The sequence below is a fragment of the Centroberyx gerrardi genome, chromosome 17 (genome assembly GCF_048128805.1).
Source record: "Centroberyx gerrardi isolate f3 chromosome 17, fCenGer3.hap1.cur.20231027, whole genome shotgun sequence".
Lineage (NCBI taxonomy): Eukaryota > Metazoa > Chordata > Actinopteri > Beryciformes > Berycidae > Centroberyx > Centroberyx gerrardi.
In genome coordinates, this window is record NC_136013.1 from 4,701,749 (window position 1) to 4,762,696 (window position 60,948).

Sequence of the window (60,948 nt, forward strand, 5' to 3'; positions counted from 1 at the left end):
AAGCCGCAGCCTGAAGAAGATAAGCACCGCTGTTCATTTTTTTTTATTATTCATACAGGAAAACTCGCCCTAGGTTACCTTTTCGTTGCAAAAAAAAAAAAAATCTTGCATGACAACAGCCGGGCTATGTAGGCAAAATAGATAAAATTCATGATAATAAATCCAGTGAGGGAATGAGCAGCATATCAGATGAAAACACAACATGTCATTATTATCAGAAAAACATTATTAGATTATTTATACAAGACAAATCAGTGCCTTTAAAAAACAAAGGGCGAACAAAAAATCTTTATCAGACAAAAGCGCCATTGTGCCTGAACTATAGATCTACAACATCTTTCTATTAGGTTACTTTCTATTGACTTCTGACTTCTCTACTGAAGTCTGCACGCTACATACATTTTTACAGTAGGCAAATCATGCAAATCCATGAAATGTCCCCATAATTATAAAAAACAAACAAAAACAAAAACAAAAAAAAACACAATATTTTTCAATTATTTCATATACCTAGTCTTATAACAGACTAATTAAGGAATATCCCATGAGGAGCTCAGCTGGATCTTTGTATTTTGTGTCAGGATAAAATAAGGATATTAAAGAGATGGAAAATTAACAAATAAAATAAATTAATAAAAAATAAATTAAAAATTAATTAATAAAAAGGGGTTTAATTACTTGCGTCCAGTTAAGTTAGTTAGTAGGTTGTGTAAAGTCCTAATGCGCAGAAATTACAACCTTCTGACCTGTTTGACCACAAAATAAACAATAAATCTCTCAACTCTCAACAAAATAATTTCAACCTCTTATAAATCTTTCTGACAAAAACATTGTGGATGGTAGATCAGAGGAAACTGTGCCTGTTGTTCTCCAAAATATAGCTGTCAATTATTTCTGCATCAACGTCAGCAAGACAAATTCCTGTGGATTTATTGTAGTTTTCCAGTGATTATGATTAAAATGTTATTTCCCAAAATATGTTCATAAACCGGGCGCCAATGGGATGAGCCCCTAATTCTGATTGGAGGCAAATAAGGACGGTGAGATAATAGACCTAGTCAGAAAACATGTTTTATCTTTATTACTTTATTTTCTGTATTCTTCTAGATTGTCAAAATTACTTATTGTATTATCTTCACGACTCTCAAATTGTCTTTTTATATTACTTATTTCCTAATATTCTCTGCTGCGATGACCCAGTTTCTCCACTAAGATCATTTAAATTTGATCTATTTATTTGCCTAAAATACAGGCCATTCAAGGAGTTTAAGGAGTTGAATTATAGACTAAAGCCTCCACATGTAATCGGCCTCTGCACCATGACACCATGCTGCTTTGCTTTTCCACCCGAGTAAACTCCCCCTTTGTTTGCTCTTACTGAGCTGATCAAAGGCTCTGGCTGTTTTTACACAGAATACTCTCTTAACAAGAACGGTTCTATACAGTACCAGGAAACGCTTCTTTTTCGGCTCGTGCTATACAGAACCGTTTTGGTAAAAGTTCTCCGTAGCATGTTCAAATGAATGCATGAAAAAGAAAGAATGAAAGAATATAAGATAATAAAAAGAAAGAAATATATATAAAAAGAAATGTTCAGCAATAGAGCCTAAAAGTGGGTCCTTTATTTGATTTTGAATTTTTTTATTTATTTATTTATTTTTTAGGTATGGTTGCCTTCTAATGACATTTGCAAGCAAAATGTATTTCCACTACATTTCTGGGGACAAAGTGAAGCAATGACTGATAACTGAGAAAATTATTATTATTATTTGGTCGACGTGATGCTAAATTATTAGACTTGGGTCATCAAACTATCAGTTTGGGAGGATTGGTCCTGAACGCTCCCTGATGTGTTTTTTGTGATATGACGATATGACGTTCAAATTGATTTCTGGCATTTTTGCCTGATCCTTGCTCTCCATTATAATGATAAAACAACTGCAAGATGAAGATCAAATTTGGACTCGGGCTAAAGTATGGCAGGTGTCACACCTTGCAAAAAAGTAGGCTAGTTTGCACTGTTCAGTTTTGAGGAAGTACAACACGTTTCACAATGTGACAGCATGAGAAAACAAGAGCAACACGCGCACACACTGCTCCAAAATAAGGAAACGGTCCAAACGGAGGTGTCATACCTTGTGTTGTGTGTTTCTGTGTCAGGGAATGACGTGTCCCAGGACAGCCTGCTCCTCCACGGCCCTTTCGCCAGGAAACCCAAACGCATCCGGACCGCCTTCTCCCCGTCCCAGCTGCTCCGCCTGGAGAGAGCCTTCGAGAAGAACCACTATGTGGTGGGAGCCGAGAGGAAGCAGCTGGCCAACAGCCTCAGTCTGTCCGAAACACAGGTGAGAAGGCTGCTGCTGCTGCTGCTGCTGCATGGTGGCACATGGTCAGTTTGTGGTTAGTTCCTCTAAAAAAGTAATTCTCACTCCTTACTCATGTCAAAAGCCTAACCTAAAATAGTTAGGCCTACTTTATCCGGGAGCCGTGATTCGTTACTCTGACGTTACTCGTCTTTTTTAGTTGCATCCCAAAACTGTACGGTCATAACCAGACTGACCAGACTCTCTGACTTAGTAGCCTATTCCCCGCGACTGTAATCACAATAATAATTAGCCTAATTATTAGCCTACTATTTGGATATTATAGTAATTATTAGGCGGTTATTATTATTATTATTATTATTATTATTATTATTATTATTATTATATTTCCATTTATTTACTAGCCGGTATAGGTTACACATCTCCGATCAGTGTTTGGCTCTCTTCATTATCAAGTTTTCCCCAATGCAATTCAAACCAGCCGCATAACAAGTGACAATCAGCTTTAAGTTAATAATAATAATATAATAATAATATAGACTGTTTCTGTTTATTATTATTATTATTATTATTATTATCATTATTAGGCTATTATTATGCCTATCACCGTTGCCGTTATAGCGGGGCCTCTTACTGGCAACTATAGTGGATATTGAGTGGGTCCATACTATGATTTGGCTAATTATAATTTACAAATAATTGATCATGATCAATCGAACACATGGAATTTTCAAACTATGAAAAATTGTTTATTACAACGGTTGTTACTAACAAACTAAGTTGTAAATCAAAACAGAATCAGAATTGTGCATTGTCCAGTTTGCAATGCAAATGTGTTTAAAAAATCCCACTGGTATCGCTGCGACTGCAGACCTTTAGATTTTAAGCTATTAAAGCTATTTAAGATATGAAATTTTAGGTGAGCCTATTAAATTTGAAGCTCCTCTGTGATGGAAGCAGCTCAGTGAATTGAAGCGTCTCTTAAAAGTGTTTAATTCATGTATTGGATAAAGGCCACAGAGATCTTCCTGACAAAGTGTGTAAATATTATTGATGCTGAAGTTTAATGAGTCCACACTATCCAGGTGTCAATTAGGCCTAATAGGCAATATAAAGACAGGTTTCCTGAGTCAGCAACATGGCCAAATGATGCTTACAAGTTTTGTGTCAGTCAATAGAAAGCCTGCAATGTAACACCAATTGCATTATGCAAATATAATGACAATGAACTGAATTTTAATTAATGTACACAGAGGTTATTTGGGCTTTAGTTAAAGTGTGTACTGTAATAAAAAGAAAACAAAAGCAATGCGCAAAGAGGACAGAAAACTATAGCAATATACTCCAACTGAATAGACCAATAACAGTGTTGATGTTTGTTAGATCCCACAAATCAGATGTAACCATGTCTTGTGTTATTTAAATAGGGTGAGCAGCTTTGTAGAAACCTGTAGAAACCTGTAGAAACTCCCCACTGACTGATACAGTAAGTCACTTTGGGGTTATCAAGTGGGCACCATCATAATATTACAATATCACCCTCAGCAGGAGCAGGAACTAGGAGAAAATAATATGGATTACAGATATGAAAAATGATGTGGATGGTAATCACTGGCCAAATTGCTTGTCTGCTTTGCTTCAAAATGCCGTCAGCACAGTGGGAAATCACCAACCAGCAGTCAAATACTGGTCATCTTTCCTTTAGATGTCCTATTCTATTCTAAAAGTCTATTGGCTGGTAACCAACAGATAAAAATGTACTGTCCTTCCCTGGTCACCTTAGTCCAGCGGTGTCCAGTCATGTGTCATGGAGGGCCGAGACTCTGCAGGTTTTCCTTAAAACCACACACTACACCAGGGGATTTCTGATTAGCACACGTTCAAGCAGAGAAGGAGCAACTAATCAGTGAAATCACCAGGTGTAGTGTTTGGTTTGGAGGAAAACCTGCAGACTCGACTTTCAGCCCTCCATGGCACATGACTGGACACCACTGCCATAGGTTATATCAACTATGACAGATTGGAGCTTTAGTTATACAAACACTGTGGGCAGAAATAATGTCATTGGTTGAGTTAAACTTCAAAGGTCGGAGCCAAAGAACATTTTTTCCAATTAAGTAATGACTGAAGCCCAGTGAAAAAGGCAAAAAGTAAGAGAGGAGGAAGCTAATATTGTGAAGCCTAGCGCTCTGCTACTAACTGACAGAAAAAATGCTAATATCCATGCTAAGTTATCTAGGTTAGCTAGTTAGGGTTAGCTTACCTTCCAAGTTCAAACTAGCCATACTAGCCTATAGCTATCTACAGCAGGTAAGCTAGTTAGCTAGCTGCTGACCTTCCAACATCATGAATGCCATGGTCATTAATTAATGAAAAAAGGAGTCATTGCCATTTATACTCTGGCCAGAATCCCTTCTTTGCCATTCAAGTTTTTAAGTTTGAATGCATCAGCATTGTGAGAGCATCTTGCTTCCTTAATCTGATGTATTTCCTGTTGAAACCGGATATTAGGGCGGGACATAACATGAGGAGGGAGCATTCAAAAGTGTAAACTAATGGGAGATCAGTTAGGGAGAGAAAGTCAGTTTTATATGATGGGAGGGGCAGAGGGGCAGGATTGTTCAAAGCTCTGTGATGGTTTGATTGGTTGAAATTGTACTGGTACAGCATGAGGTCACCATTAAGATACAGTGTTTTCAAGGAACTAAATGTAAAGGGATTTTGATATAAAAATACAAGAAAATAAAAGTATGTACAAAACTTTTATTTTATTTTATTCTTTTGTTATTCATTGTTAAGCAGGTGAAAAAGATGGGTTTTTTTAAATTTCATTGTGACTTTAACTTTCTGCTATTCAGGTTAGCCAACTCTTCCAGTCAGCCACTCTGCCTCTGAGAACTGTGACTGTGTAACTAAAACTCCAGTCTGCTTAACCAGGTGTGTGTGTGTCTGTTTTCCTGACCAGGTGAAGGTGTGGTTCCAGAACAGGAGGACCAAGTACAAGAGACAGAAGCTGGAGGAAGAAGGTCCTGAAAACCAGCAGAAGAAGAAGGGAAACCACCACATCAACAGATGGCGCCTCGCCACCAAGCAGGCCAGCTCCGAGGACATTGACGTGACCTCAGAGGACTAAAGCCCCGACCCCGCCTCCTAAAGTACTGCCCCAAACCAGAGGACCAACCCTATTTATTATGTAATATTATTAAGTATAATTAGACACATTAGAGGAAGACACAAGGACTAACTATGTGATCGCCGCCCGTCTCTTCATCGAGGTGCTGCACTCAGTCAGTGACGCCGGAACAAAAGAAAAAGACAAAACACGTTATTTAATGGCACTTGCATCCATCCTGCTTATCTCTGGGTTTTGCCCTAAGAGAAATCCTCCCATCATTCAATGATCTTTGGTGCGTGACAGCCAAAGATGAAGAGAAACATTTATTCAACGTCGACCTCTACCATAGTGTTTGTTTTTTATTGTACATAGGCCATTTACAAAGGCTGCTTTTGAAAGAGGCTTTTCATTTGATTACATCTGTTTTTACAACAGTAAACACCTCATTGCTCATCCCCCCAATTCGCAATTCGTTTTCCATATTAATCCAAATTTTTCCTCAATGACAAGACAAAGTCATCACACACTTTTAAATCCACCCAGTCATCCACTCTGGCATAAGGCTGCTTACTGGCCAGTCTTATGAAATGAATCATGGGTCAAAAAAAAAAGATACAATTAGTCACTTTCTCCTTATTTTTTGGGACTGACAGACATTCAAATGCTTTCTAATGCTTCCTAAATGAAGATTCTCCACTGAAAGGTTATTCATGAGCAGTTCTCTGGGACAGATGAGACGCTGCAGCGCCCCCTGGTGTTAGGGGCAAGTTATGCCACATAATAAATGCAAGCTTGTGTATAAACCAGGGCCGAAAGAACAATATGTGATTCTGCCATGACTCATTTCAGTCAGTGCGGGGTGATGGATTTGTCTCTGGCCAATGATGCTCCTTTCCATTTGTTGAATGTTTGCAGATTTCATCGAGCACCGTGTAGTATAAAGCGTATATAAAACATAATTTTCAAGCAAAACGTGTAATAACAAAGAGATGTTTTAGAAATAAAAGACAAAAACTGTTTCTCTGATGGGAAATGTAATGTTTTCATATATCTCGAGTGTACACGTATATGTCATGTTAACCCATTCATAGTATTCCCATGAAGACACATGCATTTCCTACCAATATGGTGCTTTTCCATATATACAGCTCATTGGCTGTGGCTGTCATTTGATTATAATCACCTCTTAATTTATTACAATCACCTGTTATTTTCCTACCAATATGGCCGTGTGGAGATGTAACAGAGTACCATGTATGGTGCAGTGGTTCCCAACCAGGTGCCATCGAGGCCCCAAGAGTCGATTCTTCGTTTCCAGGCATTTTGGGAATCGAGAACCGACTCCAAAGCTGCTGAGTCGATTCCACACAGAACAGAAAATGTAGATTTCCTGCACGCGCACGTGTGAGCGAATCCCAGAGCCGAATTCCTCTCTGGCGATAGTGGCTCAAGTTTGCCCGGCAACAGAGTGAGAGAGCAGGAGAGAGAGAGAGAGGTTAGACGAGGTATCGGACACCGCCGCTGACTGTTGAGAAAATGCCTAATTCTGCACCGCACATATCGGTAGTGTGGCGGTATTTTAGCTTAGAGAAAGATGAAAACAAAGTAAGATGTCAAAGTTGTGACAAAAGACTGGATTACAACAAAACAATGTTGCCAATTAATATTGCACTGTTTATTTTAGAAGATCTGCTTGCATCCCCTGTGTTTTAGTTTTTGTCTGGAATCGGCTCTTGGAGCCAGCCCTATCTGCAGGTTTTCAGTCCAGTCAAACACTACAGCAGCAGATTTCACTGATTCTCACACCTTCAACCAGACAAAAGAGGAACTAATCAGTGAAATCAGCTGCTGTAGTGTTTGGTTGGAGTGAAAACCTGCAGACTCTTGGGCCTCGATGGCACCTGGTTGAGCAGCACTGATCTAGGGGAAGGTGTCAGGGACGGGAGGGGGGGGGGTTGGTTGGACAGGACAGGTGTCAGGTGTGTTACCTATCGGCCGGTATTTCGTCTGAGTTCCAACAGAAGAGGGGGACACAGGGAGATAATTCTCATCCAGAGGCTGCGACCTCTGCAAAAAGAGGGAAAGTAGTTCCTATTGTTCGGCGGCCCTTTCACCAAACGCCTCAGTAATCACCTGTCAAAAGAAACGGAAGGAATCTCCGCCCGTCGACCCCGAGGCTTCTGGGACGACCCCCGATGTCCGTCTTGTTTTGTAAGCCAAGAGGCAGAGGGGACGGCGAGGAAAGGGAAGAGAGAGGCGAGGTGAAACACACGCCGGCATTCTCACCGTTTTACAAAGCGCACAATGCTTAAGACATCTGCAGTTGCAAAGGGGCCACATGCAATTGTTTTGGGTTTCCAGGATATCCAATACTCGCTGCAGGTGCAAATACACGGTAAAAAGGAGTCGGCATTCCTTATTATTCAAACAAACACCATCAAAGGCTTATTTTAACCGGTACAGTAGCTCACACTGACACTTTAGGTAGGTGCACCCTTCCTCGTGACAAGCAGGTGCGGTTTAGGCCAGTCGCACCTCGGTGAGGTAAGAGGTAAGAGGCTCGGAAGCGTGATTAACGAGAGCCACACCTCTCAGAGTTGTCTGTTAAGAAAACAATTAGGGGGAAAATCACGCCCCGTCTCCCCGAACGCAGCGTCTCCCGTCGCCTGAGTCAGCAGAGAGGAGAGTTCAGGACGAGAGCGGGAATTCACCGTGAAAAACAAGCGTCTCTCAAGAGGAGCAGAGCTGAGAGGAGGGGGGGGAGGAGCTAACCGACCGGCGCTGCTCTGAAGGTGTTGATCTGCTGCTGAGAACTGAACTGAACACCGTGACTAGTTTGAACAAAAGAGATGACTATTTGTATTTTATAGCTGAAACATTCTATTTTCCATCTTAACACCACAGATTCTATATATTTTGTTGGTGTAATTATAAAATCGGATGTTGAGTGATAAATAATGCAGTGTAGTCAGATTTCTCACATTCCATTTGTTTCCATCACGCAGCAGCGAGGACACTGAATTGCTAATTACAGCCTAATTGGTTTGATTATAAATCATTTTAAAAATGTGTAAAGACTGACAAAATGATTGCTGGCATTAAAATCAACCTCACTATGGATTATTATTCAAATTATTAGCTCATTTGAGGCATTTGCTTACAAAACACTGACATTTTAGAGGATATAAGGTTGTATTGTTGAAATATTTAGCAATAGACATTAGGTAATTTCCCAAAATGAATAACAATATATATCATTTTGGAATGAAATCCTTCAGTTATAGCTTAACATGATTTTCAAAATGATAAACACAAGATACAAATGAGATATCCATCATTTTAAAATTGCAAAAACAACTGACAAAATGATTGCTGGCATGAAAATCAAACTTACTATGGATTATTATTGAAGCTCTTGTTTAATTTAAGGCATCTACTTACAAAACAATGACATATTAGATGATACAATATGTTGTATTGTTGAAATATTGAGCAATAAACATAAGGTAATATTTGTTTCCCATAACGAATAGCCCTATTTAGCATGTTGGAATGAAATCCTTCATGTTCAAAACTGATTACACAAGATTCAGCAGTAAAAAGTTCACAGTAAAAAGATGAAATCAGATGTCAAGTGTTTTCTCAATGGGTTTTGTTTGTATTTGCCTCACTGGGCCTGTGAGCCTCCACTCACACCTAGCATCCTCCACTGATCCAGCATGTGGCTTCTTGTCAGGTTTCCCCTGCACCGCAACCTAGTGTGCAGCGTTGCCCTGGCAACCATGCAAACAAACTAATCACACAGATTACGACAAAAGATAACAGAAAGTTTATATGAATCAGGTGCGATTACATAAGACAGAGCAGCATTTTTAAATGGTAACGTAAGTGCTTTGGCTGTAAAACCCATTTAAAGAATAAAAATCAACTTATTCAGCTTAAGACTTATGTTTTGGGTCATTTTGTTATTATTTGATTACTGTGTATATAAGTGCATTGTGTCAGTTTCTACAGAGTTGGAGGTTTCTAAGTCCAAGAACTTAATGCAAACTACAGTTCTTGTACATGACAGTACATGAAATCCACTCTATTATGATTCCAGTGGGACAGGGCCAAAGCAAATATTGGGTTTTGAAGTAGTTGAATGATACAGATATACCAAGTCATTGCATGACTTGATGGAACAAAAAAAATAAAATAATAATAATAATAAAAGAAAATTGGGTCACATTTTATTTGGATAGTCCATTGCTGCTGATATTCAACTTGCTTGTGATTATAATTCGTCACTAAAAAGTCCACTGAGTTTCAGATGATACTCACAATAGTGTGAAAATTATACTATAGATATTATCTATAGATATTCTTATATAGATATGTCTGGGTTTGGGTTAAAATGGGGTCAGGGTTATGGTTACATAGTCTGTAAAGATGATGCAAATAGACTTTTTGTCACCTGATGGTTGAGCATCAACACTGGATTATCAAAATAAAGTGTTACCAAAATCAGAACATATTACAAGCAAACTAGTTCCTTCCACTTAGTAGAATTTCATCAATTAAATTAAAAACTGATCAAAAACCTCTGAGTTTTTCTTTTGGTCTGCACAGTTCATAAAAATGCATGACAGCACTTCACAGTCATTTATCCCAGTTTCTCTCACAGTACTTACACTTACAGTCCACAGCGCTACTAAATTCTCAGTTACACATTTAGACAACATTTACTCAGCTTCATCACATTATCACGGAGAGTAAACACAGTTTTATATGTAGCTATACAATCAATGTCAATCTAAACACAGCTGTACATTATGTGTAACTGCATATAAGGCAACCATTATTTATCACCTTAAAGGGGAAAAAGATGTAGTCATTACTTGATTACCTGCCAGTCTGTTTATTTACCAAGGTCTCTACCAGCTTCAGAGGGTTTTCATGATGAGCGGTGACACATATCTTCATGTCTTGGGTAATATAGATCCCTCACAGGCCTTTATTGTATGTCACGATCTTACAATCTGTTGCCATGGCAATCTCTGGCTCTAGTCGGCTCACATCGATCTGTGGGAATCAAAGCAGAACAACAAAAAAGTCAATAGTGCAAATGACAATATTTGGCACGTGCCGTCGGATATATCATGTTTACATATGTTCATGCGAAGGCACGCGCGTCATCTTCATGCATCGCTACTTAAAGATTTGAAACAGTTTCATTTGTATCTAAACATTTCTTAAAGGCCTTAAATGTTCCGCATTTACTGCTAATGTGCAAAAAGAGCCAATTTGGCTGATTAAAGTCCAATTTTGAGGTTTGCAACTCCTAATATTTGAACCAGAGACAGATGGCTGTGACTCGGAGGCAGAATCCTAATCAGACATCTTGCTAGGTGTGAAATGGGGAAGTGGGACAAATTGAGTAGGTGGGGGGTCCGGGAGAGCGGGGCATTCATGTTGCTTTTTTGGGGAGGTTTTATTCGTCTGGTATCCTCACGAAAGTGCAAAAAAGGACTTGTGAGAGAAAAACAGGCAGCGCCGTGGAACGGGAGGCTGCCTTTCACAGGACTGTTGGCGGCACATATGTCTGAAGTTTTTTGCCATATGGCTGTCTGAGCTATTTCCAGTGGTAATTAAATCCTAAACATTTTAAAGCCAGAGCTGGCTGGCTTGTGTCAGCGAGTCATTTGGCAGAGAACAGACAAAGAGAGAGAGGAAGAGACGGGAGTGAAAAATGAAATCATGCCATGGCCGCTTAATGAGTAGACTGACACATACTGAGGCAATAGGCTAAAGTTAGATTCCAGCCCGCTAGCCTGGACTGCGTGAATGACTGACTGGCGATAGGGGCTCCGGGCGACGGTTGGACAGATCATAACAGAGCAGGTTAAGTCTCAGAGGGCTACGCCTCATTAGGAGAGGATCTCAACTAGTTAACGTTAAAGGGGTCAGGACACTTCAGTCAGCAACAACAGACACTGAAACCAAGTCATGGCAGACCTGGGCAAAGCAAATACTGAAATATATAGGGAGTATCGGAAGAATTCAAAACGAACACAGGGAGCTCTCGATGAATCTTATCTCGCTTTAAGTAATATTTCCACTTATGAGGTCGATCTGTCTGCGAAGTTAAAGCTTTTAAGTCAAGTTAAGGTTTTTCTTGGGAGTTTTCCTCGTCTTCACTGAGGGTCAAAGGTCGGTGGGATAATAACACTGTTCTGTCTTTCCAACATTGCTATTTTGTGTCCTGTGCTTTGTTTTGTTTCCTTGTGTTTTATTTTGCTGCATACTGTATTGCATCATTTTGTGATTGATTGTTAATTAGTCAGATCTAGGTAGAGTCGTTCCCTGTAAAGTCCTTTGAGACAGGCTTGTGATGAAGGGCGACATAAATAAAGTTGAAAGCAAGCACACCACAAGTAATTTGTACATTTGAAACCAATCTTAAATATTTTTTTCCATGCATTAGTTTAAGAAAATTATTGACACCGGTGTATTTTTCATTCGTAATATTAAACTGCATTCTATAATGGCTTGGCGGAAACACTGAAACTTTCTATAAAATCATCATTGTAAAACATTGGCAATACAAGATTTTTGCTGTACACCAATAAATACACATTGTAATACAACTATCATTAATTCTACACTTTGAAAACAGGCAGTTATCATTAAATTAATGTGATTTTTCTATCATCATTTATTATCATCACCATTACCACCGAAACCAACAGAGGAACTATGATGCATTGGTTTAAGGAAGATAAATATTCGTGAGTAGAGGAAGAGGTTTTTCAAAATGGAGGACCTGGGACAGCTGTGGGAAGAGGCTGATGGCGAGAGGCAGAGCCAGGCTGAAGGCAGCGAGACACACCAGGCTGTGGACGGGCAGGACGAGCCTCCGCCGCCTCTGCAGGAGAGGGAGCCTGCAGGGGGAAGCAACATCAGAGATACATAATTCTCAAAACTATGTGGTCCGGCAGTTTAATAACACCTAAACGTGTCCCTTTTTTAAGGTTCAATATTTGCAGTTCAAGTTGCTACTGTCAGATAGAAAGCTTATAACTCCAGTTTTGGTGTTTTTCTCACTTATTTATAATTTTTTACATTGTCATTTTTTTGTTGCATAAGTTAAATGACCTTTTGGTGTGCGGAAACCTTTCACAAACCCATTGTAAAATTTCAAAAAAACACATCGCCATCAATGAGAAAAGCAGCATTGTTTCCTCAATTTGAAGAGACAGACTTCCTGGAGACGTGTGGTTTTCATCCAACAACTGAAATATATTCTCGCCTAGCCAGCCCGTTCTCCCCTCCCCCCCCTCCCTCCCTCCCTCCTGCCCTCCGTAGGCTAATCCCCTGTTCGGTGTGTGGGACAGCGAACTCAGCAGGAGCCCCAGAAAGAGCCGCTCCCTCTCTCCTCCGCTAGCGACGCCTCTCCCCCTAACGAGGAGAGCTACTGCCTAATGAGGGAGCTCATTAACACATATGGCTGCCATGGTTTAATTAGGCTACACACACACACACATGCAGAAACACACAAACATACAGACACACACACACACATTTAAGAGGGAATTGGAATACGTGGAGAAAAGTCAATGGGAAAAAGTTGTGAGGTATGTGAGAGGCGAGAGGTGGGGAGGAGTCAGGGGTTTGAAAACCTTACAAAGACGTGAAAATACTTTATTTTCCAAACTTGATGCCACTATTCTGTGCAAGAGTACCTCGACTATTCCGGTTAAAGTCTTATTCAGGTTAAACTGTTAACATGCGGCTTTGATACCCTGCAATTGCACATCCCTGTCGCCACGAATAAACCAATTAGCAGAACGTTCCTGTCCACCTGAGGTGTTTCGCCCACAGATAGAACGGTCCGCCAGGAAAAAAAAAAGTTTGAAAAAGATGAGGCAGACAGCTACTCTCTTTAACTGAGCAGGTTTCTTTAAACACAGGGGAAAGAAATAATAATGCTGCGTTCATCCCATACTGGAAGAAGCAAAATAAGGGGATCTTATTTTGCTTCTTCCAGTATGGGATGAACGCAGCATTATTATTTCTTTCCCCTGTGTTTAAAGAAACCTGCTCAGCATCTCGTTGCTACAACTCGGAAGCGTTCATGATGTGTTTAACTCATTGGGACTCCATTCAGAATAATTATTATAAGTTTAAAATAAACCATAAACTAACTGCAGCAGATATTGCTCGCTTTTCTTAATGAGAATTGATTGTAATAGTGTGAATATAACTGATAATATGGATTTTTTATTATCGTGGACTACCGACATCAATGAATTCGCTGCAGTGTTTGATGCTTGCGTTGACACACACTCCAGCTCCATAGAAAATACTCTTTATTAGATGATGTTTCGGCGTTGCGGCGATCTTGACATCATCTAATAAAGAGTATTTTCTATGGAGCTAGAGAGTGCAACACACTTTTTCTTGTTTCTTGTTTCTCCTGTTTACTTTTAGTAATCAGCAGCTCTCAACAATTTTTGGTGTGCGTTGCCTCTCTATCATATGACATCAAAATATAGCCATAATGCTGCGTGAGTCTGAGTTTGCACAGACGGCCAAAGTGATAATAATAAAGCTGTCATCACATAAGATGCTTTCTTGAACACGCCTGCGCCTTTTGTTGTAGTGCTGGGAAGACCGATTCTTTTAAGTAACTCAACTTTAGGACTGTCTGAAGCTAGTGAATCGATTCAGGACGATTCATGTGGTCCACCTTCGCAAAAATGTCAATTTTGCAGCCAACAGCACTTTGCCGATAATGAGTAAGCCAGGCATCTTATTCGGGTTTCTCATAGTTGGAATATGAGCTTAACTGAATTATTCTTACCGAGTTAAGTTTACATGCATTGCCTCGAAAACCAGGTTGTTTGAGTAACCGGGTTAAAAAGGGAATTCTCAGTGAATGTAAACGTAGCCAGAGACTAAAACATGAAAGTGCATCAGTGTTCTCTAGTCTACAACCCAATGCAGAGTCTGGAAGCGCTTGCAGCTACAGAAGTCCTGCTGTCACTGCCCCGACTCTGCTCTCAGCGGCGTAATCCATCACCGAGGGGCCGCCCAGGTCCGCCTCTCTGTCCCCTTGTTCTCGCTCCATTGAGAGCCAGTGAAGGCGAGCTGACATGGAGGATAGCTGAGCACTACTCACCTGCAACCGCAGTCACCCCAACAGCCCCCTAAACCCTGTCCCAGCCTCTCCCTTTTCACTCCCTCCCCCCCCCCCCCCCCTCCCCCGCTGCTCACTCATTCAGCTACCAGGAATCCCAAACACACCTGGGCAGCGGTTCAGACAAGCGCCGTCAAGGATTTACAAAGGTGGCAGCATTCCTCGGTACACCGCAGGCACAGTCAGGCCATCGATCACGGGACGTCCGCATAAACACATCGCGTCATTAAGTCATCATTACAGTCATATCAGACAACGGAGAATCTCAGCGGTCAAAAGGGTTCAGCTGCTGTGGGGGTTTATCAAACAATGGCGGTGTTGAGGAGGAAGGAATCTTCCGGTCCTGCAGTAGGAGCTAAAATAGGAGCCTGAGCATTAGAGAAGTGGGAGTGTGATCAGAGGTTGAAGGTTCAAAGGGAGAAAATCAGAGTCAGGGGGAGGTGAAGAAGTGCTGTTGAGCTCCCAGTGGCCAACAGTAGAAGACTGTGATGTAACGGGCAGCTCTATAACTGAATGAATGTGATGCAGGACTTTGCTGAATAATATATACTCAGCAAATCTTCTCTGAGTACGTAAAGGTTAAAAAAAGCGGAAAGCTCACAGAGACAATTCTTTCCATCTTGTGAACGCCCACGCAGTTTAAATGTCAATATTGAGCCAGCAAAACAAATTATTTTTTGGGAGCATTTTTACTAAGCAGCTTGCAGACCATTTCCTGTACTCTAAGAAAGACGCAGCCTTAAAACTGTCTTCCTTATTTCCTCTTTCAAACAAAAAGTACCTTGAACAGAAATTATTAGCATGTTGTTGGAACTAGATGAGTCCATTATTGACTGAAATTTGACTTTATAATGACGTCAATTATTTGAGTCCTTTGCTTGAGTCTGCCTGCGATGTAGCAAAAGCGGCGTTTGCATTTTTTGAAGCAATCAAAGTTCTGTTAAACCAGAAATTTTCAATAATACAATTTTCCCCCACAGACACTGAAACCCGGCTTGAATGTTAGAGGAAAGGAGGGTGGGTGAGTGCAGGTATTTCACTGGGGTTATAATGTGTTTACCTCCCATCACAGATGTTTTGTTTAACTGAATTAGACCTCCAGCATCCAAGAGTGTCACCATCAAATTTTGTCATCCCAGACTCACACCCCTCTATATCGTCTCTTAGCACTAGCCAGACAAGCTCAATCATTTTGAGAATCAAACTATTTAAATCCATTTCACATAGTACTTTGATCCTGATTAAAATCAAGTAATGTGTCTTACTTTTCCAGTACAGCCATGATGATGGGAGGGAGCACCAGGATGGGCACGGGTAGGACCACTCTGGTCAGGGCCGTCTCTAAAAGTGCCTGTCGTAACATCAACACATGAAGCAGAAGACACAAGAGACGGCATGAATTGACATGTTCAAAACTCTTTTTTTTGCTTTTATTGATCAATTAACATTAAATATTCATTTGTGAGGGGTGAATTTAATTTCTAGCATTCACAGCTGAAACTATGTTGTGTTCGCTACAGAAAGAATACCCTTAAACCAATTATTACATTATTAAACAAACCAACAAAACTGTACAGGGTGAGTCTGCATCAGATATACTGTTTTCAGAGCTAAGTGATCTCTACTCACATGCCTGGCAGCCACTTTCGAGGTTCCCACCACGTTTCCATTGTCGTCGAGCACACTGATGCCCTCCGACAGCTCGGAGTGTCTCATGAGCACCACGTTACACACGTTGGCAGTCGCTGTGGAGGGGTGAGAACGTTTTTAACAGAATTAAAGCAGTAGAAGAAGACATGCAGGGATGAAAGCAGAGGGTGAACCGACCGAAAGTGAAGTTTATCAATCTTTGGTATGTGATATATTTTATAAGGAGCAAATTGTCTTTTCATGCTCTGGATGGGGTGCAGGGTCGGCCAGCTGGTGCAGCACATGGGGGTTAAGTTCCTTGCTCAAGGGCACTTCGGCAGGTAAGGCAGCCTATGGGGGATCAAACCCAGGACCACTTACCAAAACAACATTTACCAATCCCTTAAAGCTAATACAAATCTTTATGATATAAATTCCTTGCAGTAAATTCCTTGTAGTATTATCAGACTGCTGTAAGTTAACTGGAAATTAGGTATTTTCAAGAAACTCAATGCAATGAGAATTACATTTCTCAACTTCATGGTATAATTTAACAAAGGACCTGTTAATGTAAAGTTACCCAAATTATTATGACTGTCAGCATTGTGGAAATTTGACTAACGGCCTTTGAAAAACTCAACAGAATCAATCAGATTTAGAATCTACATCCTTGTGTAAATGATGTCACCTACACCCAGGGTTTAATGAATGCTCTGATTGGTCAACAGTATGCATAGTTAATGAGGTGCCCCATAGTCTGTCAAACTAGCCAGAATCTCTGTGCCTCCATTGCTGCTGAAGTTCCATCACTGCGTATTTGTTCCCCAAAGAGAGAAATATTGTCTGCAGTAGGTTCGGCTCTCACTCAGTCCTTCAAGCTTTGTACCATCTAACCATCAAAAACTGAACAAAATGATGCCCATTGTGTTAGAAATCAACATGAAACTTTTCCTGACTGAGCTGAAATCATTGCACTGGATCTTTAATAATACAATTAATAATACTATTCTGAAAATACTTTTGTTTTGTGTGTTTATATTGGTGGTTGTTCACTTCATGGGGATTCCTGGCTGGAATTCATAGTCTGCCCACCTTTTCATGCACCGCTATATGACTGGTCATGTAACCTAAGTGCTTGGAGAGACGATCCTGTCATAAAAAGGTCACAGGTTCGATTCCCACAACAGCCAATGTGTCCAATGTCCTGTTTAAACGTCCTTCAGAAAGACGCTGACCCCCTACATGCTTACTGGTTGTTCGTCACTCTGGGTAAGCACGTCAGCTAAATGCCTAAAATGTAAATGAAACAGCACACTGCCACCCGCTCTGTGGCGTTGTGTACAGTTTGTAAGCCCATGCAGAACTGAAGCCACTCCTTGACTAAACCGAGAGCCGAATCTCCTACAACGGGCAAACTAACCAAGGTGAACGACCGGTCAAGGCTCGCCGGAGAAACATCAGCAGTGTTTTTACCCGGTGATTTATTCACGGAGGACAAAATGAACACAAATGTATGTTAATATAGATGGACCTTTCTCCTTGACTCTAATAGGAATAAGAAAAACTCATTTTAGAGAGTTTAGTGGTAGCGCCGCAAGCCTTTTTAATTTAAGACAACAGCATTCTGAGTTATCTTTACTTAGGGCTGCAGGGCTGGGAGGTCGCTCTGCGAGAGGAATTCAATTGACTGAGCAAATAGCTCTTTTACCTACAAGGGATTTTTTATCCAGACCAATTAATAGAGGAACAGATAGGGGGATTTTGGCAAGGAATAACAAAAGCTAAAGCAAACAGATCAAATACTGGGGGAAAAAAAAGTAAATTCTAATTATAAAATTGACTTGATTATTGCAAAGTCTGTAAAGCTAAATGCTAAAATTTGTGGCTACAATTTGTAATTATTTGAAATAATTACATTTATGTACATTCTAATTGTCATCTAATAACTAGTGGTACACTAATGGAAATGCATCCAAGCACTTAAAAGATCTTTTCACGTAATTACACAATAAATACCACAAGTAAATGAGAAATGTTTGCGAAGACAACAAATTAATTATCCCCGCATATTTCTGCCGGCACGACTTTCCCCCCAGTTAAGGTCTTCATAATTTAATTGAATGACAGGCCGCTGCTTGATTAGGTTATTACAAATAAATCTACCCTTAAGTAACCAAACAAAATCAAGCGGGTGAAAATTCAAACGGCACTTTGCTTTCTCTTGCTTCAATTAGCCATTTTAATTACCTTTTATATGGGCCTACCAAAACAACAACAACAACAACAACAATGAACAAACAGAAAATCAGGTAAATGAGGCCTTGACATAGACGCCACTTTAAGGGTAATTATCCAATTTGTTTGCGGCAGCAGAGTTCTAACGAGGAGCCAATTACCAGGCAAAGGCAGGGCTGTAGAAACCTGTTGATTTAATTAGAAGAACCGCCATGGTAAGAGGGGGGGGGGGGGGGGGGGGGGCAGGCAAACAATTTAATTACGAGCCAGCAGCCCGGGGCATTCTGGGACATGGGTCTATACCCCTGGGTGTGACTGTGTGTAGGGGGGAGTGACATGAAAATCAGGCTTTGTGGCTATACACACACACACACACACGTCTGACATAACAAGCCCGCAACACATCCCTCAGCCTCCAGAGAGCACAATGGACGGCGCAGATGAGGAGCAGAAAGAAACAAATCGCCCGGCCGCATTTGGCTCTCGTACGGCGACTCGTAGTGATCACACTGCATTTGTTAACGTACACACTCTACATTTGTTTACACATTTGTAATCATTTAATGTTTTGCTGTGTTGAAGTGTTATTGTGACACCGGTGTGTGACATGTAACTGAATTTAACTGAATCACGTTTGAGAAGCTTTGACCCAGGAATTAAATGTTAATACAGACGATCATCACTGAAACATGAAGACACTTTATTTCCCTGTGAAGAACTTAATGGAGCATTAAGTCGTCTTTTTTCAACCTCTATTGGCAGCCAAGGAACTGCAACGTCACCCTCAGCTCTTTGTATCGACACAAATAATAAAGTCACATTTTCAGAAGAAGAAGAGTAAGCTAGAGAATTAGAGCAGAGATCCAACAGAAACGTCTAACTACACAAAATACTGGAATAATAATGCTGCTTTGTCATTTGCTTTTGTGGACTGAGAACGAGGATTTTTAGCCTTCGAAGCTGAAATGTGATGTGAAATGTGCTTCCTCAGAGCATCATCCTCCATCGTTGAGCAGTTGGAGATGCCAGTAGGTGGTGGGGGGGTGGGGGGGTGGGGGGGGTGGGGGGGTGGGGGATTGGGAGTGTCTCTAAAATCCAGTGGGTGGGGAGTTTTTGTTCTAAAACAGGCCAGAAAATGAGTTTTGAAAGCCAGAAATCTCAGCACCTGGTGAAGTAATTGCTGAGTCACTGGTATTGATCAACAACCCTATCAACCCCCTGCAGATATATTATGGTCATTTTGTGCTATGGGGCAGGAAAACTCGTACTTATTGCACCTTTAAGTATCTCTGGAATGACATCAGTCCTGCGATGGGTGGAGTTTAGCATAACAGGCCAGCGCAATGACTGCCAGAGAATTCAGGCTATTTGAAAGATAATTTAATTTACTTTTCTGTGATCATCTGATAGTATCTGAACTGTCCCGATGTGGTAAGGTCCACCCGCCTGGTCATCCAAGTGAGTTGAAACAAACACAAAAAATTATTTGCAAATGCCATTTGAGTTAGCTGAATGTTTTGGACGTACCCACTGCTGGGAAGGGGATGAACCTCTGCACCAGAAGCCTGGTGGTTGGGCTGAACCGGCTGGCTTTCTGGATTAGCACGTTCAGTCCAACCTGGAGAAATAACCAGACACACATAGACATACACACAGACACAGAAACACACAAAAATGTATTATTTTATATGTTTATTATTATGTTTGCAGCTGCTCTGTGTTTAGCGGTGGTCTTCTCAGATGTCTGTTTGAGCAGGAATACATACACAATATTCTAACACACACTGAAAGGCTGCAGACCGATTACATTCGTTTTGTTTCTTATATGTATAAAAACATTAGGAAGAATAACTCACTGAAATCGTATATCTCCAAAAACAAGATAAATGTCCACATGAGCAACGTTTCATTAATATATGCAAACACAGGATCAGTCACTGAGCAACAGGACCAATCATTTAGAAAATGTAATACTGAGATTAACACTTGCAAGCAGGTACGCAGATAGGATTCTATTGCTTACAGCTTGATACTCATTCTCTATAACTGACCATTTGCTTAGGATTCAGTTATCATTCTTGCGCTACATGGCAAAATGCATGAAGAAATGATCTAATGACATTTTCACCAGCAGTGGTAATAGGCACAAATGTTGAAAAAAGACACCTATTGACACCAAAGTGATTTGTTGTATCAATATCAATTTCATGGCATTGAAGGGAATTAAAACACTTGTACAAAATGTAAAAGTTGTACAACGGGATCTCAAATGTTTTACCAATTTCTCCTCAATTTATAGAGAAAATGAATTGACTAATTGAAAAGCCAGTTGCATATACAAACATAACATGGGCTCCAATGTTTTCTGGTGCTGCGGCACAGACACATTAAATATATGTAAATATGTAATGGGTGTGAAGCCTTTCAGTGCGCCCTACATAACTTTCATCATATACACATGAATGCAGGAACTATATCGCCTAATGAAACATGCTTTCAACACAGAAAAGCATGAAAAAAAAAAAATGTTGGCATGGGAAAAGTGACGACAATACGCAGCTCTATGCATAAACAATTAAATAATGTGAGTCCTTCCTTGTATCTTAACACAGCAGGGTTGGGATAACACACCACACCAGTCCAGCCTCTGGTTCTCCCCAGCCAGGCAGGGGGTCGTCACCAAAGCAGAGGTTTAATTGGAGACCTCCCACCCCCCCCTCACCCCCCTCACCCCCCTCACCCCCCCCTCCCTGTCGTTCCGCCCCCCTAGACACCCCGCGATCTTCTGTGCCTGTTGCCGTTGTCAAGCCTGAGGGCAGCAGCCGGATGGGCGCCCAGCGGGACCAGTAATTGGCTCGGTTTGAGCCCCGTGTCCGCACCGAAGAGGTGTGTCAGGCAGGTGTGTGTGAGAGAGTGTGTGTTATACTCTTTTGACATTACGACTGGCTTCGAGTCTTTGATGCCAAAGAGGTTGACAATAGGGTTCAATCGATGCTGTTACCGATATTTTTTTGGACTGAAGCTGCCAGTAGCCAATATTTTATGCCAATATTGAACATTTTGACCATTTTCTTGCCAAAAAATGTAAAAGGATTCAGTGTTTTTCCCCCATTTTTTTGGGATACAATGGGAAACTCTGGGATACTGCCTTTAAATGAAGAATTAATATACAAAAAAGAAACTGTTAAACAAATGACTAAATGTGTAAAGAAAACAAAATTTCATTGCAGGTTTTCCAGACTGTTTTTACGATATCCAGTATTTAGTAAAAAGTCCAATATCAGGCCAATATATTGGTCTAAAACTAGTTTAAAAATCAGCTGATAAAATGGATCAATAGGTGGTTCTGAGTTTCCTATTTGATGACATCACTAGAGTCACAGGAACTATTCAATCACCTGAATGAGTCAGAGCAGAGGCATTATGGGAACTCACGGCTATGGAGACCGCACTGGTCACTGCTCCTAGGTATCCCTGGACAAATTTGGAAGCTGCAGCCGGCTAAAGTGGCAACAAAAAACAACAGAGATTACATTATGGAAACATGAGTTCATGCATTTCAGCCAGAAACAATTATTTATACAGTTTATAAGTGTCTAAATGGGACTGCAGGTACAGTACCTTGGAGGCGTTGCGGTTGCAGTAGTTAACACAGGCGTTGTGACTCTGGTTTAACCACTGTTAACAGGAGGGCAGGTGGAAAAACAACCTTGTTAATATATATGATGATAATAGCTATGTAATATACGTGTCAAGAAGGACATACTTATTATCAAATGAGAGACTTAGAAGCAGATTCCTTTCGTACTTGCACATGTTTTTTATGAACGTTGTAATTGTTGTTATTTATTTTATTGCATGTTTGTGTCTTAATGTTTGTCTGTTTTAATGTTGTTGCAACTTTTATCTCTTTTTATGCTGCTATCTTGGCCAGGCTTCCCTTTAAAAAGAGGTCTTTGTATCTCAACGGGACCGACCTGGTTAAATAAAGAAAAAATACTTATCACTCTGTGGTTTAAAGGTGCTACATGTAATATTTTTAAATATATTAATATATCCTTGTCAAATTAATTGTGGTACCTTGGTGTAATTACCGTAAACAAATGAGACCATGGTGGAGATGATTGGTAGCCTCTGCCTCACACCAGTGGTACTGTTAGTGCTAGTGTTTCTCACAATGAAGACCACATTTCCCCATAAATATGGTGCTTTCTGTCGCAAAAAAGGATGCTGCTACTGTCTCCCTCCCCCTTTCTGGTGTCTTTGTCTTTACTGAAGAGGATCAACATGTTGGAAGTGATTTTTGCAGCAGGCTTTCACTCTTTGCACCATCTGCCTGTTTTGTGCCGTAAAGCAATCCAGCAGATTTCCCACGAAATCCAACCCGGTGTAGGCAGTGTAGAGGCCGATGGAGGCTGCCAATCTCCTCAGCGATAGTCTAGTTTGTTTATGGTAATTAAACTAATGTCTCAACTTTAATGTGGTAATGATTTATTGATGTTAAAATGCTACACGTAGCACTTTTAAGATTATTATTCAGCACTACACAGCAATATATCATAATAGGAAATGAAAAAAAAAGGCTTTTAATTATACACACATTATCAAACAAGGAAAAAAAAGGTCCAGGTAAAATGATTACATTTGTGAATGAGTTGAACATCGTATAATATAGTTGTGAAATGTCTGTATAGAAATAGAAGGTTTTGTACCTGCCAGAAGATAGTTGACACCAAGGTTTGATTCGGGAGAAGGAGGCCAACAACCTACACAAAGATTAACTCTCTTTACAAAAGTAACATGAAAGTACAAATTAGAGAATCAAAAAAGTAACTTATGGTAATATAACAGTACAGTAACATATCAAAACAGTAATGATTAAAATGATGCAGTAGCATAACTATATAGGGGAAGAAGGTGCTCTGTGGGGAGGAAATACATACTGCATGTCAAAATATCTGGACCAAGGCAACTCTTCTTTAAAAATGTTAAAAAGCCTTTTTTTTTTAGGCTGACTCAAAGTGTTAACACATGTTTCAACAACATGTTTCCATCCTGAAAACAGGTTCTCTGCCAAGATGATGCTGCTAAGCCAAAACACTTTAGTAGATTTATTGTTCCATTATGAACTCTTTTTAAAGTCTTTTATTCAAGAAGATTTGCCTTGATCTGCATTTTGAAGTAATTTGGAATTAATATTATGCATTATTCTAGACAGCTTTGTGTTCTTTATATGTATTTATATTCTCAAAGTAGTCTTACCACCGGTGTGCCAAACGGGATAAAACCTGTCAAGAGACAGAGGCAATCATGTATCATGGTCTTCATCTCCAAGAAGTCAGTTACACTTTGAGATCTGATCATAAAGATCTGATATTATCATACATTGTTGAGCATCCTCAGTTGGCCCAAAATGTTCTTTCTCGATTGTAGTTCTCTAATATTTTATTGTTATTTTTTTTGTTTTTCTCTATCTGCAACACTTTCCACTGCTCTTCCTCTTAATTACGCAGACTCATATGAAGACTTATCAATTAAGGAGAGATGGAGGCTGCTTGACTAAACTAATGTGTCACTGTGTGAAAGATTGGAAATGTTTAGCCATCTTACAGGCACTTTTAAACCTGCAGAGAGTGTGCTTCATATGGTGGAAAAAATAATGGAAACACCACATGAAGACATAAAGACTTTAATTTTGAAATAACTAAATTGCAATTACAAATCGAGCTACACAGCGAGCGAGTCATCATCAAGTTAAATGCCAATTAGCGGTATGTGTCAGCTGTAAAAGACATCAGTCAATCACTATTTTTATGTCACTTTTCTAAGCGACATGAGGCAACTAACTAACAGAATTCCAAACAGGCCAAATCACTACCTGGATTACAGGTGTATCGGACACAAAACCTGCAAAATTATTTCATGTAGCAAGGGGAACTGGCAGATTTAAATCAATTAAATCCATATTTCAATGAATTTGTATGTGAATTTGAACATGACACCAGGGTCTAAGTGACCTATCACAACGTTCATAGAAACATGGCTGTATGTACAGATACTGATTTACAGGTGTGACAGATCAGTAGGACTCTGCGATGGCATCACTCCCATGTGTCTGACACATCTGTAGGTCTTAACATGTTAATTCCTGCTCTCTCTCCCTCTACTTGTCTCTCTCTCTCTCTTCCCCACCCTCTCTCTGACAGCTCAAAGCAGCCTTGCAAAAAGGTGTTTTCAGACCGGTGTTCTACCGTATTTGGTGACCCATCAGATTCTGTGAGCTGCAGTGTTGGTTAGGTTGGTTAGGTTTAGGCATGTTGGTTAGGTTTTGAAATGCCCACATTGATGTGGGGCTTACAGCCCTTCAGTCAACCAATTATATTAGCAATTATTTCTGGACACTCAACATAACATGCGCAATGTCCCACATATTTAACTGTGGGACTTACAGGTCCGCACTCCAAATAATTTCTGTTTTAATCTATGCAAATATGAATTTAGATGTTATTGTCCCAGCAGAGAACAGTTTACAAACAAAAAAAAAACATGCTTACCTTGTCTAATTTTCCAAAAATAGTCCACACAGCGGACATATGGACAACAAATTCAACTGTCTTTTAGCCATGACGATGTCTGAAGTTTACCATAACACACTCTGCAGAGCAGCTCACTCATGTGACGTGATTACTATGCGCTTGTTGCTACTTTCTAACAGGGTAATCACCTGTCTTCATATGGAAATTAGCCAATTCAGTTTTTGGAAGGGAGGTGAAAGGAAGAGTTAAGTATTGGGATTATTACATGGCAGACAAAAAAAACTTTCATGCCACCAGAGGTGCCGGGTCCGCGCAAATAAGTACCGAAATGCAGGTAGTCCAAAACCGGAGGCTTCACAAATGAAGCACTGGGCCTACCTCTCAGTCACCGTGGGAGAGAGGTTTTAATCAGCGCCCAGCTGAGCGTGACCTTTTCCAGGCCTGAGACAACCTGAAGAGCCCCGTGGAGCCGTGACAGTCCCCAGGGGCAAATGCCGCCTCCATGTTGGACCACGTAACAATCCCGCTCTCCCCAACCCGTCCACACCGAGCCACTGTACCTGACATGCGAAAGGGCATGAGGATCTTCTCCCCCGTGTCGGGGTGGATGATGGCCTGCAATAAGAGAGCAGTGATTAGAATCTATAATGAGTAGAGACAGGTTTGGGTTGATTCAGTTCAATCAAATCAGGAGGTGAGTTTTGCTCCGAGGTTGAAAATTGAAAGAAACTTTTTGCTGTTATTGGACTAGCTAATATCAGCAAAAATACTGTGATACAGCGCGATGGGCAATATTCGCTTTATCAATGATTTTTTGCAACAGCAACTGAAACTCCCACAAACCAGGATATCAAACACACAAAAGAGACAGCAAGTGGATTTGAGTGACAAAGTGACAGGGTGAGATGGAAGGATTGAGGGTGGAATAAGGCGAATAACGTTTCTGATCCTACATGGATCTTCGTCATGTCAAAGTAGTTAAAAGTTTTACTTAGACCTGCCATAAACACCAGCTTTGACTGTGTTATAGAGGTGTTGATTCAATTCTGTGGTAACTATTGAGGTCGTAGTTTTATGGTGTTTAGGATCTATCCTGTTAAGTGTCTGTCTGTCCCTGTCAGTGAGTTTTGACCTGCGACCTCTGTTACTCTTTGCTGATACGGTTAGTTATGTTTGGCATATGCTGTCAATATTTTCGAGACTGTTTCCAGGCTAATTTTGCGTTTTTTGTGACCAATGCACCTGTACTTCATACACTGACTATCTGGCCTCTTTTGAACTCCCCTAGTTGCCTCATGTTGCTTTGAAAACTGACATATTACAGTAGTGACTGTCAGACCTCTTTCCAAGCTGACACATACATACATAACTGGCATTCAACTTAATATGACTGTCTTGCGTTGCTGCCTTTGTACCTGTGATTTAACTACTTCAAATGTCTCTTTTCATGTGGTATTTCCCTTATTTTGGCCAATCTCCTGTATGTTTGAGGTATAAACAAACAAAGTGTTTAGTTGAAGTGTGTCAGTTTGTTGGCCAGTTCAGTGACAGCTTACTGCAACCACCACAGATAATAAAGATGATTGCAGAGTTGCTTGTGTGTGTGTGTGTGTGTGTGTGTGTGTATGAAAGAGAGAGAAAGTGAATGACAGAGAATAGAGAAGCATGATAGAGAATGACAGAGCAGCATGTCTTACCTGCTTTATTTTCTGAGCTTGCCAAAGCTGTAGAGACGAATAAAAAACAGCTTTAATGAGATAAACTTCCTGCCACCTTTCATTTCTTAGCATTGGACATTCAGTGAAATATTTCTAAAACACGTCAGCTGACAGCTGTGTGTAATACTGGTGATCTGGGAATTTAGCTTATGCTGCAGTTACACTCATTATAAATTGCTCTGGATGTTAAGTGTCAAAATGCAAAATGAAATGTGACAAAAGTATAATGTAAATGTCCAGTTTGGAGATATTTGGCAGTGTTTTTAGGTAGTTGCCCATAGCAACCCTCACTTTTCTGACCTTTGACCCCTTCACACACACCTGGTTTCCCTCCACATCCCCCTCCCCCTTTTTCTCTGACCAATCAACACACCCTGAACACACCGCAGTGTCCTTTTTCAAAAAACAACACACCTATACAAAGCAAGAGGGGAAGAAAAAAACATTCGACCATTTACAACGTTCATCAAAGGCTCTTCGAAAGGGGAAATCGTTTTCATTTACACCAGAATGACTCACTCACTCGCTCCTAAGTGAGTGTGCCAACTCAAGTCGAATACGTTGAATATTTGCACCCTTACCTGAGCATCGGTCACCTCTGGAGGGAGAGTTCCTCGTTTGAAATGATCGAGGAGCGCCACACACTCTCCAAGACGTTTCTGATTTGACAAAATGAATAAAACCAAAGTCAGTAAGAGCAATTTTCCCTGGAGAACCTTGAACACTACTCGGCTTAGAGATGGTTTTTTTCCCCCTCTGCACTCAAAGACACACGGCTCAATGTGCGATAATTGCATTTCGCTAAAACTTCCATGCTGATTTTCAGTTGACAAATGAGTTTCCTAAAAGGTAATGAGCATCGTTCTACGGTGTGATCATTGGCTAATGCTGAGCACAATACCAGGTCATATGGCCCAATTTGCTCTAATTAGGCTGCTATATGTGTGTGTGAGTGAGCGTGTGTGTGTGTGTGTGTGTGTGTTCGTTCCCGTCTCTGCGTTTTGTGTGTTTATGTGACTGTGCACATGATATCATCTTCATGTGTGTGAGTTAATGTGTGTGTGTATGCAAAATCGTGGCCGGCCCTGTTCCACTTTCATCATTAAGGGGCAAGTTGAGGCTATGCCCGGCCCAGCAGGGTGCAGGGTGTGTGTGTGTGTGTGTGTGTAGAGGGAGTGGGGTGAGGTGGGGTGAGGTGGGGGGGGGGGGGGGGGGGGGGGGGGGGGAGCTGACACACACACTCTCCGCCCCTCACAGCTGCCCCACATGTCCACACCTCTTCACATCCCAGGAGCCTCTGCTGCTATTACTGTCACCAAAGAGCCCGCTAACAGCTTCATTACCCAGAACACTGATGACTCCAGTCACTCCTCCACAAAATTACCACAACACAGCCGAGAACTGGGGAAAAATATTACGACAGCGGGTAGAGAGACTGTCCCGTAACCCAAAGGTCACGGGTTCGGTTCTCCTTGATTTCCTACAGAGCGGAGCGACTAGCATCAGCAGCCAATCAGATTTCCCCGCTTCCTTGTTTCCCTACTGATTCGATTTAATTTCATGAATAATAGCTCCGCCTGGCAAATGCAGAAGATGATTACAGCCATTAAAACTTAAAAATAAAACTTGGATCCCTGGACTTTTCTGCCCTCAAAAAGAGTTGGGAACCCCTTAAGTATGAACTCTCTCATACAGTACATAATAGCCAATAACCTTTGTATTTTATAGATATTATTTGTTTGAGTATGTGTATTGAGTCAGTGAACAGTTAACACTCTCTCCTCCCTCAAACACTACCTGCTGAAGTGCCACTGAGCAAGGCACATAACCCCTAGCAGCTCCATAGGAACTGCCAAAAAGCGTTGTGCTTGTATGAAGCAGCCACTCAGATGTGTATAGGATGAAAACAGAGCGGCGCTTTTTTATGAGGACGGATCCATGTAATGATTAAATATTGTGTACCTCGGTCACAAAGAGGGTGCTGGGGTCAATCACATCCAGGAAGTGTCGGAACCTGGCAAAAAACGTGTTCTAAAAAGGAGAAGAAGAAGAAGAAGAAGACCATAATAATATTACTCTGAATGACAGGCTATTGAAAATAAAATGAGAAAGTTAAAAAAAAATGTCCCATCTTTGAATTAAAGGCCCAATTTGGCAGCTTCAACTGAAACACCGTCACCCCATTATTGATTTTGTGTTTTTTTTTTCCCCCCATTTCAAACTTCATTATCTGAGCGTTTGACACAAGGACTGACAGCATGTGACACCTAAACGAGTTTTACATGCATTTTGAGGCGTTTAAAAGGTTTACATTGGTAATATTTGTACTGACTGGAGTAAAATAGACCTGTAGGCATAAGATCAAGTTCAAACAAACACGTCAGACTCTTCCTGAACAAATCTAATTCTAGCAGAAAATGTAGGCAGCCAAATCAAATAGTGGACAGTATGTTTGAGCGGAGAAAGTGGGAGACGTTTCTACACTCACAGACAGCTGTCAGTAGCTCAGTAAATAAGTGACATGACAGTGTGCCAGTTGTTTCGTCGCAGCAGGTGGAGCCTCCTCATTAATACCTCTTACAGACTGTTTCCTCTCTGCCTATTTTACAGCGCAGGAGCGAATCCACTCGCACCAGCGGCAATTAATTTTCAAATGACTGTGCCAGAAATACCTCTCGATCATTTATTCATAACTGAGCATAAGGAATCATTTTTGGAGATGCAGCAACACAACACGCAAGCCACGAACGCCGCCCGTCCCTCCCTCACTTAAGCTTTAATTACACTAACTGCTAATTTGGATGAAAATCTGGTAGCTGACACACTGCTGCGCCTTGCAACTTTCCGAACATATGGATGGTTGATAAACTTGGTGTGGGTGATAGTGAGATTGGCTTTTTCTTTTTTATCTGTTCAGTAGATATCCACTAATTCCCCCGTAGCAGCCCAGTTTGACCAGTCACTGGTGAGACTGGTGGGAGAGGGGAACCTACCTGTACTGCAGCTGCATGTAGAAACACCAGAAACACTTCATTACTGCTAATGTACACATGCTGGCACTCTGACTTGAAGAGTGCATGATATATATATACACACTACCAGTCAAATGCATTTTTCTTAATTTTTACTATTTTCCACATTTTAGAATAACAGTAAAGACTTCAAAACTGTGAAATAACTCAAATGGAATTATGCAGTGACCAAAAAAAAGTGTTAAACAAATCAAAACTATCTTATATTTTTGATTTTTTTAAAGTAGCCGCCCTTTGCCTTGATGGAAAGGCAAAGGCTTTGGAAAGAAATTCATACATAGGCATCAACTTCACTATTTATATTTGTCTAAGAAATATATTTCAAGCATTTTTAGCATAAGCCTTTAGATCAAAACGGCTTTAAGATAATGAAAAACATAGTACGTTCAATCAGGTGTGTCCAGACTTTTGACTGGTAGTTTATACCACACGTTCAGATTGAGAAATAACATATACACAGTAAAATAATGACATTTTATTAACTCAATTGCTGTGCTTTAGGTTGAAATGAGGAAAGGCTTGTATATGAGCAGGCTATATCACCTTTTAATCATCAAAACAAACATATGGTTCATATGCCTTTATACCTGGTGTTTAAAGTGAAAGTTTCACCCCACTGCAGTCATATGAATGAAGTTCCTGTTGTAAACACGAGTTAAAAATAAAAGTACCTGGTCGAAACGAGGCTTTCCATACTGGAAGGTCGGATAGTCAGACATTTTTGCAGCAGGCAACTACAAATGCACAGTCTTCACCACACACCAGCTTTAAAAAAACACTGTTAAATGAGTATTAATCAAACAACTTGTGCAGCTGCAGGGTTTTTCCTGTCAACAGCTGCCGTACAGCGGGTTCAGTGTCGTAGTGGCATTATAGGTAATGTCGTTTTCCCAGGCTGCTCTGACCGAACAGGATGCAGCTTGAACGGTGTAAAAGTTGACTACATTTCCCAGAAGAGCGTCTAATGTTTTCATTTTAGTGCACTGAAATGAATGAGGAAAGCGTTGTAAAGTGCTTCAGTTTGGAGTAAAAGAGATCAAAGTCCTCCGTTTGCGTCTGAATGAGACATTTTGAGTTACAATGTTGCAATGTTTCGGGATAAACAAAACAGAGGAAGTGCTGTGGAGTTTACAGAGGAGAACATAGCCCCCTAGTGGCCGCCTGCGGTATGAGTCAATGGGAGTGTACACAGGTAATACTGATTAGTGGTAATTAAAGTAGGTAATAGTGATCAGTAGGATTATTGGAAGGTAATAGTGGTTAGAGTTAAAGGGGCCCTATTATAAGATTTCAATATTTGCTCTATTTATATGCATACATGATTGGAGATGTTTAATGAAGAAATTGTTAAAATCTGGTTTGGTTTGATAATGGTTAAATTTAAAGTTATTGCATTTTCAATAGTCCATCCTTGTTCACAGGCAGTTTCAGAGTAACTCCAGTCAATGCATCACAACTGGACCTGGTCTCGATTGACTCACTTCACTAAATAATTGCTAAAATCCAGTTTATAGCATTGAATGAATTAGCATGAATTAGAGCAGCTGTTACAGTCAGAAACCAGGGTCTAGTTTTACCTTAGACTTAAGTGTTCAAATGTATTCAATAAATATCCTTTTAACTAAAGTACAGTCATTTGCAGAACATCATGAAGAATATTATTCTCATCTTCATCATGATAAGTGAATAACATGGGACAGAACAGAACAAAGGAAATGTATTTAGAATCAATGCATGAGATTAGAAAAATATTAGCTGTACTTTCAAAGATTTTGCTGCGTGTGTGTGTGTGTGTGTGTGTGTGTGTGTGTGTGTGTGTGTGCGTGTGTGTGTGTGTGTGTGTTGAAATTAACGGCTATAGTGAGCACATCAATTCTGATGTTACACCATAAGTTGCTTTTTTCATGAATATATCTTCATCAGTGATATTATCTAAAAGATTAACAGCCATACAACATTTATTTAAATTGTCTTTTTCCCCCCAGCCTGGTACAAATGCAGGTGAAATATTGAAGCCTGTGCAAATATCCAAAAACCCTGCAAGAACAAAGTATTATCACTGCAAACACACACACACACACACACACACACACACACACACACACACACACCTCAAAGAAGGATTTATAGCCAAACATACGGTGAGCAAGAAACACAAAATATTCTTTATTAAATATACAAAATTTGTGAAACAGAATTGCATCACGAATTGTAAACTTTCCAATCTTATTTACTACCTTAAGCACATTCCACCGGCTACACAATCGAGGACGAAAAAAATACAATCAGTTCAAACTTAAATAAAAAAGTTTCAAAATGGAAGACATGGAGAGGACGTTAATTCTTTGCGCTTGATAAGTGCCGAGTCACATTGTAATATGTCTCCACAGTCATCTATGCACTTTGATATTGCGACCGTACAGCAGAACTGAGATGACAAGGCGGTTTTTTTTTCCGATGTTTTGTATGCTTCAAGCTCACTGGGATAAAATCGTCTGTGTGTGGTGTAGAAGTCGGCCAAGTGCTTAAAATCACAGAGAGCGATTAGAAAGTGCAGTACGGTGTGATCTACTTCTAACTATACCGATATCGATAACAGACAGGTACAGTCGAGTTATGTTCTGACGATTAAGTAGTGCAAGAACATCCACAAACGCTGTTAAAAGTGGCATCATATTGGAATACTTTATGGTGTATCAAATCTGCTCCATAGATTAAGTTTCAAGGCTTGGCTTTTTCTTCTCTCTCTTTTTTTTTTTTTTTTGGCGTTTCACAGCAATTACTGTAACTGCTCATTTTCTATTGGTATGCATACAATTTATTGTTGTGCAATGATCTAAAACAATATCGTAACAAAGCATCAGACAAATAACCTTTCCGTGAACAGATGGCTTTTCTTTTTCAAAACTTGCCCCAAGCCCCCCCCCCCCCCCCCCCCCCACCCACCCCCACCTACAAGTAAAATGAAGTGCTATATATTTAACTTAATGAACAGTCAAAACAAAACAAAAAAATAAGGCAGCATTTGGCATTTCCATACGGCATATATGCTGTAAATACTGTATATATCCCTTTGTAACACACCTGAAAGCACTAGCGATGTGCGTGCTGGAGCAGAAGCGGATGTGACACACGGACACAGAGGGGAGGGAGGGGAGTCAAGTACCGGCATGGTTGTAGGCATTTTCTTAACGGTAAAATCGTGTTGATAATGCACAGTGGGAAGGCAGAAGCATGTGTTCGGAGAAGCTGCGGTGGCTGATCCCGATACCGAGCGATACCGTCTTCACCCGATGACGCCTCGACCCGGACAGGAAATCAGTTAGCTTATGCGGCTGAGCATAATTATGTGTAATTTCAAGACATGCCCATAGAAAGAAAGGAAGAAAGAAAGAAAGAAAGAAAGAAAGAAACAGGAACGAGCAAAAGATATTCCGCACTCGACGTGCATCGAAAATCAAACCATTCACTTGCTGGCTAAGAACACTTTTGAACACTCTTGAGCTACAATCAGTTCCCAGTACTGTGCACGTGACCATTTTTACACCTGTCATCTGGTTTGCAGTTTCAAAACTAATCAGTGCGACCAATATTCATCAGGGAACGTTTGAGGAGTTTCAATCCAAAACGAGATATACACCATTTGGGGAAAAGTGATGCCCATTCTGATTAAATGATTGCAAGCACGGCGGTGAAAGTCATGGAAACACATTTAAAGTTTTAGCTCTTTCAAGCAACAGCAACCATCCATATTTGTGAAATATTGAGTGAAGAATTAAGGTTTTAGCTCTTTCAAGCAACAGTAATCATCCATATTTGTGAAATATTGAGTGAAGGATTAGGTAACGTTTCTTTTCTCAAATTGGATATAAAGCGTTATGGAATGAAACCCTACAATTTCTTTCTTTTGTGATAAGGTGATGGAGTGACAGGTGAGGTGAAAAGGAGGAGTCAATGTTTCTACAATCAGGATCCCAAAATGGAAGCATTTGGGTTTTGAACCCACTGGGGTCAATCTCTCTGTGAGCTTAAAACCAACCGTCCGTAACCTGAAAACAACCTGAGGACCCGCTACATTCGGAAAACCGCACGAACCAAACCCTTCGACGAGGATGTGTTTCAATACAGTAAAGCATGCCGGCTGAAAAACATCGCCTCGACGTCTCTCAGTGCCTAAATTGTTATATCAAAAAGGACAGCATAGCAGTGAAAAGACTAAAGAGCTGTTGTGGAGGTTAGAGTGAACAGATGCGTACTGTACTGCAAACCCAGTTCCAACCTTTTTTTTCCCCCCCCTTCGTCACTTGAACTTGGAGCGCACTTGCAGGAGAGTGGGCGTCTGCTCCATGATGCGCACAAGCAGCGTGTCAATGTAGTCCTCCAGGTCTCGGACCTGCGGCTTCAGCTTCTTCAGCTCCACCTCCCGCTTGGCCAGCAGCACTCTCTGCCGCTCGAACTCCGCCTTCTGCCTCTGGAGCTCCGCCTCCCGCTGCACCAGCAGGGAGACCAGTTCGCTGTGGTTCAGGTGGTAGTACGAGCCCGCACCCTCCGTCAGAGACTGAACAGAGAGAGGGAGAGAGACAGAGGGAACAGAAGTTAGAGTGTGATCTGCAAGTCTTCTGCACTGCACTTCCCAGAGATCACCTGTCAATCAAACAGTGTGGGTGGAGCTTGGATTTTCTGTTGATGCAGTTTGAGTTTCTGTAGGTGCTGCTCTTTTCTTTGTCTGTTGTATATAGGTTGAATCACTATTGTGTTATAGTAATCAGCAATAAAGATAAGCAAAACGGACATTTATATATATAAGAAAATGTCATGGATTATTACTTTAAACAGATGAGTGCGCATTGCAAGCAACTTTACAATATGCACTATATAAATAAAGTCTGCCTGAGAAACAGAAATAAAATCAATTTTTTAGTCCTGGTTTTCCAAATTAAATAAAATACAGAAGAACCTGCCAGTCAGTTGCTGGATTTTTGAGGTCATGACACATGTCAACATCTTCAGGTAATGTAGATCAGCAATTTTATGTTGGTTATGACCAACAGCAACTTCATTATTATAATTTTAAATGTGTCAGAATAGGCTACTATCTGTATCAATGTGGTTAAGACTAGGGTAGCCCATCCTGTCGGTTAGGATAGGCCTAGGTCCAATTTATGATCCGATGTGTGTGTTATCCTTATTCCCACATTACTGTGCGATGTGTGACCCTCAACCCATGAGCTTTGACCTTTAAAATACACAAAAAGTAGTTACTGCAGTTTGCCTTTGAAGAGCAGTATTATATTATTATCATAATCATGATTATCACACACCTTTTTCCTCTCCGGCTCCTGCTCGGTGAGCTGGCTGCTCCTCCCAGGATGGATGGTGGACTTGAGCTTCTCCAGGCCGGTGGCCAGAACGGACCGGCCCTCCGTCCGCTTCTCCTCAGCCAGCATGGCAGTGGTCAGGGGCTTCACCGGGTGGGGGCTGGAGGGGAAGACGACAAGCGTTACAGACAGCTGAGAACAGAGCGAGCCGAGGCAGTTGTCCCATTTATTTACATCAGCAACACCTCTGTGGCTGTTATTTTTATATAGAGGCTGGCTTTCAGGTGACGTAAGGCACCCACTGGCGGCCATATTGGAGGCCCTCAGCGCTTGGATGGTTGAGAACAGCTGATTTTGTTTCTAAACGTACAACTTGGCCGTCTCAAAAAAACTGAAAAAAGACGTAGTTAATTCCTGTGTTTTTTGTTTTTTTTACAGGAAACTGATCGCTTCTAGCCTGGTGTCCAGCCCCTATGAATCGCAGTCTTTAAATGTTAGTGCTAGTACTGTAGTCGCATGTTAACAAAGCCAAAAACCAACTGTTTGTTTCCGTTAACTGGGCTGGATCTTCTCAAGATACACCTCTACTAGCTGCTGTGACACAGGAAAGACCGTTTCCTGTGTCACAGTAACCTAAATTTAGAGACAAATCTAGCTTATCAGACGATTCACTTTAGCGTCTAACATTACTGAATCAACCTACATTCACCCCACCACAATCTTTTTCAGGTATCTCTCTTTTAGCCTGGTCGTTATACAGGTAGGCCTATAGTTAGACATTATTTAAGCACAGCCAATTCTCCACTGGACCTCCATGATGGTGCCAGATGTGGTTGCTAGAGATCATCACCCATTTCAACCACAAAGCTTCTATATTCAATTAAGTGATCAGGAGCAAGGAAGGTTAGACAGGTGTAAGACTCCTCATTAAAAAAAATACTGGTGAAAATTGAAATTAAACAAGCTCAAAGACTGAACTGAAAGAGTTAATTGCATGAGTTCATGCAATCAAACGAAGAACTGTGTTAAGTGTGTTATTACCCTGAGGTGAAAAGGAAAATGCTATCACTGACACACAGACAACACCTTTTCACTTCTGCTACAGCCTGGTTTCTGGTTGAGATGTTGGCGGGTCTGTGGCTGTGTGAGAACGTTAGCTGGCCCTGTGGGGAGGTGGGAGGGGAGGTCTGTGACAGGAGCAGGGGAAAATAATAACTGCTAATTGGGCTGAGCCTCTGTTTCCCCACCTATGGCCACAGAGCCAGGACACACACAAGACACCTGCAGTGGAGTATGGTTAACACCAACGTGTGTGTGCGTGTGTGTGTGTGTCTCTGCAGAGTGATAAAGAGAGATGGTCACACCACAAAGGAGAAACCCCTTGAGAGTCAGCGGCACAGAAGAAGAAAGCAGGGGAAGCAGAGCGGCAGAGGGAGGCTGAAGAGACGAAAAAGACAGGATAGTCTCGAAGTGGGAAAAAAAAAGTGCTTCCTCTCCATCTTTTCACCGAGCACTGAGCACGTGCAACCTCACCTGTTCTGCTGATTGGCTGCCTGCTGCTGTGTCTCCGGGGGCAAACCTGCATGCGGTGCATCAGTCATTGGCTTTGCGTTGCCGAGAGCTGGGGCAGCGGCTTGCGGCTCGCCGGGCGGTGACCTCACCGAGGCAGCGGCAAGGGAAGGGAGGGAACAGAGTGCTAAGGGGGAGCTACTTTCAGCGGTTAGAGAAGGAGCAAAGGAGGTAAGAAGGGGAAGGTCAGGGCCAAACTGGGCAGAGGAAGACTCCTGCTTCACACCGGGGTCACTCCCAAAGGACGGCATGAGGAGGTCCTCAAAGCTAGTCGTCATTGTGCCTTCGGACTGGGAGCGTTGTAGCGCGGCACATTGTGTCTGCTTTGAGAACAAGTCATCTAAGACGGCATGCCGATTCTCTCCAACTCCTTCGCTGAGCATACAGTCATTGGGGTTAGAGTTCGTGTAAGAGTCTGTTGGTGCATTGGGAAGTATTTGTAACGCAAAATCATCCCCTATCGTGAAACTTGGCTCAAGAGGTGCAGTCCTGCCCTCAGACATGCAGATTTGTCCTGACTCGAGATCAGATGGCCTGCATGCATCGGTGGAATCTATTAGGCCCAGATCAGCTATGCACTCAGTGTCAGCAGCCGACTGAAACTCGCCCGCTTCATCGCAACTCTCTGCCCCACATAGCGTTGAGTTAGCAGAGAGCAGCGTCTCCGCCTGCTCCTTGGCTACCGTTTCCTCTGAGTCGCTGGAGCATTTGGAGGCCGGGTGAGACTGGCAGGTCTGGTAATGCTGCGAGTCGGTGCTCACGTACAGGCTGTGGAGAAGGCTGCTGGTGCTCAGATCAGACACCCGCGTATGCAGCAGAGTGTCGTCAAAGCCTTGGCCAGGACCGGGCCCGATGCGACTGGTGTCGAGGAATTCACTGAAAAGCCCGACTTGTTTGGGAGAACCCTGGCTAGCATCCGGCCTTCCTAGGCTAGTGTTATCAAAGGGTGAGTCCGACACACATGGCCTCTCACCCGGGGAGGAGGTCATGATATAAAATGACGGATGTGTGGAGGCTTGTTCATCATCTACAATGGCAGGAATCATCGCCTCTACGCTGTTATTTACAGATACAATGGATTTATTTACTTCCTCTGGAAAATCCATTACAGATTCTTTGGGGTCACAGATGTCTTTTTCTCTGTTCTCATTGTCAGACTGTAAGGAGACCAGGGCTTTTGGCTGTAGGTCTGATTGTGAGGAGACTGAGGGTTTTGTCTGCTGGTCAGAGTACAGAATATTGGGCGGGCTTGGTGCCGGCGTATTATCAGTTTCCTTCATGGTGATCATGGGCAGCTGTGTAGGGACCATTGATTGTGGTACCAACGACTGCTCCTGCCCCTCAGAACCGTCTGAATCTACCTTTTCAACATCATTCTGGATCTGGACGAGACTTCCCTGAGTTACATCAACTAAAGACGGATCATCTGACCCGTCAGTAACGTTCTCCTCAGATTCTGAGAAAATGTTTAGCACAGTTGGCTCAGAAGATTTCTTGCAGAAGCCAAGGATGCTGCTCTCACTGGTCTGTGCTTCGGCATCCTCAGATGATGAAGCTGAGAAATTCTCAGACGTTGAGTAAGGAGAGAGACTGGAGAGGAAATCCTCCTCTGCTGAGCTGCCTACACCTGAAGAACCAGGATTTGGGGTGTTGTTGTTGAGCTTCAGACTTGGACACGGAGATGAGGTGCTATGCATGTGACAACAGCTGTGACAGGGCGCTTGATGCACGTTAGTGTTTGTTATACCATTTGTGTTAGTAGCATTGTTAGCTTGTTTAGTTTCATTACAAACATCCAGTTCTGGTGGGTTAGCAGAAGTATTTAACATTTTGCTGTCGCCCTCAAGGAGTTTGTGTACTGGGATCGTGTCGAGAAAATGTGCAAACGTGGCAAGGTTTTCTGTGTGAGACTGAGTCAGCTGACTGGTGACTTTATTAGCTTCTAATAGGGGCTCTGTGCAAGTATTTAAAGTGATATCTAAAGCTGGTGGATGTAGTGCGTCATTCACATTCGTGCTTTGATTAGCATCTGTCGTGGGTAATAACGCTCCTTTATTATTGCAGTGTTCCAGTGGATCGCCATTCGCTGTGTTTTGCTGTGGCCTGCAGTCTGGAGCCAGGTCCTCAGGAGACTGCAGCCTGCCAGCTGCAAACGCTTCAAAGGAATCGTCCCACTCTGCATCCGGTTCCACTGCCCCGGCAGACATAAAAGGGTTGGATGACTTCTTGCTGAGAACTTTCTCCCCTTCCGTGGGAATAGGAGGAAGGGGCCGTTGCTTGACTTTGGCCACCACTTCGCTCTTTGTATCCATGTCGACGATGGGCTCCCCTGCGGCCGGGCGGTCCTGGGGCAGGGTGGGGTTAGGGTTACTTGCCTGAGGAAAGAGATGGGCTATGGGGGGCCGGGAACTGGAAAGATAGGGCAGAGGAGGCAGCGAAGGTTTTAGGGCCTGGTCAGTTAGCGTGTCTCCGTAGAAAGGGTTGTGCTGGAGGAGAGGGAAGAAAGGGTTGCAGGGGGACATGGGAGGCGGGGTGCTTTGTGAGTGGCAGAAGGGGTTAGTGTGATGCAGCGGAGAAGCCAAAGAGGCGGGATCTACAGTGGGAGCAGGGGGGCCCGAGGGGTGGTGACTAGGTGGGAGGGGGGGGAGGTGGGAGTCAGTGCTGGGCTCTAGCTTAGGTGACACCACCGCGCTGTGAAAGGAAGGGCACACAGTCCTCTTGATTAGTGAGGATTGTTCACACAGCTGAAGGCCTGTAGATTTTCAGTATCAAATCAGTGATCTTTCAAATCACAAGCTTTTGTATAATCTGTTTTTAAAGATTTTATTCTCATTGTACAGCCTGTTTTATTCCTCTGTAATCATGTTTTTAATTCTTGCCTGGTATTTTTGTTGTTTATCTTATCTATTATTGCTGTATTGTTTGAAAAGCACATTTAACTGTTTTGAAAGTGCAAATACTTGGTTAATATTACTATTAATGGTCAACAATATCTTCGTGAATCAAAACTTGAAATAGCCCAAAGTGTCATGCTTTCATTTCTTTCATAACTGTCATCCATCCTCTCTATCCTGTGACTCCTGACATGTTTCGGAAGGCCAATGACGAAATATTTTGAAAGAAAGTTGATGCAACCATACATAGTGATTGCGTAGCATTGCCAATGCCAACTTGGCATTTTTCCCAAGAACCTAAGAGCGTGAGGCAGTGTGGGCTATGAAAATGAATAGTTGTAGAGCTAGCAGAAAGGTATTCAATGTACTATCGTCCAGAATAGCTGACCTCACTTAGAACATGCTCATCAGTCCAATATTATGTTTCCATTCAGTGTATGGAAACATTATAATGCATGTTTTTTTAATGAGCTTGGATAAATAATAATAATAATAATAATAATAATAATAATAATAATAATAATACTAGGAGGAAGAAGAAGAAAAAATACAATTATTTTTCACATCACTATATATATATTTTTTTTAATATATTTTAGTATTCTTGGATACTTGAATTAAAGACTTCATTTTAAATAAGACTGCAATTCAGAGTGCAGTAGCAATGCACTCAGTATAATAGTGAGCAGTGCAAGAGCAAGTACAGTACAGCAGGTCACACCACCCAAATAAATTACCCACTTAAGAGTGTGCTTGTGTTAGAAGTGGAGATAAAACTCAAGTGGGCGTTTTTTTGCCTTTTTCCCCATCATACATATAACAAACAGACACAAAACTCACATGTACGCACACATACACACACAAACCTGTAAGAGAACAAGGATTACATCATTCTCTTTCAAACCAATTTGACATTATTATTGAGCCACATTATGGAGTCTGGGGTTTAGCTTTATAGAGCTAATTTCACGGGAGCAGCACCCCACCCCTATCTGCATTGCAGATACCTGCTGTAACCAGAGCCTGAGACCCGGAGCTGAGGAAGGATGTGTTAGACGGAGAATACAGAGCTGGAAACGTCTTCCAGCAGCCATGCTGGTACACGGGAAGTGGAAAGCAACTGATTACAACTACTCTGATAACTGTACATGAGTAAATGTAACGTAACGCTAACTTAATACTACTTGTACTTGGGTAGGTTGTTAAGCTTTTATATTTAAGAGTAGTAAGTACAATGAGATCTTGCATTTACAATCAAAAGGCATTCTGGACTTTACCTCCCATACAATTAAGTGATAGTGTAGCTTTGTTGATATGAGCAAAAAAAATGGCTGCTTGAAACCTTAAGCCGATGATGACCCATGAAAATATTTGCAGGGCCGATGCCAACACAAGTACTGTAACTTGTTAATTAGTAACTTGAGTGAAACATTTCAGCGCTCTGCTCCACCTCTGCTGGCACAACACCATCCTACACATCAAACACATTCTTTCATGCCACTGTTTTTGCCAAACAAAAACAATCTAAGTATACGGGTCACATGCAGTTAAGACACTGCAGCCAGCGACTAACGATGGCGGTGAATCTAAACAGTGCAGGCACAACCTCTCAGCTGGCGCCTGTGGCATGTTGGCTGCTCCTTGATTCAATTCATATTCATGGGGAAATGATAATTCATCATCTGTTTTGTGTAGCAACAAATGAGCTTGTCAGAGCGAGGTCGCCCTTCTCTCTGATCACAGCGTGTCACTGTTGTCTCATCTCACCTGGGTTTGCTGTGGGAGTCCTTTGAGCCGAACCATCCCTTCTGTTTCTCCTCGGCGGGAGCGGAGGCGAACAAGTTCCTCCTCTGCTTTTTCCCCTGGCTCTCCGACTCGGCCGCGGAGGAGGCCAGGGGCGGAGCGGCCTGTCCGGACCTCTCCTCGCTGTCGGCCTGCATGGGGCCGCTCTGCTCCAGGGCCGCCGCTATGGCGGCCTTCTCCTCCTCGCCGGCCTTGTCGAAGGACCAGCGCCGCCCGTCTCCCGCGGGGCCTTTGGGGAGCTCTTCGACCCGCGGGCTGAGGTTCTGGAGAGACATGGAGAGAGGCAAGGACTTCTGCAGCAGTCCCAGGCCTAATGAACCCGCAGGTTTTCCTGAGCCAGGGTCCAGGGGCTGGACGCTGTAAGCATGGCTTCCGTTAATGCACACTGAAGGCTGAGGCACTGCGATGCTGATCTCACCAGCCTCATCACTGAACTCACACTTGTGAGAGGACAACTTGGGCGACGTGTTTGCCGTGTGCTCTGCAAAAGGCAGGTGAGAGGAGAACGAAATTGAAAGAGATGGAGAGGGGGGAGAAAGAGGGAGACAGAGAGAGAGAGAGAGAAATGGTTGCAGGTAATTAATGACTTTGCTAAATTAAATTTGCAAGCAGCTTATTTGGTGATAAAAACCTTGTAATGGCTTTGACTGACTGGATGTTTTTCACAGCAGCACTGGTCAGTATCACTGGCAGACCTGGGCGCAATAACTATTTGAAATGGATTAATTTACCTTTCTGGGATTGCTTAATCTTGTCTAATACAATGGGACCAATCGCTCTGCCCTTCAAAGCGCAACACCCTTCCAATCCTGCACTCCACGTACGCTGTGCCAATCAGTTCATTAAATTATGGACTTCAATAAGTAATAACAGGCCTAGGTCTGGTCGCCGGTCATTCTCACCAGGGCTGTTATCTGCTGTCAGGTTGCTGCTGTTGCTGGGCGAGTTGGAGAGGTCGGAGACCACCACGCTGATGCCGGCCGTGGGGCTGAGGCTGCCGCCCCGCGACGACGACTCGCTGCTCTCCGAGCCCAGTGACGTGCTGGAGCGCGTGTCCGACGACTTCCGCAGCTTCCCTCTCAGGAAGAAGTTCCTCATCTTGCTCCGCCGGCCCTCGCCCCCCTCGTCGTCCTCGTACTCCTCCTCCCCGCCTCCGTCGCTCGGCAGCCGGTTGCGCATGCGGTACAGGGCGCCGTACCCGCCTGGCAGGATGGCGGACGAGGAGTCCTCGTCGCTGGACCTCTTCTTGCCCCTCATGCGCTCCTTCAGCTTGCTGAAGGTGGAGTGGCCCTTGTCCTTTATGGCGAGGTCGTACATGCTGGCTGTCAGGTTGTTGCGGGTGAACTGGACGGTCACTTGAATCTCTCCTCGCTCCTTCTCCTTCTTCCCCGTCTTGGAGTTCAGCCTGTACCACCTGTAACAGAATCACATCCATTCACCTTGGTCAGATTAATAGACACACTGAAGTTAATACATACGGTATAAAAACTTATAATAGATAGACAGGACACCTTCACACCTGGCATTAACATGAATCTCATATCCAGATTGTGTCTAGATATGATTTAGCTGGAATACATTTACACCTCACATTAAAACAATGTCTTGAGTATCAGAGTATAATCAGATTTCTCTTTTCCTAGTAAAACCCAGATTGCTGCACACATCACTTTCTCTTGTGATATTTACATCCCCAAAACTGACAGTAAACATCTTTTTAAACACCTTTAACACTGTACCATGTGTGTCAGTATGTACAACATGCAAGCTGTCAATATGTTCCTGCACCAGCATTACCAAGAAAAAAAATCCCTGCACACATATTGTACTTGGCAAATACAGTGATCCTGATTCTGATATTTATGCATTTTTGTATTGTTACTATGTTTTATGTTTGCACAGAGGCCAACTAAGGGGCGGCAGCAGCCTAAAGACGAAATAAACAGGTTTGTGGCATTAAGGTTGCTGGTTTGAACTCCTGGACAAGATGGGGAAACCCTGGGTGGGGAAAGTGCATGAATACCATTATCACTCTTTTGACATGAATTGGGTTTCTGTATGAAAGCTCTCTCTTATGGCACAAGGGATTGTTCCATCACATCCTGTGTTTTGGTAAATGTTAACTGCACGCATGTGGAAAAAGAGCGGTGCTGAAAACAAGCATGCATGCTGCAGCTAAGGTTAAGATTCCCGGAGTGAAAGAGGTTTCTGACCCAAATTACAAGAAAACACACACACACACACACGAACTGAATCATCCACACTGTCATCGTTTTAAAACACACACACACACACACACACACACACAGTATAAAGAGAGTGCTACAAATCTCCCCAAAACACATTCAGTCATCAATTAGTTTTCAGCATTGAGTGCCAACAGACACACACACACTGCCAGTGGGATCATGAAATAATGTGAATGACCCTATTGTTAATATGAATGAGGCTAATCTGTCCTCACATTGGGAAAGAGTGTGTTGTGGGAGTGAGGGAGTGAGAGAGTGTGTGTGTGTGTGTGTGTTGGGGGGGTGGGGGGGTGTCTGTGTCCTACTAACAGATACCACCAAGCTGTGTGTGTGTGTGTGTGTGTGTGGCCGGACATCCCATAATACCTGGGGGAAGCCTCTTGTTTTTGTCATCAGACCCGGTAAGCAAGAACAATGAGGTAAAACAATACTCCTCTCCGATTTAACGACTGCCCTAAATACAACAGACGGCGGCGACAGATGAAAACAAACGGCAGCGACAGTAAATTCCTTCAGACGGGAGCGGGTTCCTCGAAACGCTGCTGCTGGTTTTGGTTTGTACCGACAGGTGGGACGGCGTCAAAAAAAAAACAAAAATAAGTCGACCACACGGTGACTCATGGGAAAGTCTCATCTGGTCTGCTGTGACATGATATGACTGAGAGAAAAATTCCCCTACTAAAAAATGTGTTTCTGGCACTTGGTGCTGCCAACGGAAAATTAGCAGCGCGGGGAGGAAGAAGGCTTGAGCTGCAGCAGACTGATAACTGGGTCTGAAACTGAGACCTGCTGCTGCTTTTCACTTCCTGTGCCGCTGGGCCTTTTTGCACCTCACACCTCACACCGCAACGCCATTCACTACTGTTCATGCATATGGCATTATGAAGGTGAGTGGTTTATACAGGCTAAATGTCATGAGCATGTTCTGATAGAGTACAATTTCTCTTGGTGTCCCACATCCACATGTGGCTAAACAGGGCATCTGGCCTCCATATTAGCCTATATGATTAGTCAAAAAAGACAGGTTATATGGTCACATTAGCAGATTAGTTGACTATTAGTTGACTCTATACACACAGGTTTCACCAAATGAATGTTATGTGATGTAACGCAAAGTGAAAACCTGTATAAAAACAATCTAAAACACAGACAATAAAAGAAAACACAAAAAATAGACAAATCCCATAATGAAAATATCTATATGTTTGAATTGAAAAAACAAAACAATTGGTTCTTTATCTGCATTTTAGCATCTGCAATAAATTCAATTACATGCATTTAATCATTTTATGGGGATGCAAAATACTGAAAAAAATCTCAACCAAATGTAGCAATTTCAGCCTTGACGCAAAAATATAAAAACCAGGATATCAGAGGCGTTTAGGAAGTAAAGTGACCCAGATGGTGTTGACATTTGATTTGCTTTATAAATGATTACAGAATCCTCTGGTGTTGAGTCAACAAGAAAGAGAAAAAAAAAAAATCATGAAACCAGTAAGATGAGAGATGAAAGTTAGGAGAGTAGGAAGTTGAAACATACAAGATGAGACTTGAAAGCTGTAAGATGAAAGAGAACGGAGATAAAAGCAAAGCCACTTGCTGTATGATCTGTGCGAGCAACCCTGACACATCAACTGCACCGTTATCTTAGAAACCAGAACAATGTTTTCCCCCCAGAAGATTCCCTCGTCGTTCTGCATAACCACAGTATGACTATGCAAAATCCATGGTGGGAAACTAGCACCAGTCACCAGCCAAATACTGGTAAATGCAGGCTGTGGCTGGTAAGTTCATCTACTTCATTGACCAATATGGGTTTTTGAGAACAGATGCAGATACCTATATTTTTGTACTGAAGCTGCCAATAATATGTTCAGTATCTTTAAATCTGACCACTTCCATGCCAAAAAATTACGAGTATTCAGTGTTTCCCCCAGAGTTTTATTCTTGTCAGGGTGGAAAAACCTCTGAAACAGCATTTAGATCATCATGGGACACTAAAACTCTCCACTGAAACCCACTACAGACAGGATTAGCAGTTCCTTAAAGCAGGGAGACCCACCACACCTATTTAATGATATGGGGAACCTCTGGGATACTTAAGGCCTTTAAATAAAGAATTAATTTACAAAAAAACATAATTGCTAAATTAACCCTACTATAAACTGCATATATAAAGTTCAATAACAGTATATATAAAGTTCAGTAACAGGCTCACATTCAAAATGTTTACATATCTCAGTTTACATATAAATATATCTCTACTACCAATCATTATGAGGATGATGATGGTAGGAGAAAATGAAGAATAACATTTATAATGATGAAGAAATTTATCCAAAATGTCACTGAAAAATTAAATGAATATATATTTTTTTTCAAATCACATTTTATTGAAGGTTTTTATTTAGCTGTGGTTAGGGAGGAACCTCCATCATATCAGCAATGCACAACAGGACTGGCTGATGTCCGATATTTTATTTCAGAAAAGGCCAATATCAGCCGATATATCAGTCTGATCTTATCTGGTGAAACAGTGAAAGTAGCTGGAGAATTGGGGGAAAAAACAGCCACTGTGGACGGTGGACAAAAACAGCAAAGCTTCCTGCACTGGCGAAAACAGCCGGGTAATTGCATGCTGCAGAAAAAGAAACACAAGTCCCATAATTCATCACACATGATGTTATGTAATCATCACCCTGCACCGACCTCGAGTTCAACCCATGGAGGAAAGGCAGTGAAAACAATTAGCTCACAAACTCCTTCCAGTACAACTATGAGGAACACAAATAAATAGCAGGTGGAGCCCACAGGAATGCTGATCCTTTTTATAGCTCGACAGCAACAACAAAGCATCAAATCAGACAGAAAGACAACAATGGAAATATGCCATATGAGCAGAATGGGAACTGCAGTCGACAGGTTCACTCTCATAAAAACAAAGGCAATGGAAATATGGCATATAGAGCGAGTGTCACTCCCATGAAGCAATCACTGACTATTTTCACATGTAAGCTGGAACAGGATTATCTAACCATCCTGACTGAAAAGTAGTCACATGTTGTACTGTATTCTGTTTTGCACTCAATGAAACTCAATGAAAATCAGTCGCTGTCAGATTTAAAACCTGAAAAGAGGCCAGCTGTATTATTCTAATCCAGATTAAAGCATTGACATGGGAACATTTCATTTAGAGTAAGAGTAAATCCATCCTGTTATTGGATTATCAGGCTGCAGGTACACACTACGAATGATACGCTTTCAAACAATGAACTCAGGTGGAACTCCTGTCTGTTTTTGCAGGAATCAGAGGAGTATAGCTCTTGCTCAAGTCTCTAAACTGTTGCTGAGCTCGTCTAAAATTGGATACCAGCACGGCCTCGAATGCCTGTTAGGTGTGGACTCGAGTTTCACATTGATGCTCCAACAATAGTATCGGTCCTCTCAGACGTAGCAGGCAACTCCCTGCGGCCAAGGTGGGGTTCACATTCCAAACTATTACACCGGACCAGGGAGGCGTGCGAGTTTTTTGCAAACCTCCAACTACTACTGTCATCACTCACTCTGCCATCTGGAGTATCATTCTGAGAGGATATTTTCAGCCGTCTGCCTCCTAAACCTCCCTTTTTGTTATTTGAGAGGAACTTGGAGTAAACACGGGAGAATCAGTGAATTATTTACATTTTAGGCATTTAGTTGACCCTCTTATCTTATGCAGAGAGACTTACAAGGAGGCACTAGCCATGCCATACTGATCTGGCCATGAAAACGTTTGGCTTCTGCTGACTCAAAGCATTTCTATTCTCACGACACAGTACAGTCACTGTGTTTGTTTCTTGAAGACAGTGCAAAAAAAAAAAAAGTTACAGGCCTATTTGTGTGCACCTGCTCCTGCGGGTCGACGTGATGCATGAATAACTCTGACACAAACAAATTTGAATGTTAACTAAACTGACATGAGACCTAAATACAGAAACTGCAACGCAGAAAAAAAAAAATGAGCAGCCTACATTTTGAAGCCCACATGCTCGCGAGGAGCCAGGCAGCACATGGTCTGTTACCGAACGGTTTGCCAAAAGCATCTTCTCACAAAGTGACCCTGTACCGCTCAATGGGTGGAGTATAGCATTAACACTGGTTAAGGGTTTGATTCCCACTGGGGCTGCCATGCTAGGAATGTATGCACTCATGATACTGCAGAGCAATCTGGATGAAAACAGTCACAACACAGCATATGGCATTATCTCAGCCAAAAGGCTTTCACTAAAACAAAGCACATCTTAGCACCATGCTTTTGGATTTTATTTAAAACAAAGGTGATCGTTATAACCAGATGTTTTTTGGGGTAAACCTGCCCCAGGATATATATGCAATAGCTGGCCCTTAGAATTATGGGAGTCTGTTCAGACTTTGTTTTGTTGTAAACAATCCCATTCCAGAGCTGCAGAGCATAGCTGCATATCTGCTTCCCCATCGCCCCAAAACAGGAAATCACAACACACTCCACCCCATCCCAGCGCGATACGATCTCCTCATCATCCCCCCCTCCCTGATCCACTTAGGAATAGAAAAGGAAAAAGTCTCTTCCAGGAGCGGCCGCCTTATTCTAGTCTAAGGCTTACAAGTGTTCATCTTCTGTGGAACAAGTAGGTCCCTAGAAACACCCTCCAAGGCAGGACGGGACTGGTATTACAAAACAAGTAGGCTATCAACCCACTTTATCCAGCCTGTGCTAAGACGGTCTCCGAGGGCATTGGTGTGCCTGGGTGGTATCAGAGCCAGACAGAGAGACACACTCTGGATTTCTGAAATGCAAATGGTGCCGAGGGCCAGGGTTTCATTTCGACTTCAGGGGAGATTCATAAGATTGTAGTGCACTTTAACTGACACATTAATTAGGAATTTATTGCTTTGCTTATCCCTCTGAGATACACATTCACCTCACCAGAGGGGTCAGAGCTGGTACGGGTTTTCGTGGAACCCAAGGTGAGATTTTATTGTAAAAATGCACTTGTTGTATCAGCCTAAACCACAAAGTAGGGCTGCACTAGAGAAGTCCCATCCCTGCTAATTGAGACCCCATAGATTCGCCCTATTTGCCGAAATTACATTCTGGTATCGGGTATGGACACTAGCAGGAAATCTTCTCTTCTCTGCCCGAAACTTAAGAGTAAAATCCAATCTGTCTCCAGCGAAGAGACTCACCAACGTTAGATCTTTTCCTCTCTTGCCTCTTTGGTTTCCTTTGGTATAAAGCATCACAGACCGGCCGGGTTGGTCAACATGAGCGTGCTGTGTGACGTTTACTGACCTCACCTTGCAGGATTTCTGGGTGCTGAAGTTCGCATTTTGGAAACGGTTACCTCTCGCTGCCAAGTCAGAGTTACCTAACTCAGCTTTCAATACTCAGTGATATCACCAAGCATTACACTTACATAACGTTTCACTTGAATTGGAAAGTGGCAGAAATATATAGTAGGACAATCCAACTACCATCACCCCCATCCATTCAAATCTACGCCTCTGAATCCTACAATATCAAAGTTTTTACCGATACATGGCATCTGAGGTGACTGTCCCCTTCTTATTTACAATGAGCACCAATGAAGAAACCAGCTTGGATGTTAGAGGGGATGCAGGGTGGGCAAGTGGAGGTATGTCACTGGGGTTATCACAGATCTTTCACTGAATTAGATCTACAAAACCTCCAACACTGTGGTAATGTTGGTAACGTGGGCCTGAGCGCGGCCTGAGTGCGGCTTGGACTCCTGCCTCATCAACAGAAGCTGCTAACAGGCTTAGAGACGACGAGAAGGAAAACCACATTCCACATCTGGATGCGATGAGTTCTTCCCTCACCACGGACTTCCCTTACAATACTTTTATACAATAAAGCATTGTGTCTTCAAACCACACACACATCTCGGGATGTGTGGGATGTGATCAGTGACTGAGAAGCAGGAAAAAGGGAAAAATGGTAATCTCTTGTTAGAAATAAATGGGAGTTTGAATGGTATTTCCACAAAAATGTGAAACCCTGAAAAAAACAAAAACAAATTCACATCCCTATTAAATGCAGTCCAAAATGCATTTAGTAGAAGTTGTTTATCCAAGCATTAAGCTATGGTAAAGCAGCCAATATGCAAAAGTAGATCCCATCACATAGAGGCAGGCACCATGGCGAATAAAGCATCATGTGTCCTGAGAACAAGGCTACTACTGTCCTCTCTGCTTACATTAGAGGCTACCACAAAAAAAATACAGTGTAATCAACTTTCAAATGAGTTCTATTGGATTGCGCTCTCATTATACAAGGCCATCTTATGTACAGTTCAAGGCCAATTCCTGTAAACATTGTTAATGTTTCCAGATGCTTGTGGGTAGCAGAAGTGTCAGGCCATGGGAGATTGTCGATACATTTTGGGTTTTTCTATCTGCAGCTCATGAACAGACCGTACTCTGGATTCCTCTAGCTCATCACAAAAGTCTTCTGCCTTAAGGAATTTTATGTAAAACGATCAGCGTTCAATAACAACTAATGAGATTAGCCTAAAATAAAAGCCTCCACAGCATACATTTACCTGGCACTAGGGCAGAATCAGATTAGGATATGCAAATCATCTTTGTGAGAAACAAGAAAAAAAAAAGAGACAATAGAGTGAAAGATTCATGTACTAAACATTAACTTGTGTTCTCATCCTTCCACGGCAAACCTTGGCTTTCAGGTGACAACACAGCCTCAGGCGGCCATATTGGAGGTCCCCAGATATCGGGCAACAGTTGCTGTGAACAGCTGAAATGTATGATTTGACCAACTTAACAGAATCCAATAGACACATGGTTCATTTATGAGCTGACTGGGAACTGATAATTTTGCTAGTGATACATCTGATCACTTTTCTGTTTAGCTAGAAAACCATCTATCAGGTTAGCTAACACTGTCGTGTTGTCAAGACATCTGATTTGCACACTAGCTAACATATCTAGTAGAAGCTTTGCTAAATTAGCCGGCTGGCTAGTTAGCTAGCTAACAGTTTGTTCGGGTTAACTGAGCTGACTCTTCTCAAGCTACAACTCAAGAGTGTTTTGGAGTAGAGACTAGGGCTAAAGACAAGACAGTTTACTGTGTCACAGTAACCTACATTTGGAAACAAATCCACCTTATTACACTGTTCATATTAATGAAATGGCCTACACCCAAATCACAACAATCTTTTTCAGATCTCTCTTTTTCTAGCCCAAAGCCTCTACCCTACATAGCTGATGCACATACATAGCAAGTGATCCTGTCCATAGCAGATAAACTCATTCTGATTATATCACAGCTGATAAATCTTCACAGATAATGTTGTCCAGCGAAAGAATATATATATCTAGGATGGCATGTCACGTACCATGGTTAAATTGCTTATAATTCCCACTATTCTCTACAGACAGAAGCAATGTCTGTCTGCTCCAAGCAAAGGATGTTTCTGGATCCACACACACACACACACACACACACACACACACACACACACACACACACACACACACACACACACACACACACACACACACACACACACACACACACACACACTTTCTGCCTCAATCAGCAGAAGGAGGTCCAGTTCTCAGGCCTGCCTCAGTAACTCAAGCCTAAAGCAAAATCAGAGGTTTGCTTATAACAGAAGAACTACGAGACAGAGATGTGAGATGGAGACAGTGGTGGATTAGAAAGACCTGGCTGCAAAATAGGGCTGTGCTATTAATCAATAAAATAATCGTAATATTGAGAGATGGAACGTTATTTCAGACAGCCAGTTTAACAAAGCCGTGCAGTATCCCTGGCCTACGAAATGGAGAAAAAGCTGTGTTATATCACAAGTGCAATATTCAGCAAAAGTATTCAAATTTTTTTTTTTTGTCACCATTGTACGGTTTTTGGTCTCGATCGACAGTGTGTTGGTGTGACAGTGGTTTGCATCTTCCCCCTGGCAGACCCTGTAGGGGAGTTCACCCGACGCCCACCCTTCCCGCAGCCTGCACTTCAGTGGCAGCTGAACATGTAAACACATCAAGACCAACATCCTCCCTTTCACGCTGTGAGGGGAAATCGCTCTGCCTTCAGTTAATGTCGAAACTGATAACTAAAAGGTCAGACATGTTGAGACATGTTAATCTGACACTTCATTCAACCTATATCCAGTTCATGAAAGCTTTTACATTTTCTGTTCTAAACAGCCGGTGTCTGGTAGCTCTTTCCTGGGAAAAATGCTCTGCTGCACAGGAAGTGATGCGTTTTATGTTTCCGGTTTGTTTGGAACAAACAGAAGAAGAAGAACTGGGTAGTTAGCATGAGCAGTGATAGCCACCATGGCTGAACAGACAAAGAAAAGACCAACTCAAACTGCATCAACAGAAAATCCAAGCTCCGCCCACACTGTTTGATTGACAGGTGATGTCTGGGAAGTGCAGTGCAGAAACACCACAGCAATGAGCGCTTAGCAACAAAGATGGAGACAAAATCAAAGAAACAAGGGCCTCACAGATTACCACTTTAATCTTGAAGCACCGGTCTACCAGTTAATTACTGACTCGTATTTAACCAGACAGTAGTCTAGGTAGGGCTGGGCAACAAAAAAATAAATATCATGATAACCAGAAGAACTTCTTTCAATATCAATATATATCACAATATCTGTTTAGGTAATAACATGTTAAATTGTGTAGTTGATGTTCTTCACATTGGACTAGATGGTAATGGGAAGTCAAACTGGAACTGTCATTTTCAGCGAAAGAGAGAAATGTGACTTAGTATCGCTTTGTATTGTTTATTTAGACAACAAAATTGTGTTATCATGATTCACGATATTAAGAAAATCCCACGATACGAGTACAATGATAGACGATAAATATCAATATATTGCCCAGCCCTAAGTCTAGGTATAAACTTCATAACATGAAAATATTGTATTACCATTGGGAACAGTCTTATTAAGTGAATCTGTGCCCCAGTATACGATTAGCACAGTCATGTACATTCAAAGTACAGACTGGATGCTTGATACTGGATTGATGCTCTATTGGTTTAATCATCGATGTCTCAACCTAACTTGGGCTTTGTCATGATGAGTGTTTGCCTGTCAAATACCAGCTGGAAAACTCTCACTTTTCCCCAGTATAACCAGCTACATCCAGATTTAAACCTTGTCCTTCTGTGTCAGTGCTGATCCAGAAGGTACAGTATACTGTGTGGAATATGACAAGTCCTTGACAGAAGAAAACAAGCCATACGTTCGGGGGGAGAAAGGGGCTTTTTAAACCCGGCGTGTCTCCTTGTGCTGAAATATACGACCCCAACAACTGTATCACTGCAGCCTCCACCTCCTGTAAAAGGCTTTATAAATATTAGAAGCGGTACAGTGACAGGGTCTTGGCAGAGTCCTCTTCCTCATCACAAAAAAAAACACCAGCAACTGCAATTTCTTAGTTGAATTGAAAGACAACATGGTCGTTTATGTGTACAGCGAGTTACATGATCCTTAAGTTGTCATCTTGATTTTGTCGTTGTTTGTTTTGAGGTGAGACGGTTTGAAAAGCCCTTGGTTTTCTTCCTCCATTTCACCTGCACAGCTTATTGATTGTATTTCTTTCTACTATGCTTTTTTTATCATCAATGTTTATCGCCGTTATTTATCTCTCCCCTCTACGTTTTATCACCAACTTAAAAACACAACAAAAACCTTTAAGACCCTATTATTGCTCTGTCAGGAGACACAGAAAGAGAGGCCAAATCATGGTGCTTTGGGCATGAAAAACAACAGTTTGTGGGTCAGGTAGTAGAAAAGAGGGGAACATTACGGTATTCCCCTGTTTTTGTTTTCCTTCTACGCTTGGGATAATTGCTGTGAACATTGGAAAAAGTCCAGGATATCAGGAATGCCATTTTGTTTTTACTCTATATTCCTCAATAAAAACACTTTTTCCTAGACTGTGGTTCACGTTCTGATGTATTTTTGAGAAGGGTTAACACGTGAGAGCAGCGCTCAGCATGGGGGAGCGTTGTTATTGACCAGCCCAGATTCACCGAATGCCACATGGAGACACTGAATGTACCAAGGCACCAAACTGCTGACACATCACCACCACAGGGCTGACTCTAACCTTCAAGTGACCAGCCTCAACTGGTTCCCCTTTCAGCTCATATTCGTGGGTCGGGTCGGTTGTTAGTCACTTCTACCAAGATACTGTGAGGGCCGGAGAGGGGGGAAGAGGGCGGGAGGAACGTTTGTGTTCATAATAGAGTCAATCTATTCAATCTGGGCTTTGTCAACAGTGTGTCAGGTTGTTGTGACAGGCTGTCAGGGTGAAGGGGGATGGCCGAGGTAGTGTAGCACTTCTGATTAGTACAGGAGTGACATGCACTGTAACACTTAAAATAACAGCTACTGGTGATGGATTTCTGGGTCCATTTTGTTGTTTTGTTGCTGTATTTTCTTATTCCCGCGGATAACTGGCCAAACGTAGACCACGGGACGTCAAGTTGAGATATTTCCAGCAGCTACGATGCAGTTTAATAGCAGAGTCTCTTTCAACTATTGAAAACATTAACAGTGAACATCAGGTTTTGGTGTCAGACCCTCAGAATAAAAGAGCGAGGGCTATACAACAATCATACAGGGAGAAATCCATCGTAGAAGAGGAGAGAGACCAATTTCTCCACCCACAGCAGCCTCAATAGACCAGCATGCAATGCAGCATCAAGACATGATGCATTTTGAGTAAGGACTCTTTATCTCTCTCACTCTCTTGCTCTTTCTATGCTATCGCCATCGCTCTCTCTATAAAACACAGCTGAATGGAACAAGTTCAGGCCTGTTCTCCTGGAGTTGTCAAAAGGCATTCTGGGCAATGTAGGAAATCACTAACTGAAGTAGAGGCAGGTTGAGGGAAAGTAGGTACAGCAAAAGGGTAAATTACAACACTTCATCACAAAATAGCACCTGGAATGGCTTGAACAACACAAACTGATGATATAGCAGAGTGGAATTTTCCTTTAAGATTTGGCAAATGCATAAACTGGGGCTATGCAACATCCAACCACAGCACTTCTTTAAAACCTAAACCTATGCTCCAGCGGGTGGGATCTCGTAAAACAACATGTTATGCTAAAAATACCTCGGAGCTACCAGATCATGAAACTGTTAGATAATCCTTGGAACTGGAACAGGCAGTAATCCTCCCTGGTACGTCATGCCTGAGCTATTGAGATAAACATTTGTAACAAATGCAGGAGAAACAAACACATAAACACTGGCCCTGGCATGTGGATACCTCAGGGGATGGAACTGAGGTTTCTAGAAGGTTTTGGGTGAGAGGTGGGGAAGCCTCAGTCAGGTCTGTAGTGGGCCTAGTCTCCTCAGAGTCAAACTAGTTTAGTAGGAAGGAGGGTGTGTCTGCAGCCCTGATGCAGCAGCACAGATCTGACAGCTGTGTTTATACCTCAGGCAAACTGTGCAGCCCTCCAGAGAGCAGCTAAAAGGCCAAAAACAGACTATAGAAACACCCTGATGAGTTAAATGCATAGGAAACACAGTCTGGACTAGGCAGACAAAAGCAATGGGGGTCAGTTAGCAGGCAGCACACTGACGCACGCATGCTGAAAACCACACACCAACACCAGGACTTGCACACAGTAAACTACTGAACCACAGAATGCAAAAAAAAAAAAACCTACTCGTTTTTCACGCATCTATTGCACCGAAAGGCCTCATCCAGCGGGATCACCGCCTGTCCGAGAAACACATCCAGGCCGATGAGCGCCCGGTGCATCACGGTGAGGACCAGGTCGCAGCTCCCGGGCGGGTAGGCGCTCCGGCCGCCGTTCTCCAGCACGCCGGGCAGCAGCTCGAAGGAGCACTCCTCCCTCCAGTCCGGAGCGGTGGTCTTCTCCGCCACGCAGGTCGAGTATTTCTCCTTCCCCACCTGGATGATGGTGTACACGTCGCTGGTGCCGTGCTTGCCCTTGCCTCGTAAGCCCCTGCCCCGCAGCACCGTCACCTGGACGTGCGTCGGTACCCATCTCTGGTCCTCCTCTGTGTTTACCGAGGACATTTCCACATCCAGACCGACCGACCGACCTACCGCGCACACCGAGGCGAGGCGAGGCGAGGCGAGGCTCAACGCCAGCCGCGGAGAGGTGGTGGCTGTCCGCCGCTTCCCCCCCCCCCACCCCTCTCCTGCTCTGCTCGGCGTCAAGATGTGCAGTCACATTAGCTCCGGGGCTGCCTGGCGGAGCGGTGCCGCATTATGGCTGTCGTCTCGGTAAAGTTGCCGCTGTCGTGTCGGTCTATTTTGTGCCCCGGTCTGGCGTTTCGCAGTGAGCTCTGCTGCAGCGTCTGTTCCCCCACGGCGCGTCCCTGCCTCTCTCTCCTCTCCTCCTGCCGGGCCCCTCTGCAGGCAGCGACGTCACGCCTTTATCCTCTTTCTGCAGGACGAGGAAGTTGAGCAGCACCACAACACATGTGCTTTATATAAAAGGATTGCAATACACGCCTATGCCGGAATGTGGCTTGTAACAGTTCTGCTCGCTGCTGCGCCTGTTTCCAATTAAACCAGCCCCACCTCTCTCGTGAAAGTGCGTGTAAACTCCTCTCCAGTGGCTCTGTGATGACTGTCAACATTGCAGATTCACTATGAAGGCCTGTGTGTAAAAGCCCATTACAGGCTATTCAAACACGCATGGTGGAAACCACATGAAAACCACACGAAGTTGCTTGAAGCCCATTCTTTGTAATTAACACTTTCAAGTCCCTCCACACTCATACAAGCACTTTAAATGTTATGTAATAAGGTGTGAAACCTAAGGTGAGTCACTTTTTCTGAGCCTTTTATAGTTCTGCGTGGGTCTTATATATTTCCCTTTAGGTGTATCAAACTACAAGTGACATAATTACTACAAGATAGAATATCAAAGTAGGCATGTTGGTATGGATTTTGATCAGAGTTAGACAAGACAAGGTGAAAGAGATGAGAATATATTTTAAGAATATGATTAACCTGCAAAAATGGCTCAAATCTTTCTCTAAATCACATATAAGTTTTTTTTAAATAGTTCTGTTACTTGTTATTACACCTATGGAAGTATATGGAATGGCTTGCATGTCATTTTGAGAGTAATGTGGTTTAATTTCCAGTTGATGTGGACGAAATAGCTCAAAACTCCAAGAAGAAGGCCTGTGTCAGTTCAAACAAAAATACTGCTGTGAAAACTGATTGAATGACCTGGGTGGGGGAATATTGGTGATCAATATACAATTCAAATCCTCAACCTTTCTTTTAGGTGGGGATATATACCTTTTTGGCAGTTACATATTGCCATCTTTTAGGATCCAGCCTCACTGACAAGGAGGTAAAATGCTGCACTTTTATTTACCCACTTAAGGTTTGCTGAGCACCTCATACTCTTTTTTTTTTTTAAACTGCCTTGCTTCATATTCATACAATTATACACATTCATACCTGGAAGCTGCCCAGTACAACCACAGTCCTTGTTTTTCTGAGTGTACCCATTGTCCCAAACAGGCTTTTAGGAGCCAACCCTCCTGATTCTGGACTATATGAAGGTTTAATGTACAGCGACGCACCCTGAAGCTCTGTCATAGGGCCAAATGTCCCAGACGGAGTAATTGGCTGCCATTTTTGGAATCTTGCTATGGCTTGGCTGGGCTCAGTCTCTTTATCTCAGAGCAGACACTCGACACAAAGAGATGAAGTTGGTTATTTAGACTTTGGTGCCATGCAGTTCAGATTTGGGGCCATTCATTTGAATTGAGAATGCATAAACTCTAGTTCACTTCCTGGAGTTTACCATGCATTCTCAATTCAATAATGAATGGAATGTCACCCAGCTCTAAGGAAACAGAATGTGATTTGAATTGGAATGACAGGAAACAGAATTGAATTCCATTAAATTCCATTAAATTCCACTTCTAAGAGAGTTTGTCTTGACTCGCTAAACATTATGAATCAAACATTATGGATCAAATAAAAGACAGTTAAACAAATCAAACACATTCAATCATAATGTATGTATTACTATTGCATGTTATGCATCAAATACCACCTGAAATCTCAAGGATCTACCTGCTAACCTAGAATCAGTTTTGTCTTTCCAGTGATTATGAAGCTATATCACAGACCTTTTAACCCCATATGAGCCAGATCATAGCCTGGTTAAATCGGTTCTTTCCCATCTGGGCTCCTAGACTTTGGGTTGACCTGAAGCTAAATCTGTATCATCTTAAGTTACTTCTTAAAACTCATTTAATGCTTCTATGAAATTACCATTTGACTCTTGCCTTGCTTTTATATTCCTTACCGTGCTGTTGATTTTATGTATTTTGTTTATCCTTCATAAAAAGCTTTGTAGCTGTGTTTTTAGAAGTATTATATAAATAATAAATAAAGACTGATATTATTATGATGATTATGAACATTATGGTGGAGGGGGTTGAAGAGGAGTTTGTGATCAGCACTCCCACTCTGTGAAGCTTAATACATACAGTGACAGCCAATTTGCATCTATTCTGCATCAGCACTGCAGGCAGGAGTTTCCAAACCAAATTTACCAAATGTCATGACATTCAGCCAACCAGATTTTTGAGATATAAATTGATGGCATTTTTGGCACACCCAATATCCTTTACACACATGATGGTTAGACTATATTACTTTTTTCCAGAACATGTGCAGCAAATATCATCATGACTTCTGATCATCACATATTGCAAGATCTTCCAAACAGTTTCCCTTGGGTATAGAGCTCAGTCGGCTCTATCACGGTCATTTATAGAAACATATGCAACTCTTTTGCAGCAAAATGACAACACTAACGTCTCTGTCGGTGCTGCCGTATGTTTGTCGCATGTTTTAATTGCTTTTAGTTGTGTCCTTTTTGTTGCTGATGTCATTTGTCATGCTGTTTGCTGTCTCCAATTCCTTATGTGTGTCCATCTAGCTTATGCCTGTGCTACTTCAACATGATTGTTTTTATTGTGTTTTCTGTCGCCTTCTTGTCTTATCTCCCTGATTTATTTATTTTTTTGTCCCCTTTCCCCTCATTCCCTATCAAGAGGCCTTTTATGCCTCTTTCCAGGCCGCCATTGTAAAGAAGAATGTGTGGTTCTTCTTGGTTAAATAAAGGTTAAATGAATAAAATCAAAATAGAACAGCAGTGAAGCAGGAGTGCAGCATGTGGGATCTCTTAAAGTGGGATTTCCTGTTGTTGTTTACATCTGTACTGATCCTGAACTTACTTAACCTGCTGCCTCAAACAGACCTCAGATGACCAGGAGAGTGTGAGGTCCTGTCTGCCTCCAGAGCGACTGATGGGAGGAATAGAGCCGGTTAATGTTGCCGCTGCTGCTGTGAGTGATGAAGAGCTGAATCCTGCAACAACTCACATGTGAGAAAAATCAATAAATAGTGAAGAATTTCCCCCTCGCTGTTCTGAGGAAAGTGGGGCCGCCTTCACTGAATATCTAGGCTTTATAGTATATCCCAGGTCTATTCATTGACAAACAGTTGGCTAATTTACACTCGGTAATGGAATTTATCTTTCCACCTATCCCTCCAATGGTAGATGCAGACATACATTTTCCAATATACCTGCATTTCCTAAGACAGACCAGAGTGCAGGTTTGTAAGCGAAGCAGCAAGAGGCTCCCTGCCTTGCTCATGGGCACTTCTGCACTGTAGTTGGGCAAAATATACATCCTCCAGTATAGCTCAAATACGAAATACACCAGGGAGAGATATTGTTCACAAGACATTTTTTATTTTGATTCAAAAGATTTGTGTTCCGATCAGCTCTAGTAAACTTGGGGAAAGCATATATATCTTCTCCTGGCCCGAAGATATCTTTATATATTACAGTGGCTCTCATATGACAAACCAGTGAATTTGTGAGCCTACTGGCCACTGCATCAGATGGACTATTTTTACTTTTTTTTACCGTTATTTATCCAGTTTTACTGAGCATGCATGTTTTCTTCCAGCAGGCAGTTTTCTTCCACCTGGCCCACCCAAGGTTTATAAAAAAAATTTCCCCTAACATGGTTTTTCTTGGGAGTTTTTCCTTATACGCTTGTAGGGTCTAAGGCTGGTGGAGGCAGGTATTTTAGGCTATGTAGAATAGGCAGGCTGTTATGTCTTGCTAGAATCTGCTTTTGTGTGTCTTGTGCTTTTCCTGATGTTGACTATTGATTGTAGGCTCATTCCCTGTAGAGTCCTTTGAGATATGCATGTGATAAAGGGCTATAGAACGAAACAAACTTAAACTTCAGCAGCTGCTTCACATTCATCCAGTTACAGACCTTCATACCTGGGAGCTGCCTATAAGTCACTGGAGCAGCTGGAGGCAGAGTGCCTTGCTCAAGAGCACCAGGGTGGTTGTTGGAGGAGGGGAGAGCATCACTCGTTCACTTTCCCTGCCCAGATTTCCCCAGCTGCTCCGAGGATTCAAAACCGACAGCCTTCCAGTTAGAAGCCCGCGTCTCTAACCTTTGGGCTGCTGCCGCCCACATACGGCATGAAATACTATTTATGGGTCGATTTGGGCTGACAGACAAATGCTTCTCTTTGTTCTTGGGGATTTCTTGGTGGGTATTTTGACAGAGGCACTTGAGATTTTCCACTCAGGTAAAGACTGAGTAAACAGACCGGCTCTGAAGTGGCGACCAAAGGAGAGAGAGCAGCCACATGGTCCTCCATCAAAGTTGAAGTGCAGTGAGTGTTTTTACATCAGTAGTGAAGAAGTAGCTGAAAAGACGGGTAATGCAGCCAGCATTATTAAGGCATTTCTCCTCCCAACATCAATAATACTTTCTTCCCCTGGTCAAACTCAGCTCCCTCCTCTCTCATCTCCTCCCACCTGAAACTCTCTCTTCTCACTGTCAAAAACTCCCTCCTCTAATACTGAATTCATCCTTTACTCTGTCTGTCCTCCACTTGGCTTATCTCCTCTTCCAAAACTAATATACCTGCATCACTATACACATATTTAATATTCACAGCACACAGAGAGATACTGAATGACCAGAAAAAGGTTTTACTCTCTTGGCTTTTGGACTGTAATATTAAACATCATGCGTAGCAAATATTTTGACTTCCACTCAGTCAGGTTATCACCGTCCTCAAAATTGAATTTGTTCCTAAATTTAAATTGCCCATTGTGGCCGTATAGATATCATGAATCTGTCAATAACTTTTGATGGGAGAAGAATCTAAGAGGAGGCAATAATGAGGTTTGAGAATGAATTTGTTTTGGAGCGGGTAAGAAACCGGGTTTTGATGGGCGA

The 60,948-nt window shown here is 42.2% G+C and overlaps 3 protein-coding genes across 4 annotated transcripts in view; 1 reads left to right on the plus strand and 2 right to left on the minus strand.

Moving 5' to 3' along the window:
* emx1 (empty spiracles homeobox 1) overlaps nucleotides 1-5,836 on the plus strand; it is a 6,828-nt gene extending 992 nt beyond the window's left edge. Inside the window, exons 2-3 of the mRNA XM_071922511.2 lie at nucleotides 2,161-2,345; nucleotides 5,290-5,836. Coding sequence (XP_071778612.1) covers nucleotides 2,161-2,345; nucleotides 5,290-5,457 — 353 coding nt within the window. The 3' untranslated portion in view covers nucleotides 5,458-5,836. The remainder of the gene's footprint in view (nucleotides 1-2,160; nucleotides 2,346-5,289) is intronic.
* A 3,045-nt stretch (nucleotides 5,837-8,881) lies between these two features.
* sfxn5a (sideroflexin 5a) lies at nucleotides 8,882-30,566 on the minus strand. Its single transcript, XM_078289477.1, has 14 exons — nucleotides 30,442-30,566; nucleotides 28,701-28,769; nucleotides 27,320-27,397; nucleotides 26,718-26,744; nucleotides 25,581-25,635; nucleotides 23,747-23,772; nucleotides 23,197-23,250; nucleotides 22,106-22,162; nucleotides 21,920-21,985; nucleotides 20,012-20,102; nucleotides 16,250-16,365; nucleotides 15,886-15,971; nucleotides 12,245-12,362; nucleotides 8,882-10,503 (listed from the first exon to the last, which is right to left on the minus strand). Exons 1-14 carry the CDS (start codon nucleotides 30,487-30,489, stop codon nucleotides 10,426-10,428), a joined length of 969 nt encoding a protein of 322 aa, XP_078145603.1. The 5' UTR covers nucleotides 30,490-30,566; the 3' UTR covers nucleotides 8,882-10,425.
* A 2,146-nt stretch (nucleotides 30,567-32,712) lies between these two features.
* On the minus strand, nucleotides 32,713-56,193 carry rab11fip5a (RAB11 family interacting protein 5a (class I)). 2 transcript variants are annotated; one of them, XM_071907432.2, is made up of 6 exons: nucleotides 55,326-56,193; nucleotides 42,257-42,768; nucleotides 41,319-41,835; nucleotides 36,622-39,348; nucleotides 35,092-35,248; nucleotides 32,713-34,328 (listed from the first exon to the last, which is right to left on the minus strand). In XM_071907432.2, the coding sequence occupies exons 1-6, from the start codon at nucleotides 55,700-55,702 to the stop codon at nucleotides 34,071-34,073; spliced, it is 4,548 nt and encodes a 1,515-aa protein (XP_071763533.2). In that variant the 5' UTR covers nucleotides 55,703-56,193; the 3' UTR covers nucleotides 32,713-34,070. The 2 variants fall into 2 exon arrangements, with proteins under 2 accessions (XP_071763533.2, XP_078145638.1); XM_078289512.1 differs by lacking the exon at nucleotides 36,622-39,348 and having other exon boundaries at nucleotides 55,326-56,182.
* Between the last annotated feature and the right edge of the window lie 4,755 nt (nucleotides 56,194-60,948).

Bases quoted from the DNA above. Each gene is read 5' to 3' on its own strand.
- rab11fip5a (XM_071907432.2), bottom strand. From the start codon at position 55,702: ATGTCCTCGGTAAACACAGAGGAGGACCAGAGATGGGTACCGACGCAC. The intron at 41,836-42,256 runs GTGAGAATGACC...TGCCTTTTGCAG, and splicing joins GACAGCAGATAACAGCCCTG to AGCACACGGCAAACACGTCG. The intron at 35,249-36,621 runs GTGAGGTTGCAC...CTTCCCCTCCAG, and splicing joins GCAGCCAATCAGCAGAACAG to CCCCCACCCGGTGAAGCCCC.
- sfxn5a (XM_078289477.1), bottom strand. From the start codon at position 30,489: ATGTCTGACTATCCGACCTTCCAGTATGGAAAGCCTCGTTTCGACCAG. The intron at 27,398-28,700 runs GTACACAATATT...TTGTCAAATCAG, and splicing joins GCACCCTCTTTGTGACCGAG to AAACGTCTTGGAGAGTGTGT. The intron at 22,163-23,196 runs GTACAAAACCTT...TCCTGTTAACAG, and splicing joins TGTCAACTATCTTCTGGCAG to TGGTTAAACCAGAGTCACAA.